Consider the following 72,089-nt stretch of genomic DNA (forward strand, 5'->3'; position numbering starts at 1 on the left):
TAATCTTCTGGTCGATATACTCGTATCAATGCCCCCAGACTTCGATTGCGTAAGACTTTCGCTCATCTACCATTTGACCCGAGGAGAAAAATTTCTGTCCATCTCTCGCGTAGAAAGGAAATGTGATCAATAACCGTCAGCCTTTGAACCTTGCCAGACGTTTCAGAATGCTTGAAACTCTCGATAGAAGTCCGTTGATGAGCGACGTTCAAGAATGTGATTTGATTTCCAGATAAAAAATGCTGTGGATTACCCTGGTCTTATTCTTTGTCGGTGGTTCCTTGGCGCAGGTTCCATTTCTGGGTGTCTGTCCAGCCGTTGAGACTGTACCGGAATTCGATGCTGCGAGGGTAAGATGTTCTGAAAATTTCAAGTACCGACTTGTGATTGCCACTGTAGTTTGATGGTGCGAGTTTGAGGCGAGCAAATCTGTAAATACATGCGTTATTATACACTCCACACGGTGCGGCACTTGGCTTTTAGAAAGTTGTACTGAATTCACAACCAAGCATCGCATTACCGAATGACCGCATATTGTATGTTTACTGTTAAATTCCGTATCGATACAGCGTTCCAACCGCCTGACGTGTAAGTTCCGCTTGCGGAATGTAATGCGAAATTTTCCCAAGAACTTGACGGAGGCTGAGAGGTAAATCCTGGGCATCGTTATAATATTTATGACGCTGTGCGTTTCTTTGATTATGAACGGCGCACTTACAATGTGCAATTTGGCGTGGAAGTGCATGCCTTGAATAATTGTTCACTGCCTCAGGGGGTTCAGGTTTCCAGATGAAATGACGATGTACTGTTGAACTTGACAGGTTTAATCGCTGTACGGGAATCAGGTAATGAAAAACAGGCATAATACGCAACGGTGAAGGCATCAGCGTAATTCTATGAAGTGTTATAATAGTTCTACTCTTCCAATCCACTAACGAATGTGTGGCCATTATAACCCCAGGGGCCACCGTTGGTTCTGCATTCAAAGGAACCCTAGGTTCTTTCTAACATGAACCAAACGAACCTCGAATATATTTCATTGAAAATAATATTTGATGAACTCGCAATGACGATGCGAACAATAAACAGTGCGATGGTAGGATAAATAAACTTCTTTCCTGTTTCAGTACATGGGAAAATGGTACGAAGCCGAAAAGTACTTCGCCCTGTTTCAATTCGGTGGTAAGTGCGTGACAGCGAACTACGCACTCAGTGAAAATGGATCCGTCAAGATCCGGAATAGTCAGATATCATCCATGTGAGTATCGTGCTCGTGTAAATATACCAACCTATGTGGGAGAAAGTGTTTTTAGATTGTTAACGTATGAAATTTTCTACATTATGCATGTTTGAGAAAACACTCATCATTAGCCTTTTGCGTTGTTTCAAGTGATAGGTTTCTAAAAACGCTCGTGCGTTCTTATAGTTTGATTATACTGCTGACAAATTTCAAATTTCTATCAGATTTTCTTTTTCACGTTGCATCTTTGTTTTAGAATGAATAAGAATTCAAAGCATTACTGCACTTTACACGTAAGGGGTAATTCTTACTTTGATAATTACAACTTCTCTATTTAATTCTACGATTTGGAATATTAATTATAAGTTGGTGTTTTAGCAAATCGTGTTAATAAAACATCCAGTAATTCTTGCAGCAAATAAAGGCATGCATCTCAGTATTCAATCCCTCCGTTACGTGGCAGTATTTAAAGTTTATTTTTGCAATAACACTTATTTTGTGGAATGCAACAAAAATTACAGATTTCTACTTCATCATGAAATTTCCATTTATTACCAATGTTGCCCTTGATTTCCAATGATTTCCGATCGTTGTAGGCGATTTTCAGCAATTTCCAGATTGGATAAGATCACAGGAATTCTTACAACCATTCCCTGGAAACCACCTAGAATGCTGGGAAATCATTGGAAATCAAGGAAAATTCCTTGGTACACTAGAAATTAACGAAGACAAATGATGAGATATAAATCAGTGGAATGATAATGAATTGAAACCGATTGGCGTTTACCATCAAAACTTACAACAATTTCCATGATTTCCAACACTTGCTTCACAGTTTCTTCGTCGCTGTCAACTTCATGGCTTCAACTGATCGGCGTTGATTTCCAACAATTTCAGTCATGTCGATTGATTTCACTTTATTTTAAAAAATATTTCAGTTACTCGAATTCCTTTGATTTACAATTTAATTTCCAAGTATTAAATCTATGGCATCTTCGAGTAAATGACCCGAATCGACTTATTCTTATCCAGAACCGGAGTTGCCTCCAGTCTCGACGGTATAGGCCGACTCATCGGCAGGTCAGATGACGCAAAATTGACAATCACATTTCCTTCGCTTCCGGTTGGAATAGACGCGCCATATTGGATCCTCGACACCGACTACGACAATTGGGCTGTCGTATGGAGTTGCACGAATTTCGGTGTCTTCAGGTAATTATCGCTCGATAAATTCCCTTTAATCAACTTAAATTATTTGAACGAATGTCTTCAATTTGCAAAGAAAGTCATTTTTTCAATCCTTGATAGAACATGCTCTGTGCTAATCTCGGTTTTGTTTCCTACAGCGTCCGCTATTCTTGGATTTTAACGAGGGAGCGAAACCCGTCAGTCGCGGTTTTGGAAGAGGCGTATCGAGCGATCGACAGGAACAAGATAAGCAGAGCGTATTTCCTCAGAACGGATCAAAAGAATTGTCCAGCGATGTATTAGTCGCGATAGATCGTAATCATGCATTCCCGCGGACATCATCACTCGTCATTTGCGTAGATTAAAGTGTGATAAGTCTCATTTTCGATATAGAAGGAAGCGACAAATTTATTTATTAACTGCCACCCTGTTTTGGTGTAAGAAATTAATCCATAAAGCTTATAAATAATGTAAATTGATCTCAAGTGACCAAAATATTCGCATTTCGTATCACTTCCGATAGGAATTTCTTCGATCGTAATCATCTGTACAATATATAATACATACGTTCATATAAAACGACAATTTACCGCGGTGTATTTATTATTAGAATGATAATCAAATAAATGTAAACACCTTATGGGTTCTTACTGTAGATTTTCACCTCACTAACGAATCGAACAAACTGCCTCAGAGTTCACTAAAAATTATCAGAAATTAGTACTCGGCTGAGGAAATTTCCTAATAAAAAATAAGAACTTGAAATATTTCGTCCAGATAACCGTGTTCAAACTTTATGCGACGCGGACGGTTCATAAACTTATCGAATTGAATTTTACCGTCTTTTACCGGTTCTGACAACCTGTTTCAACTCACCATCGCAACGTGTGAGATTATCAGATTTTATCAATCGTTGTACATCAGTTTTGTACTGAAAATTTACTTCATAAGAAATAACTCCATATTAGGCTGACTCATTTTATACTTATTGTAAGATGTTTTTTCGTCGTCCGCTTGAAAACTCGGTGCAAAATTTAGCAAAAAAAAGAAAACGTTCTTGCGAGGAAAGAAGTTGATATCAAAATGGTTTTATTACCTTTATCTTAACGGCAATAATCCAAGTTTTGAAGGATTTCTCAACGAACTCACAATAAGAATTTTAAGCATATCAATTAAAGAAGAAACTGAACATCCTGGTTACGTTTTGTACTTTGGAAGATATTTTATTTAATGAATTTGAAAACAAAGTTTTATCGTAGTATGTAATATTATACAAGTGAATATCTTAAAAACTTATATGCTTGAATTGCATTTATCACGCCGTTCTGGCGATAAAGTTAGTATGAAAATTACATCGAACTGCATGCAAATATTGAAATTGATTTGTGCAGCACAGCCACCGAGGATTGGCCGTGGGTCTCGAAAGTGAATCGCCGATGAGGTTGTACATTGTCTAATGTAATTCACGATAATAAACCAAAACAGCAAACAGAAGAACTTGTAAGAACTGCGATGTTGAGATTGACCGGTTGTAATGCAGCCCTCCGCATGACGATGTGCCGTGTGAAGTTGACACTGATGTATTATACGTTGATACGAAACCTAGACCGATGTAAGTAGTAGAAGTGTTCAACTGGGAGTTGTGTTTCGATTCTGCCGCGATGTTTGCTGAAAGAATGGTTTTAGATTAGGTAAAGATTTTTTTTTTATAGTACATTTTACGTAATACATATTGGGTTATTTGAGAATTGGTGTTAATGGAAATAATAACGAATATACACAACGAAATATTTAATGTTACGCTGAAAGTCATTAACTATATTCAATTGCGTGACGAAAAACCGAAGAAATCCGCTTACAGATAGGAAATTCGCACAACGACGCTTGCGTGCATAAATCGCGAAATTTACCTGCGATAGAGAAGTTTCACGTGAGAAAAATGCCTACTTGTCACATGTGTATAAAGTAGAGTATTTGAAGACAATTCTGTTGTATTTTTTCATTTCCGTTAGAAACGGAATTATAATTGCAATGCCGTTTAAAAGTGATTGAATTTCAGTTTTTGATGCGTTGTACAGAATTACTGTGGCATAGGTGACGTCACACAGTACATTTTTCGAACCTTGTGTATCATGGCTTCAACTTGTTGTTTCGAATCAAAGGTTAGATAATTAGTGGCTAAAATATTTTTTCCGAAACTGCAAGAGTATGAAATAGCAAATTCCATGAAAGCTTTTCATAGTCTTGGAATTGCAGGAGTTTTGCAAATCAAAGATTGCCTGAATGCTAGGTCAGAAGAATGTGCTGGCTGTATGAATTTTTTGAATGAAATATTCCTTACCAAACATCGCGAAGATTACGAGGAGCGTAATTAAGTATGAGCTGAATCTGATTGTGAGTTTCATCGTGTTAAGTTATCAGCGAAATCACTCCAGTAGTTCTCCTTAAGTGTCACCCAGCCGAGGTGTTGTTCGACGTGAATTGCGATATGAACTGACAAACGCTTCGTCGATTTAGCAAGTTTCGTTTCATCCGGTGTTTTATCGGCGTGTGGTTTTCCTCCTCTGTTATCAGCATTCGTCATGTTACATAAATGAAAGCTTGGGAACACTACGCATAGCAGACTGTTAAAAATATTCTGATGTGGTCTTACATGGAATACGATTTGCCGACAGTTTAACGCTACTGCAATGGTGCACTTGCAACACTGTCTGGTTCTGACAAATCTCCTAAAGACTCATACTTTGGCTGAAGATTTATAAACACCCACAGTTCTGGGTTATTTTGCTTCACAGTTTGCCAGGTCCGGCCAGGCTTGGGGATATTGACAGTTTCACGTATTATCAACCAAGTGCAAAACGATGACAACATACCGTTTTCATTGTACAAAGTAAGAGAAAAATGAGAAAATCCCGTACAAGAAATATGTACGTCGAAATTATACAGCAGAACGTGTATCATTTATACTTACCCGAATATATCAAGTTTTATAGGTGACAGTAGCACCTCTCAGACACTCAATTTATTTTAAGTTTGTTGTAAAATTAACTTTGAGCTGCGAATATTTCGGACAAATTTCGAACTACTTCACTTTTAGTTCCAACCGTTTCAAGAATGTGCCCGTGACGAGTTTTTTTTTTTTCTCAGCTAAGCACTCTCAACATTGTGTATTGAAAAAGTTCAATGTTTCAAGTTTTGATACCCGAAATATTCTAAAGCGCTTTTCTCTTTGCTAATAGCACGTTGAAGATATGTCGAAGGTTGGAACTATTTCATGAGTTTTTCTCAAAATTTGGAAGCGGTAATTCGGTTTTAATTGGAAAAAATGACGCAAGTTCTTGATCAAATATAAAAATAAATAATGAAAACGAATCTATCATTAGGTTCGTTGCAAATTAACTGGAACAAAGAATAAAAGTCTTGTGGATTTATCTTAATTTTTGATAAGCTCTCAATATTGTGTTGTAGTAATACAACCTTTTGGAAAGGAGACGAAAACTAGATGAAAAAAAATTGTTTTACCTTCTGCGCAATATTGATGTAGGTATGAAACCATATTTTTCTTTTTAATTTTCAAAGTTTTAAATGTTCCGGATTGCATAAATAACATTATTGAAAAATCAACGGTTGTTTTTCAATGATTAATTATCAAGGGGAATAATCCGATGGCTTTCAAATCATTAAATCCCGTTACTAACGCATGGGTTAATTAGACAATGGCATCCTCCGGGCAGTGGGAAATTAGGAAGGATTCGCACCGGGGGCCGACGAATTAAATCCCTCTCACCTTCTCCCGAAATCCCATTTGTATTTACAGCCAATTGTAGGAAAAAGGAAAATCAAATTACAGTGTATTTCAGTCACACGTACTTGCGTGCTTTGAAAACTATTAAATGTCGCAGTAATATGTATATTAATTATATCACAACGACGAAATGAAAATATTATTCCTCTACGAAATTATTAATAAATTGAGTAAGTCGATAACAGAGAATTTATATGCAATAGAGGGTGAGGTCAGAGTATTACGGAATTCGACCATTTATTGACCAAGCACATCGAGTAATTTCATAACATATGATATATAGGTTGGTTAGTGAAAAGAAAATGTGTCACATTCCGGAGATTTATCTCGAACAGAACTCAACGAATAAATATTTGCCCATGGATGTGGGGATACGCCATACGTTTGAAAAAAATAGTTAATCGGGTTCCTAACTGCTTTCGCGATATTTCAACTGCCAGCGACAAATATGACAGTGGCGCCACGTACGCGACTCGGCCAGAAATGTAAAGGAAGGCAGCTTTGCATCGCTTATCGTTAGTGCTCGCTGGTCCGCGGCCAGCGCAGCGGGAGCACGTAGTTGTACGATCGTACTGTTTTAATTAAATAAACTATTGCCTTAATTATATAAAGTATTGCCTACTTAACAACCTTCAATGAGTTCTATTTATTCGATAAATTATTCTTACCCATTGTAAGTTTTTTTTTTTTGTTTCACCAGTTCAATATTACGAGTTTCAAAATTTGGAGAAATTCAAGCAATTGAAAAAAAATAATGATTTCATGAATTTATTTAAGGAATGTAAAATTCAATTTTCAGCCCCCTCAATGACAAGCCTTAGCTTCCTGTCACCCGGGGCGGATTTTTTTCGGTTTCTCTAGCTTACGAATCTTCACTTACGATTCTGAAGAAGATGTGTGACTTTTTAATCGTTTTTCAAGTACGGGGCAAAGAAAGGGGGTTGACGTAACGTAACCCCAGCCCCCCCCCCCCCCCCCCCCCTCTCCCGACACTGGAAACGTGAAAAATCTCGATTTTGATATATTCACCGACGTCAGTTTTTGGTTACGAATCGTCACTAACGATTTATCAACCAAACGAAACCGAATTGAAAGAAAATCTTGTTCTTCAAATTTCGAAACAGTTTTTGAAATCTTATTCAGCTATGGAGATTTTTTTATTTCGTTTTCTCTTTGTTTGCGAATCCTTAACCCACGATTCTAAATAAATTGCATGATTTTTTAATCACTCTCCGAGTACGCGCGGGTCTGGCATAACGAAACGCCAGTAAAAATTGGTAACCAAAAATATAACGTTAGTAAATATTCTAAAACCAAGATTTTTAAGATTTCTGCGGGCGGGGGGGGGGGGGGGGGCTAGCGTAACGTAACGCATATATATATATATATATATATATATATATATATAACATATACCGGGTTATTTCCTTGATGCGCCCCACAGGGATGCCTAATTATAGGCAATTCAGGGTACACGTACACTAAGCAGAGCTTTCAGGTGGCTTTCAGTTTGTTGGTCGGCCGGTCTGATGTCGCCCCGGCGTGGCGAAACTCGAAACTGTTCAGAGTGTACGTTTATCCTGAATCGCCCATAATTAACAAAAGGGTATAATTTTTTTTCAAATCCCTGATTTTGCACAAAAGTTTCATCGATTTTAAAAATGTCCATCTTCGTGTTGAGAATATTTCCTCACTTCATAAGGTCGTTACACTTTTACAAAATGGCGGAAAGATTTAGAAAAATTAGAGATATTATTTTCGACCGAAATAAAGCAAAAAATCAGAATCGCAAGGAGTCAGGCCGATGACCCGTTGGTTTGACGTGGGATGCCCCATATGTACAATAAGTATAAACATTCAATCGAAGCTAATACAAAAAAAAGATCTCTGGAATTTTTGTGCCGATTTAATTACACTCCAAGTTTCATCCCACTTTAAAAGTTGCAGAAAACACTTCGAAATGTCTGCTTTTTCACGCGACAAAAATTGAAACAACTTCGATCAACGTTTTTCTCATAAAAGCTACGGCCTAAGGGCTTTAAGATTTTTAGATATTCTGCCATATCAAAATTTTAACCCTATAAAAGGTTGGACAAAAGTTGTACTGGATCGGTCCATACGCATCCGAATGACGAAACTCCGCGTGAGTTTTAAAAATGGAGATCATTTCGGAAACGGTGATGTTGATCCAAAGACAAAAGTGATAATTGCGTTTGCCTATTACCGAGTGTATTATTCATGCGTCGTAGCGTGCATTCGGCCAGGAGTACTTGGCAGTGATCACGTCTTCTTGTTTGACCTGAGCAAATCATTCCTTCCGTCACGTGAGTTCATACATGCGAAGGCGAGTAGCTTGCAGAGGTAAAATGTAAAATAACGACAAGAACAACAGTTTCTAATCTTCGTTGGTGTAAAAACGCGCATTATTTGTTCCTTGAGGCTTGTCACGTTACCGCAGGAACCAGTCGCGAGCTCTCCGTCGTTTCTTTTTACAACCTGTGTTCAACGCAATACTTCCGATGACCGCAGGAATGTCGTACAAAAATCGGCACAAGAAAAGCCAAGCCTTGCTTGACTGTAAAGGACTCTTCTCTCATTCTGGCACCATCCTTGGTCGAAGAGCAATCTGTACCGCTTCAGCGGTTCGATTGAAAAATCATGGATTGAAAATTATTACGAAATCAAAGAAAAACTAACAATAAGTGCGAGACTGAAGAATGAATGTTGGTTTGCTGATTCTTGTAACGATAAAAGTCGATATTGAAGGATACTATTTTTTTTAAATTCGTGTATAGAATTATCGAGGTAGTTTCGATTAAATTATGGTAATTATACGTGACAGAAAACAAGTTTTTCATGCTTTGTGATATCGTTAGAAAGTTGAAAAACTGGTTGAAATTCTGTTGTATTTAGTAGATATTATTTTCAGCAAATTTGAATAACAGGAGCTACGACAGCAATGTGAGGCAAGGTTTTGTAATTGAAACGTTCAAAGTGATTAAGCTCTGGTGTTTTAAATTTTAATGTCTTGGGCTTATTTTATCGATCATATAAATCCCCAGCAGTGGTCTGAAGAATTTTTTAAGAATAGATGTATCTAAACTGAATAAAAATGAATTCCTGTAAGCAGTGTAAAGAATCGGATCAAAAGCTTCAAGATTCAATTATTCCTAACGCTCCAATTGCAAGATCTTAATTCAATTTAATAATAAGAAGGCATCCTCTTTGCTTGCGTTATTCAAATTTGCTGAGATTCATTCTCAAAACTGAACGATAGTCACCAAATTCGAAAATTGACGCAATTCTGCGTTCTACTCAGAAATAATTTCGTTTGTTCATACAAAATTGGCCCTTCTTTTTGAATTCGAGCAAAATGGACTCGAATTTTGAAAAAAAAAAAAATGTGTGAAGATAAACGTACGCCTTGAAAAATCGCATTGGAATGACGCTTCGAAATTGCTCTATTCGTCCATTTCCAACCGTTCTCCGAAGAACCTAATTAACCAGCTACCCGAATTCCCACGAAGAAAACAAATCTCCGTTAGCAGAGATAACCGTGACTTAATACACACCCTCCAACGAGAGCTCGGCGTGGCTGATTCGAGGACGTGATCAGGATAGGGCGAGGGACCGGGGTCAAGGGTTCACTTCCATCAACCCTAAAGTGATTCGGGGCTGGGTCGGGAAACAGGACCGCGTAAATACGCCCCGTACGGTAGTAGAGATCGTAATCTCAAGTCTCTTACGATTAAGCGAACTGCAGCTCTGCAGCGGGACACTAGTGTGCCTTCGAATATAAGCGCCGGGGACGCACTAAATACTACGTAATTGATACAGGACTCCTAAAAGCCTTCCATCAAAGAGTTGCGGACCCTTTGCGCTTCGCGGTAAGTTCCCGTTACAACAAACGGCGGACGTTTAACTGGACGAATGAATGTTTTCTTCCGTACTCGAAAATTCTGACGTATATAATTCACTAATGAATTACGATGAGAATCCAGAACTCGGCATAGCTTTAACGAGGTATTCTGCACTTCGGCGCATGGAAGTGGAGTGCCAATTTAAATATTGTTTGGTTTTATGGCTACTTAGAAGTTAAACCAGCCTCTTGGTAAATTTCTGATTATAGGGATGCCGGGATAGGAAATTAGCGGTAATAGCGGAGTTTGCAGTTGACCGATTTTGTATACTCTTTATTTTGTAACGAAAATAACAATCACTCGAAATGATCGCAACTCGTAAATCGCTATACTGATCGTGGGAAAACTATCATTTGTTACAATATTCAGAAAATTGTGAAAGGTAAAAGCGGAACAGTCGTTATGATAAGGTTTCAATATTATTATAGTTGAAAGAAAATGTAGAACGAATGATTATTTCGAGTTTTTACAAGTTTCCAATGTCACATTTTCTGATTACTGCAACATTAAGCCTGAGGGGTTTCATATACCTGGGACGGCTAAAACTAGGGTTATGCTTGAGAATTTCTTTCGTATACAAAACTGAATTTTATTGAACAACCATTACATATCTTTTAAAGTATGACATTTTGTCCATGTTGTGTGAAAATTTGGTTGAAAAATTTTCAACGGTAAAAAAGGTACGGTTATTTTCCTGGAATGTGTTTTTGTTGTTAACTTTTGCGGTACCAGGTGTGCTTCCGCCATTTTTTACCTGATAAAATCAAATGTCTCAAAGTAAATAGATAAAACTAGTACTTATCGAACCGGAATTGAAAAATGTATAAAAAGTCTAAAACATACAAAACTTGAAAAATAGAAACTTAGATCATAAAGATCCAAAGTATCAATTTCTCAATATACGAATTTACGCTTTAAAATCCTGCGAAACAGCTTTTCGCATATTTTTGATTATTTGCACGAGAACTCGAAACAACGCTTAAATTTACTCGAACAATCCTGTCGAAATCCAACAATCAAATAAAATTTCAACAATCAATCCATGTCCGCTAAAAATCGTAGCGTGAGAACGGCTTATATGCAGAAAATGGCGCATGCAGAACAACCAATAAAATCTCTGCGAACGGCAAACGAAGTTAAACCGAGCAAACACTGGAATCGACTGTCGCTCTGCAGGCGTCGGCTGGATATAATTCGAAAATCCAAATTAAACATCAGTTTTGCCCCGGGGGAGATGGCGTTAAAAATGCATGAATATATATAACGTAGCAGCGACGCAGGCGCACGCGACCGCAATTGAATCAAGTCGCCCTTCGTCGGCGAAGCGACAATGCGAGGAAATTGAAGAAGTAAAACGGGCTGCGTGTGAACCCTGATCCAACAATGATCACCCGCGATTTCTGCAACTGTCACGTGACACGTGTCGTCTCTGTAAATAGACAGACACCGTCGCATTATATCGTGTCTCGACCTCGTGCCTCATCAGCACCGTATTGTGTCCTTCTGTCGAGGCAAAAAAAAGGGGGAAGAAAGGAGGAAAGGGAAGGACGGAAGGGCGGAAGACACCGGAAAATAGAGAAGGAGGGGAAAAACACCCCGGGATTCAAATTCGCATTCATCCCACCAACTTACGCGCCGCGTGAATCACCGTCCGAATAATCATAATTCAGGACCCGAATTCGATTTTTTCGCGTTCTCGTCAGATTTTTTGGCCCACTTGGGTAATTTTTTTTTTTCGTAACAAGGCGTATCGTCAACTCGAAAATGTTTCGAAACAAAAACACAACTAATTTTGAAGAAAGATTTGTATTTTTGAACTATAAAGTTGATAAAGTTGAATGTGATTTGAAATGGACCCGTGACCTGAAGAGAAAATTATTGAGTGTTGAATTTGAACTGTAAAAACATAATTATTCAGCCAAACATCGACCCTTTGAATTAATTTTAGTATTTTAAATTTTCAAATTGAGTTAGTTCATTACGAGATGTGGATATCTCTCTAAAAGTATAAGCATAGAAAATACTGGACTTTGAAACAAAAGCTCTTGCTACTTATGGTTCATTTCAAATCACTTCAAGATTGTTAAAAGCTTGGTGAATTCGTAGATTTTAGTCTACGATCGATGGCTCATTTTATCCCGAAGGCTATTTTCCGTTAAGTCACGGAGACAGCTTTATTTTTCGGTAATCAATTTAATATTGTAATTTGTTGATCATAATCAATATTTGCGCAATATTGTAAAATTAATTCTTCAACGGTGACAACATGATAAGGAGAAGAGTGTACCAGTAAATGCTCCTGAAAATAGTATTCTGAATAAAATGAGAGTCAATTTATTAGATTTTTAACAATTGCAAAGTAATTTCAAACGAAGTATCGATATTCAAGCTTTTTTGCGTGATTCTAAGTTTACGTTGTTTTGAAATTGAAACTTGCAAATATAATAATTCAATAAGAACTCAATGTAGGATTATCTCCTAATATAATTAATACAAAGTATGGATTTTTGTCCAACTAGCCAGCCTTTTTAAGGAGATTTGATCCCCCCGAAATGTATTTGCTCAGGTAATTCTATCGAATCACACATCACGAGCTAATTCGAATATAACCGGGTTATATTAAGTAATGATTTTATACCACTAATAAAGAATTCTGATAAATGTTCGTTGCATGTTTTTTAGAACATGTTTTATTTTACTGACCGTTGCAGCGTTGGTAACGAATCGTTCTCATACTCTGACGATGAGTTCATGCGGTTAGTTTAACTTCAACTATTATAGGATCTACCAGCTCTCCGAATAGAGAGTGTAAAATCTTAAACTACGAAGTTTATACGTAGATTATTATCGGAAGAAGACAAATGTAACAACAGAGTCGTGTAAGGAACAAGAAAAAGTTTGAGATACGTCCTGCATCGAGTTTCTGATTTCTTTTAGGATGTTTTTTTTTTCTTCATTCGTAACAAATTATAACGTACGGGTTGACATTATAGGTACCCATATCTATACTCTCAACACGGTATGCATTTTTTTTTTAAATTCTTTTCAACTTTTCTTTTACTTTTCATCCATCTTTCGGTGAAGCGAAGAGTGCAGTAAATTGATGTGGTTATAATTTACGAGGGCTTGCCGGGTAGTCATTGAATTTTAAAGCCACGATAAATTAACGCGATAATCACAGACGGCTGATGTTGAAAAGATAACACTACATGTAGAGCTGTCGGATTTTATAAACGGTGGAATAATTAAGTCATGTACTATATTTAGTACTTGCTCCGTTTGCTGTGTCTTTTTTCAAACCTTTACGAATGCAGACTCATGAGCGATGCAGCATGGCGTTCGACACTTTCCATCTATACACTGTATTGATTGTAAGAGTATTTTTTTTTATTTTGTGTTTTTTGTTAATCATTTATAATGTTAAATTGCTCTTTGGAATATTAATTTTCATGGAATATTCTGCAAGTTGTTGAATAAAAAAATTTTAGAAATCAACATTTTGTTACTTGAATCAGAATATTACATTGGAAAAAATTGAAATTGTTGAGTAAAATTGTTTGTCTTCGATTTTCATGTTTTTATGATCGTCCGACTTCTTTTCGCCAGATCGCAAAACACTCGGAGTATCTCATAAAACAAGACATTACGAGTAAGATCTATTAAACCGATGGTTGTTTCTTTTTGTTTGCTTCAATTGCATTTTTGCAACAGACTAGTATCTCGATTCTTAGTATATAAATCTTAACAGTATACATATCAGCCGTATTTTCAACTATAACATTTCTTCACCATTTCCGTAAAATAATGGTATAACAAAAACGGAAGCCAAAAATAAAGGCAATTTCAATCAAAAATTGGTTCTAAATTAAGCCAAATAAATTGCCATGAAGTAAGAAAACTTTCTCTCGTCTATCGAAGTCACACAGAAGGTGAAAGAAAAAAAGATAAAAAAAAAAAAAAAACATTCAAGCAGTTTATCACACGAGAAAAAAACTGTCGCTTCACAAGGGTTCAATTTATAACCTTTCCACAATTTACGATTGCGTTATAAGTGTAAGCGGCTAGACGATCAGTGCTAATAAATTTAAAACAAATGATAACAGGCGTACATATATACATATAGACACACGTGTACAATTGTACATATGTACGTACATCTCAGTTATTAAACTGGCTCGTTTCTCGACGTACGGCGTTTCGTTATTCGGGCCTCTCGGCTGTAGACGGATATTTTGGGGCCGTTTTAAGGGGAGCGGACACTGGGCCTAATAACAGGGTGCCGAGAGCTAAACAAACATACACGCCCACGGCTGCGTCTCTCGTCAAAGGAATAAAACTAAAATGAGGAGAAAAAAGAAACGAAAAAGTTTGAGAGAGAAGCTGAAGAGGGGGGATGAAAAAATAACGGTACATGTTTCGATGATCCGCCAGAGGCGTACAGGTAGCTTTGGTGAACGAAGAGGAAGACGATGAACAAGAAACAATTTAGAAAAAATATTCTACCCAAGATTTATCTAACAAGGGGAGTGTCAAACTTGGGAATCACAGATTTCCATCACTTTTATATATATTGTAGGGCAGGGTCCCCTCAATAAATATATAAAGCGGCAAGACGCCATTCGTTTTTATTATTGAGAAATTTCAACTCAAAGTTCTATATGTAACTTAAGTAGAAGGAACCTTTTTACCGGTTGCAGCAATAGTTCCGTGGCGTAGCGGTAACGCTCTTGCTTACTGAGCGACTTTATTTTTGATAATATTGATTACTTTGTTATTATAATTATTACAAATCCTATTTTTATCATTTTTTGTATTTTTTCCTAACTTAAAAATAAAAAAATAATTTATAGAAATATTAATTATTAATTATTTATTTTTGTATTAAATAATTTATATATAAAAAAAAAAAAAGTAACTCTAACGGAACTTGACCAGCCGTTCGGTCCCTCAGTAAGCAAGAGCGTTACCGCTACGCCACGGAACTATTGCTGCAACCGGTAAAAAGGTTCCTTCTACTTAAGTTACATATAGAACTTTGAGTTGAAATTTCTCAATAATAAAAACGAATGGCGTCTTGCCGCTTTATGTATTTATTGAGGGGACCCTGCCCTACAATATATATAAAAGTGATGGAAATCTGTGATTCCCAAGTTTGACACTCCCCTTGTAAGAGATAGATTTTCAACGTTACACCGCGTCTGGCGCCGTTTCATCCCGAGCTGAAGTCGAGTGTTCCATCACTTAAGTGTCTGCAGCCCGCGGAGCTGCTTGGGCTTGAAGTTTATTCGTTACTCGCCGATAACTGAGAGCCCCGAGAATTATTCGAGTCCTAGAGATTGCTCGAATGGCATTAGCCTCGATGTATTACCACTGAGAAACTTGTAAATACTTAAAATCCGTAAAATAATAACGCGCCGAATGTTTTTTGGTTTCATTGCTCGGTGAAAGGCCAAAATTTACGGCTGGAAATCGACGAGAGGAAAGGATATTGCATTCATTTTTCTCGTTTCGATCGAATTCTTGATGATTAAATTTATTTTAGACCGATTAGGATGAACGCGTTGCACGGAACTACTTCGATTATGATTTAAAGTTACATGCTTACGGTGAAATCGTTTTGTCGGACTAACTCTGTTTAGCGAATTTTTTTCACCACTGAGCATTACCATCTTCCGACTTATTTATTCGCCATAAAAAAGAGTTTAAATTACCGAATACCAAAAGCGATTAATTATTCTTTTTCCCTCATTGATAATATTGCAATAAATCGAGTCGAAATTGAATTGCGAACCGTCAATATATTTCGAATATTTCACAAATTGTGGATGTTATTCTCCGTTTTGGTTGAATCCCAACTAAAATACCTGTAAGTTTTTTCTTCATCGTGCAGGTAGGTACTTGCTAATTTTAAATAGTGAATAAATAACGAAGAGATAAACGAGGTTGATATCGTAATTCTATTGAGCTTTTTTATTCCGCTTTCACTTGAAAAACTTTATGCAAGCGCACAGCAAAAAAGAAATCCTGAAAGAACCTTAAAAGCTGGCTTGGGGAGATCAATTATTTTTAACATTGTTACTACTCAACCATATTGCATAATACAGAGATGATCCTGTAAGCATTTTGTAAAACATCGAGTGCTGCAAAAAAATGAAATGAGAACTTTCAGCCATTTAAAACTATTAAAGATGAATTTTTATATAAACTTGACATTCGAACTTAATGATCTACGAATTTCACTCAATAGGCTCTTTAACGCTGAGTATAATTCTCCGCAATGTGCTTCCAGAATTATGTCCATGTCATCGATTAGTGCGGCTGATTGATATCAATTTTAAAAAATTCCATTCAACTTCCCCCATGTAATTTAAACGGTGAACCTTTGAATTCCGAGATTGTCCCTTAAACACTGAGTTCGGGAAATATATTCGGTGAAAATCAGCGTCAAGTTTATTCGACGATGAGGTAAATGACTCGATGCTGCAGTGAAAAGTCGTCGGCAGTCACCCGATTGAAAGCAATAACATGCCGGGGAACGGCCCCCGTCTTACATCAGTCAAAACATACGTGACTTTAGCTTGGCGAGACCTTTACTACCTTGTAACGTTGAGTCAACGCTCCGTAAGCACTCCGGCTTGGACGTTGCAGACACACAATACCTAAATACCGACGTGATTAGATCCTCTTGTACTCAGCTTGATACCGATACGCTTGCGATTGTGGATTGAGATGGGCATTTTACTCTGACGACAATCGGATGTGCTGCTTCGGTCTTTGATAAGTATGAAATTGTACTCTGAAGTTACTTTTTCATCAACGTGAAAAACGATTCTTCGGTCCAGGATTATCAGCCTTAAGTTATTTTAACCGGAGGTTAACTAGATTCTGGTAATCCGGTGTACCTCATGCGTGAAACTTTTGAGATTACGTACGTCGGTTGGAGGATTTTGAGGAACCGTTAAAATCGCCAATACCGTGTGAAATCTCCAGGGGTTACGGAAATTTTTTTGAAATAATGGAGAATTTTTTGATACCATAGTGAAATCCACCGGAACATCACAAGACCTATTAAAATTTTTTGATGTATTGAAAAAACTCTTGAAAATCGAAATATTTTAGAAGTCTAGCAAAACTTTGTGTAAATTCGTCAAATTCTTTGAAAACAAGCTTTCATTTGTTGTGAATCTCTGAGATCAGGTTAATTTATTTGCAATCGACGGAAGCTTAAAAATTTAAATGACTAAATCCCATACATTTTTTAATAAACTGCCAATACTTGTTGAAGTTCATTTAAATTTTTAACAGTGCTCATCAACACTCTTAACCCTCTGAGAACTAACGAATTTTTCAATAAAACTATTACGCGATCTTTCGAAATTTCGACACTTCAAATACGTCAAAGTTTAGAAAATCCTTTTAAATCTTGGAACCGTCTGTACGTTCTAATTAGAAGTTGATCATTGTGTAGCCTCCAAATTTGGAAACCCTTTTAGTCAAGCATGTACAAAGTAGTTTACTATATGTTTTCTAACGATCTCAAACACGCGTTCGATGTGTGAAAAGCATGCAAACACATCGATGAGTGTGCCTGTGTATATAAGACGTAAAAAATTTCTCACTTCGAATTCTGAAATTTGACTTGAAGGTTCGAGACTGAAAAAAATGTCGTTTATGAATATTGTCAGAATATTTTCGTAAAATGAGTATCGTTATTATACAATAAAGATTTTTATATTGTAATACAGCACATACCAGACTTTCTGGCTTCGGTTACAAAGCTAATTAGAAGAATTTTTCTCTCAAGGTGTATAATTTCACGGCGGTACTCGACGAAAAGTTTCTCATACCTATGAACATGATTTTTTGAAAAACGATCATCCACGACACTTGATATCGACTTGGATCGAAAGATCTTTATACGTACTCTGCGTCACGGCTTCCCTTGAAACATGGCACAATATTCCGATTCGTCCGTACCCTGTTTGTATCACGGCGATAGGTTTTCGGTGCGTGGCCTTTCCAAATCGCGCAGTTAAAATTCCGAGAGTCGTAGGTGAGCGTAGTCGCAGGTGATAAATTCACGCTCTATACGATGTCTATAAAACCATGGACCGCCTGATAGATCGAGCGTGGAGGCACGGATAGAGGGAGATTCCTCCATGCGACTCGTGTCGTGTACGCAGACTCGTAACGCTGGAAAGAGGCAGCGCATCGTAGAAGGTTTTGAGTAAAAAGATGCGAGATAGATGACGAGGCGAGCGAGTCTGGTTTGTGGGCACAGCGCTGCCTGCAGCCCACAATTATGATAATGGGTACCGTCGTCTTGTTAGCCCAACATGCTCTCTTCTCTCCCTCTCTCCCCCCCCACTCCGCTGCTGCGTTCGATAACTATATGTATACACACACTCTCGCTGTTTTTTTCCACTCCCTCTTTTTTTCTATTTATCCCAGTTGTCGGCGGGTATCCTCTCGTCCTTTTTCCTCCGCCTTGAATCGCATCCAGGGTCACGCAGGTTCAACCAAAGCGGGGTGAGCCAACAATACGAGAACCCGCCGAGCGGGCGTATGGTACCATATGAATACATGTATCCCCCGTAGGAATATGTCTATATGCACACGTCTCTCGCGTGTATGTCAACAACAAGTAGCACCGACGGGGTTGCACACTATTTGGGGAAAAATTGTGTGCATAACACACACTGGACGCTCGCCGTATCCCGGCATCTCTTGCGTTTCGTGATCCTCGGGGTTTCTTTGCCGAATTACAGATGAGAGCTTCTCGTTAGTACTTCTTTTAATCTATATTCAAGCTTCCTTCGCGTCTGCCGCGCTGTTCTGTGATTCGCTGGTGCCGAATGCCGTCACGCTGGTGGCACACCTCGCGGTCATTTGCAGCATCAAATTCAACGGTTTATTTGAGATTCGGTCGCTCACCTTGACAACGTGCGGAAGAATTAAGTTGGCTGTGCTGAAATTTGTGATTGGTCTAGGTAAAATAGATCCACTAAAAGAATTTGCATGCGTGGCTAGTCTCACGATTTGTTCTTTCGAATGTCATCGAAAAATAAAAGTTCAAAAAAAACTACTTTTTTATGAATTTTTTTTTTTAGTTGTTTCTTATTTCTACACGTATATTGAGGTGACGTTCGTTTCAACCTGACGGAATATCATTCAGCTGAAGAGAGTGAAAATTCCTTCAACTAGTTCCTGTGGATTAAAAGGGCAAACTGAACCATTGAGGCCCGGGTCAAGCATGAAAGAGCATGAAACTGCAAGCTCATCAGAAAACTGTAAGTCTCGATAGAGAGATAGCGTTCTCATTTGTCGTTTCCGGAAATTTACGGAATGGGTGAGTAATTCCGCAGGGGCGTCGCGTCGGCGTGTCTCAGCGATAATTACAGACGCTGCAATCAAGGCGGATTGTCACCTTGTAAAGAGACGCGATAACGGCGCAGGCTACCTTTACAAAAACTTTGGTGGGCTCTGCGGCTGCTGTAGATCCTCGGTGCGCCAAAGACGGAAGAAGCGCCGCGGCCGCGGCTCGATCTCGCGTTAAATCCGCCGCGGTAGGTGCGGCTCGGTTAAACTCTGCGGCAGTAGCCGTAGATATACCGCTGTTTGCCCAGATTAGGCCCGACAAAGGAGCTCGTTCTTACGCGCGCCGCCATGTTAACTCAGTCTTGATTTAACCGAAGCGGCTCTCTGCATTTGCTCGAGATTAAGAAAAGCCTCCTATCTCTGGGGCCTTGTTTATGTTACCCTCTGAAAAAATTCAAAACGTCACGCGGCGCGGCTCGTAATCTTCGAAGGGGCGCGGGGAAAGCTCGCAAGTTTCGTATCGTCGCCACGGTATGAAAGAAACGAGCCTCTCTCTTTCCGTGCTGTTTTAAATGTCAAGGGGGTATATATACGAGTATGCGGATGAAAAGGTGGGTGAATTTTGGGAATTTATATCTTCACGGCCAATCCTTCGGGCTTCGTTTTATTCGGAAGTATTCTGTAGAGCAAGCTTCGTTTGCCTATTTTTGTAGTACAACAAATTAATCTGAAACATTGTTATTGACAATAGCGTCAACTATTTCTCTTGGTCGGATATTTTGCGATGCCCGTAATACCGCGAAATGACTGAACGGAATAAATTAAACGTAAAGATAGTATTCTCGGATATTTCATCTTCTACGGCATCAGTTTGGAGCTAAGCTTGGATTTTTCGGACAAAGCTTGCAAGTTTCTTTTATATTCGACCTAAAAATGTAACAATTTAAAAAAGGAATCGTGAGAGAGAGGATAGAATGACCAGGAATACTGTCTCCTGATTCAAAGTAAATCAACTAAGCCGTTTTTGAGATACCACGGACATTATACGAGATTAAAAGTCAGAACGGACAAGGCACACAGTTTTTTTTTCACGATTACTGTCATACAGTCTGCAATTATGTTACCTATAACAAATATTCAAGAAGTTGGCGAAAAAAATGGATTAGCGGCAAAAAATTCGCTAATGCATACCTCGTTGAAGCTGCTAAACGCACCTCGTGCATATGGATGTACGAAAGTAAAAACTGCCTTTGCATTCGATAGGCGTAGCTGTTGGGGAACGGAGTAAAGGGATGGTGGCTGTTAGGCGTCCGGGTGGTCTGTGAAATCAGCACGAAGCGAGGGGGGAAGAGGGTGAAAATCTTTTATTTTTCAAATAGGCTGTGCCCATGCCGTCTGATCTGACGGAGAGATATATGGGTAAGGGGAACAAAGACGCGAGATGAAATTATAAGTTATAAGTATGGAGTCGACGAGTCGTCGTCCTCGTCGTTCCGTATTTTCAGCACGACCTTAACAGTTTTCAATTAGCTGCAAATTTGCGAAACAAGTTTCAGACCGGGCGATTACTTCGCAGTCCTTAACTTATCCTCTCCAAGAGAAGAGATCTCGTCGTGCAGTTTCCCCTCCGGCTCACTCACGATGTGCACCAAAGTAGGTATACGGTGCAACGGTGCGCTGATCACGCCGTCAGGTAATTTCTTCCTTGATGAAAAAAGGGATCAAGAAATGATAAAGCAGGCCTCCGTCCGCCCGACGGAACGTGACGTCGAAAATGGACGAGGCGCAAAGGGGGAGGGGGGGTACATCTTGGACGGTCTAAAATCATACCTATTTTTAGGATTTTTTTTTTTTAAAGCAAATGAAACCACTTAGAGCAATTTGAGTAGAAGGGCTTTATTATTTATAGTTTGAAGAATATTTTAGATTTTTTTTCATTGAAATTAATAACAAAATGGCGGCATGCGTAACTTCTCGGGTGCTAACTTCTCACTTGGACGGCAGCCTTCTTGATCGGGCACGAATTACCAGACGTAGGCAATGGTATTACACCATCCACGCGGCTGCAGTGGAGCAATGAAAACGAGAGCCCCGAGGGCTGAAAGTTACGGTATCACGGATTACATTTTTGACTCCTCAGCTGCAGTAGCAGGGGCTCGATAATCTCCTCTATCACGTATCTGTTGCACAAAGCCATAACAGCCCGAGACCCTTCGGTGCACCGCGAGATTATCAATCCACTTGAGAAGACGTCACCTTGCCTCTCCGATTCGCAACGGCTGATACATTTCATTTCATGCCATTCACTGCCTGTCGACCTGCTGTTCGGACAAGTGAGAAGAAGAACTTGAGAGGATACGTATAGGTGTGTGATACCGTGAAATTGGATGACTGTCTTTGACGGACTGGAGTGTTGTACTCGGGAGAATTTTTCTGATAACGTACTTACCGCGCGGCTTTTCACTCATATAATAATAATACTATCGAATGGTAGGTCCTTGTAAAGGAAACGTGCTTTACGTTAGGTATATTATAATTGCGTCTATGTAATCGTCTGCGTTAAAAATATTCCATGAACGTGTCTTTGTCCGAAGAGTTATGCAATTTGAGCGTTTAGTGAAGAAATTTAACTGCGTACAACGTAACTTCATCTGGAACAATCGAATTACGAGTTAAAACTAGAGGATCTTGGAGGATGGAATGGGAAAACACTAATTGTTAGTTACTTTGACTATTCAAGCTTGTTTAACAATTGGAATATAATCCCATTCTAATTCAGCTTTATCGCATCGTATATCAGAGCAATAAATTTTCTACTACCTGTAATTATTCGTGAGAAAATTTTTTTGTAATGTAACGATCATAATTCAAAGGGTATCGATTTTACTGGTGTAACAACCCGCGTTTACAAATGACCAAATTTAAGCCCATTTTGGGGGATTGCTGGAAGATCTTGATGCCCCGCCATGCTGCAAGGTTGTTTTTAGTAATGACCACCAACGTTCCATCGTTCATTACTTATGCGACGGTCTCTCCGCATGCATCGTATACTTAAGTGTAACGCTCGGCGCATCGACGTAATCGCATCCCTGGCCACACAGACTGGCACATAAATATATCAAACGAGGATCTTGGCACGGTAATCGACGATCACAAGAATCGTACGAAGAAAGAATGAATCGAGGACGATCCCCGGATTGATCGGAAACGCCTTTGGAGTAGTCGTCGGCTTGTTGGGATGTGGATGCGATGCTGGAAGTGAATCGAAGTGAAGTGGGATGCACTCTGTCCGAAGTTCGTAGGAGAAGGACTGTGGTTTGTTACCAATCGGACGCGCCAAGCCGGCTCTAAATGGGAATCCAATTTTATGGACTTCATTTTTTTGGCCGTTGATCAGTAACGCCGATTCGCCACAGCTGGCGATACCACTGCGACAAGTGTTGAAACTATCTCCCCTTATCCTATTCTCTGATCCTTCGCAAACGGACTCTCGGGCGAGAGAGGAGTTAGAGCGAGACCGAGAAGTTGTTACTCCACTATTGTCGGCAAGAAAATCTCATTTTATCCTTACAATGAAACTACTGCAGTCTCCTCGCCGGCGAGCCTTCCGTGGATGAATGAATGAATGTTTCCTTCAATAACGCGAATCAAGTTGTACGTATACAGATGCGTGTTCCACACACGTTAATACGACTTGGCACTCAGAAGTTGGATATAATTTGTCCTTTACAGCTCGATGTTATGTCCAGTCTTACAGCATTCGATGAAAATTATATCCACGCTTTGTATTAATTGTTTCAACTCTCTGAAGTGATTTTAAGATACATTGTATTAAAAATACCACACTTTTTATCAATACAATGCACTCATGGATCACTGTACTAACAGTAACGTTGCACATGTGCGTACAGTGGGTCAGAGGCGTTTCCTATCATCGGAGAGTGGATAACCCTTTGAACCCAGTGCATGTTTTCTTCAAGATGTTTTATTCCTATCTTTTTTTTCCTTTTCAATGGACGACGCCGCGGAGGAAAGAAGAGTATAAGGTTCAAGCACACGTATGTCTACGCCAACGCATTGCTTACTTTCGGTTGTCGAGCTCGTATAATGACTCACATACTTGGATATAATATGCATACGAGGATGAAAAATAGAGGAGTTCAGCTAGAAGAAACGCTTGCGTTGTATGGCACAAGGCATTTAAAGATTCCTAGGCTATCCCCAAGTCGGAACCCGAAGGAGAAACATCAAAATTTAACGTGATCCGAATTTTAGATCTCCGTGCTGTTCCAACAGAATAGAAAATATCAGGCATCGTGATTTATGCCCTAAACTTGAATAAGAATCCTTAATATGGAAATGTGAGGTACTAATGTAAAACGAACGAAATTACAGTTGGAGAAAAATTTACTAACTGGGCATACGGTAGCCTACGCTACGTTTTTGAATAGTTTCGTTCGTTCGGTTCGATGTAAATTCAAGTGTTTTTCATGCTATGTTTCTACTGCTGTTTACAAAAATAGTCATATTTAAGTAAACTGTTGGGACAGTGGCTAACTGTAAATTGGGCCTCAACAATTGTGCCTTGTTTTCGGCAAGATACTTGTTACGCTCAAAAAACGTATGAATGAATATCACTAAGTTCTCAACTTTTTTGAAGTCACCGACCATATGACGTGCTATCATTTGAATTGCAAAAGATAGCTTCAAGCAACTGGTAGAAAATAAGTCGTGTATGTCAAGACCTAAATCACAAGCAATAACTTCCAACGTGACACCGCCGTTCGTATACATTTGAAATTTTATTTCGCCTCTACGGTTATTCCAACTACTGGCAACTTGTCAAGCGCTATTGGACGCCAAATAAAACGATGGTAAAATTAGGCCGAGATTATGATTTAGCATCAAATATTTTACAGAACTCGCCATAGAGTATAAAGCGAAATAATGCTATCTACCGTTTCGAGCACACGCTCAACTGTCCGTCTTTATACGATTATAATCGGATAGTGAAACTTTACATGAGACGTTTAAAGGAGTGTTCTAGTCGATTTCTAAGTGTCGTAGGCCTTTTTTGCGTTTAAGATACACGGACGTAGATATTTGGTGATACATACGACAATGTTGCAATCGACCAGGGCACCCCCTTAAAAAGGTACCAAATATGAAACACGTATCTATTTTTAAATCGGTTGAATCCTTGTTCCAATTTATTTCCTCCCCCCAAGGAAACTCAATACCATCAGTTAAAGGCGATTGGCAGGTTAACGTTAAAGCGAACTAAAAGATTTTGAATGAAAAAATTGTCGACTACCATGACTCGTATTTTATTTTGATTATACAACTTTTGCAATGAACATTTCTTAGCGTCTTTTACCCTTGATATGATAATTCATTAATCCCCTTCAATCATGATATTTAACTTTAATAAAACCAAAATTTTCGATATAAGGATATACGCGTTTAATTTTGGGAATCCTTCACCCGCCTACAAAAGCCTTAATCGATTTCAAGATGGACACTCGAGTACTTTGAAAAAAAAAAATTTTTGAGCTACAAAACATAATTTTGTATTTTACAAGCAATCAAATTTGATTGATATTGTAATATCCTGCTGTGCTCGCTCCAATATTTCATTTGTGCTTGATTATTTTCGATTTTTCTGTTACGTGCGCTTTCGAAATTTTTTTATTCAAGGACCGAAGGATGGACCCCCTCGTGAGAATTATTTTTTCAACGATGGCAAGGGCGGCGACGCGACGTTTCTAGGGACGAGAAATTGCTCCGAAGTAAGCACGAACAGACCGTAAGAGCAGAGCTTTGCTGACTTACGGCGAATGCACCATGGCACAGCGGGTGCTGCCGGGTCGTTCGGGTCTCTTCGGCCGCGTTCGGGCGTCGTCGTCATCAGCGGCGAAACGCGAGGCCAGCGTGAGCGGGCGAAGCCGATGGCTGAGCAGACAACTGGTTGTGAGTAGTAGAGTCGGAGCATCGCGATCGTTCGCGTCGTCGAATATAAAGCGTCGAACAGCATTCGATCTTTGAGAGAAAAACGCGGGTTCCAAAAGACACCGAAACCGGGGAAATTCGCGACGACGAATTCACCGAGGGTAGTAAAAAGCCCCGCGAGCATTCTCGTCGGCCAATATTCACTATTATCGACGAATTTCTACATCGCTCCGAGCTGTCAAACGCTCGGTTTATTTTCGGAGCTATTCTCGGCGGCTGCATTCGAGACACTCTTCATTCCTGATCGGAAAACTCGTGCAAATTTCATGTCAACACCCAACGAGCGAAAGGGGGATAGAGAGAGCTTGCGGCTGTTACGAGTGCGGGAATAACGCGCGAAATTTGAATCGCCGAACGGAAACCGTTCTGTTTTTGTTTTCGTTGTTGTTGGTCTTGTGCTTCACTCTGGACTCTGAAATTTCTTCCGCCATCCGAACGTGACAATTGACAAGTGTGTTTTAACCGCTTAATAATATGTAATGATTCCCTCGTCAACCCGGGTCGACTCCAGGGTTTTTTTCGGTTTTTAAAACTGTCCGATTTCGAGATGGTTTCCACGCTCTTCAAACTTGCAATTTGCTTCCTGATCCTTCGCCAAGGTGCGGGCAACTTCAACTTGTTCCTGAGCCAGGCAGAGGTTCGAAAACTAATGGGTAAGCCGATTTACTATTACTCTGGACGATCTGATTCTAATCTAGTTTAAACGCAAGTAAAAAAAGTTGTCATGAAATGGAAGCCATTCAAAATTGTTTCACACGTTCGTTCCATCGCGAATTCGTCTGCTTTACACAGCGAAATCAAATCTGATGATTTGTTTACTGCTTTTGGAGCTAATTTTACGGATAAAATTGAACTCGTAATGCCTAGTATCAAAAAAATCTTGAGGAACTATTCACTGGCTAGTTTGACATAGTCTTGAGTTTTGAAGTCCAACACTCAAGACTTTGTCAGACTCTCGTAAGCCCAAGTAAACCACAGTACCAATCAAACTGGGCATTGAAAATGAAATTTTCTTCCCTCTGATCTGACACAGATCGATCAGTTTCGTTTTTTTTTTTTGTTTTTTTTTCTACCGGGATCTGAATTTCTAACTCACAAAACGAAAGGACGATAAAAGATAAACTTATGGTTTGTTCTGCCACACATAAGCGAGTACATAAATGAATCAAGTCTGCAAGTTCTTTTACACAACCGGTGGAAAGTCAAATAAAAAATGATTACCGAACCACCAAACGTCCGTGAATATCTGGTAAAAAGACGAAATGGAAACGATTCTATCTGAATCGTGATGCGACGAAAAGTATCCGTCAGGTACACGCAGCCACGCCTTTAACAATGCCAATATCAGCAAAAAATAAAAGGATCCGAAAAGGCGTGCGATTCACCTGATGCTTGAGAAAAGAAAGAAGAAAGAGAAGGAGTTGACTTTAGTCAGACACACGGTGTTATTAGCCGGCCACAAGCCGTGCGGCGAGAACTACTGCCTACCTACATAAGTTATTTACCAGTTATCTCATCACTCGTCGTCTGTTTCAACTCACGTACACGCTGCACTCGAACTCTCAAGTGCATAGTTTAAATTCTATCAAATAAATCTCACGGCGCGACGGATTATCTTACTTTTAACGAATCACGCGACGTGAAAGCGAGCCACGCGTTAAATCTCATCGCAGACGGCTCGCTTCAAGCGATACGGAAATCTTTGTCGATTTTTGGAGAATCGGTCTTCTTACCCTGAGCATCGATTCACAGAATCGAACGAACGATAAAAATTAATCGGTTTTCAGAACCAAATTCACGTATTCGCATTACTGCCGATCGCTCGTTTCGGCAGTCATCATTTACCCACCGAGCGGGATAACCAGAGACGTGAAATAAAACAATTGCGGAAATCCCGGCGTTGCTTCGCCTAATCTTTGCAATTCGCATCCGGTATCATCCGGGAAGATTTCCTACCGTAACATCCGCCTGACTCTGCGGTGATCGCACATTTGCGTTTATTGCGGCTCAGTGGGCAGCCTGCGAAATTTTGTTCGCTCTGTTGAACGTTTCACGCAGGAAAGCTTCTCAAAGACGAGGGTATGGACGGAATGAATTTTCAGAGGGAGCGTGGTCAGTCTCGGCGAAAATTATTATACCTGCAGCACTCTTGTTTGCGTAAACAGAGTGGATACGTTATTATAGATGAATCGGCCGTACCGTCTGAACAAAAAGTTGCGAGGAAAAACGGAAAAACGTCCCTGCCGTACGTGTACTAATGGATCTGATTTTAAGGTAGGGGGGATTTAGGAAAAGGTTTGATAATTGAAACGTTCAATATGATTAAACTCTGGTGTCTTTGAGCCAATTCCAATGTTTTTGCAATCGTTCTACTAACTGAGCCCTGAAAATCTTTGAAATTTTTCTGAAAAAACATTTTCAAAAATCCTGCATTAAAGTAAGATTATAAAGTTACAAAGCGCCAATGTAATCGTTATCCGTTGAAAAAACACGAGATTTCAATTATTTAGAACGTTCGAATCGTAAGATCTTTTTTCCAGTGTTACATACGTCAGGAACGTTAATTGTTTCGCTCGCATTCACGTATCGTCAGCGAAAATAGCATCGCTGAAGATTTTCCAAACGATTTTTGTCTCATTCGATATTCGAAATTTGTGTGAAAAGCGCGATCGGGGATGACTTACGCCACATCCAATATTATACATACCTTATACTATAACCGGAATATTTACGATCCATTATTCTCGACTCACCCCGCCAGCTCATTGTCAGCCAGGCGACGTATGTGCCGAGCTCTGCAGTGTAGGTACCCACACACCGGGGCTGTAATAAAATATTATAACGAGGGCCTTGTTAAACCGTGGAGGCGTGGGGCGCAACAGGACCGGTCCTAGTTTGTTTAGACACCGAATAATCGACAGTCACTTTTTCGTCCTTTATTTCCTTTCCCTTCGTTTCTCTCGCCCTCTCTTTCTATTTCTCGTCACCTTTCTTCCCGCTCTCACTCTCTCTCTCTCTCTCTCTCTCTCTCTCTTCATTTTCTGTTTATTTTCCCGCTCCGCGGCTTCTCCTCCTCCTCCTCCTTCTTCTTCTTCTTCTTCTTCTTCTTCTTCTTCTTCTTCTTCTTCTTCTTCTTCTTCTTCTTCTTCCTATTCCCAATCGTCGTTTCTCTTTTTACGGTGGGCCTTACGGAAAGGGGACCAGAGGCCCTTCGGATCCTTACTCCCCGATGTATACATATATATGCTGACGATGGGTTGGTATATACCTACTTCTTTCTGACCGCTGCCCATATGGACTCCCAGACTCTGGTTCAAGGAAAACTGGGTTTCTCATTTCGAACCCGAACTTGCTACTAGGGTTCCCGAATGGGCGTTCTCTGGGGTAACTGATCGTGATGAATTAACACGAGTATTATGCAGCCGTGCTGTTTCGTGAATATGCAACAGAACCGCGATTGAAAAGAAAGAAAAATCTCATTTCGAAAAGTGCTATGAATTTTGGATTATTTTTTCGTTGTTGCTGCTGGTCAGGAAAATATATCCTCACGAGGATATATTTTCTTTTTACTTGTGACATTTCTTTTTATTACTCGACCAGTCTTAAAATCCTAATCAATTATTTTCAAATAAATTATGAAAAATCCTAGAGGGAATGTAAACGAGACGTAAAAGAGACAAAATTTCGATCAAACCTGAATGCAGATTAATGCAGTACAGCCATACTCGCGTCAGCAGTTGCGATACAACGTGGGCGACCTACCGTACCTACTATGTAGTATAAATTAATATTCTATAGCCGTGTAGGACAAGGTACATAGTTGTAATCGGCGCTACTTTATATTAATCAACGCTACGACGTCGACGGCTGTTATATACGCATTGTACGCGTGCGGTTGGTAATTCAGTTGCACCAGCACGCGCTTGACAAAGTTACACAATTACGTACAATACATACCGAGAATAGACATACACGTATAATAGATGTGATATGCCTATGCGCACGAACCACATCACCCTAAGAGCTATTACCGTTGGATGTATCGTTGCATTAATAATCACGTAAACCAGAGTAATTATACAACGCACGCTTTCCGCTTTAATTTTATCCCACTTAGTTAACAATATCGGTTGAGTGTGTTACGCAACGTGTAACGCACATTCATACGCTTAAAGTTTAACTCTGGAAATAGCACCACCGTATTGATTGCTCGTTCCCTTGATTATAACGTTGCAAAATATACCGTCAAGTTGTCGGTTTAAAAAATATGCGCCTAATAATAATAATAATAATAGTAGTAATATTTCAACACCACGTTAGATAGACCAAATTTTTCTCTCGCTTTCATCAAATATCTAGTGTGACCAAGGATAGCGAATTTTTACACGGTTTTGATAAACGTTGATCGTATATTTCTATAATGATTTGCCCAAAAAATGAAAGTTTGAACACTTGGAATTGTTAGGATATTTTTGTTACGAATTGTGTGGCTAGGCGAAGGTTCGTTTTTATAGAGTTCGTTATTATTGTTGGAAAAATAGTGTCGTAAGAGACAGGAGCTAACGAAAGAATAAATGATTGGAATTTCGTTCCGAACTAATGAAAATATTAATATATTAATCCGGTAGTCGATGTGTTTGCAGTAACGTGAAATTTTTTTTCTTCGTGATATCATAAACGAATTTATTCGTTAGAATAAATAAATGACGAAACGATGAAATTTTATTTCACAATATCGACTTGGTTTTTTGACAAGCAAATAAATTACTCGACTCAAGATTCACATGAATAAATATTTTTATGTCCAAACCACTTTTTTACGATCCTTATTATTTAAGGATCGGTTTTTACCTTCATCTGCATAACAGTTTATCTGAATTTCCAAGAAATCGTGCAAATTCATCTCGAGATTCCTTGTATAATAAATGTCAAACCAAAGTATGGCATACGATCCCGCATACCTGACAGCGTGACCCACGGCGGCGAGAAGAATCGATAAAATTAGTGCTGCAGCCTATGAGAATCGAGGTAGCGGGGTATAAACAGGTCCCAAAAATCTGACCGTTATCTAACAACACCGGGATTCTGTGATCAGGGCGGCACCTCAGGGTCGTATATGGCATCCTATTTAGATAAGAGAGTCTGAAATTTGTCTCGAAATAAGGCTTGCTTGCCTGCCTCTGGTGACCCACTCGAACGGAACTAATCTTTGGCATGCGCCCCTTATAACCGCAAGTTTTAAACCCTGCCCGCCGGAATCAGGCGCCTTTTAGTCCAGCCCACGCTGTTAAATACTGTTGAGCTTAAAAGGAAATTGATTTTTCGAATACCTCTGGTCTCTGAAAGAGTCATCCGGTATCCTAAAAGACTTTCGACGTTCCACTTTAACTTGTTTGCGATTTTATAATTCGCTTTTGTGGTGAATTTTTGACTGAACTAAAGCAAAGACTACAATTTTCTCGAATAGAAACGAATAGATTTCATACAAATTAGCGATTTGATCACAAACTTAAGGTATTGATTGAAACGCAGCGGCGTTGCAATCTGCACGTCAACTACGGTACACACGTGCGTACATCGAGCCGACTTGTAACAGGATTATTCACATGCATTGCGTGTATAATATCTATATCATCATTGGCAACTGAAATCTGAGGTTCAATCTCACCTGGCTCGTCATCACGCACGTCTGACGAGGATTGCCTGCAGCAAGAAGTAATATCATAGGTTGCAATTTTTCGTAAATAGCTTAATCCAGGGTAAACTGCCACTCCTTATTGTATGTGAAAGAGCGTCCATTACCTTGAAACTTTCTTCTGAATTGACTCGTGATAGTAGAATTGGCTATTTCAAAAATTAGTGTCTATTACGCCGGTGAAATTATATATTCATTAACCCAAACCACAATCGACGTGAGTTTTTCATAATAAAAACAACAATTTTTCGGTCTACTATGTTCAAATCAGCAACTATACGCATGACGTGTCGTTCGTGTTAGGATATTTCACCGCTGATTACAGGATCGTGAGATTGTGTCCATATTTCAGAACGATGACGTTTTCGTCAAATCCAACTGAACGACCTCTTAGTGATCGAAAATTGAGAGATAGTACGAGGCAATTACAGCTCGGGAGAAGCTTCGAAAATAATTCCGTACAGTCGAGTATAACCGGTGAAATCAATCACCTTGGGGTGACATAAATCATTCGTCAGCCAACATCGATCCTCACCATACGCCGAATATTCTTATAGATATCTGATGGATCGACGTTACGCGTCGAGGGAACCGTAGGCGGGAAAAAAACGCTGGGGTATAAAATAATAACCATCCGAGATTAGAATCCCGTTTAATTTGGCCACGTCAAATCACTGGAAGTTGAACAGGAATCAACTGTCACGGGGCAGTGTCAAAACACTAAAACACACCGAAGCGAGGGGCTGGTTGGCTTGCTGGCTGGACGCTGCGATCCCGCAACGCTGGACCCAAAAGCCTGGCTTAGCGTTGTGCGTCGGGCTTTCGGATCCTACCTAGTTAGGGTCTGACAGGCCCATCTTGATGTTACCAGCGGAGTGGGGGAGACCTCAAAGGGCCCGCTGGGACCCCGTGAAAACGTTTATGTACGCTCATAGGCGCCGAGAGAACAAATTTCGACGAAAAATATCGTCCGGATTCGAGATTCGTATTCGCAGCGTTTCTTTACTTTATCATTAAATCAGCTTTCAGAGACTCGCGATTAAGTTTAAAAGCGTAACGATATCTAATTGTTCAAATCCAGCCAATTGGTTAATGATTGGAATTATTTTCAGATTTATTATGCTTATCGTGGAAAATAGTTTGAAGATTGAGAACTTTGGCACTTCTTCAGATTTAATTAAAAAATTTCTAAACCTGCGTGTAACGAATGAATTCTCGAAAATCGTAGTTTTTCACTGTCGCAGTCAAGACTGATTGTAAGTATACATGTATGACTATGTGACCACTTTTTCTTATGTAAGCAGAAATTTTCAATTTGAATCAATTATTGGCACATTGTGTTCTCAAAATTATTATTTGACTCACTTTTTATCGCAATCGTAAAAAAACTTTTCGACGAATATTTTTCGTATGCCATAAATACGAAGCTGTCAAAAGAAACGTAATCACCTTAGCCTGGTCAGGTAATATATGAGAAATTTCAGAAATTTATTTGGAGGATTAGTCAACTGGAAATAAAATTGAGGCCATAAGAGATTAATTACGCTCTCAGTTCAAAAGGATATCTTGCTGGCTCCTTCAATAATTTACTACTAAGTAAGTTTAGTAATAAAGTTTTATGATCTCAGCGTTTCTGAGTAAAATAATTATACCTACACACTTTCGAGAACAGTCGGCCATAGAGATCCACCACGTCAAAGCACACAATTCACTACAAAACATCATCTAAATAATTCTGTGGTGAATTTCGTGCGTTTAAAATATTTCAGTGACTTTTCCAAATGAAAAAGTCGCCATTCTTGTATTGTCGAGAAAATTTTCTCAGCGATAGTTCCATTCATTTCTAATTAACCCCTTACCGTATAAAAACCCACATTATAAGTGCCAACTGTCCAACTATTTGAGTAAATGTAAAATCTTTGTTTTATCTCCATCATAATTCATGCAATAATGGGTTAAATAGTTCACTGTTCCCGGCAAATGCCTTGAAAACTCGTCGCTATTACGACTGTTCAATCAGTTGTCATAAAAACGTTGAAAAAAAAAAACAAATCACCAAGTCTGAAACGAGATTTCCATAGGGAAGAGAGAGACTCGTACGAAGCATCGGCGTTGGATTAACTCCAATCTATCACCGCGTAAGACTTATTGTCAGTTTGCAATATAATTGAGAATGAGGCCTGACGATGTTCGCCGTTTTGCGTACCCACGTCTCGCAGGCAATAAGAAACGACCGCAGTCGAGGGACGTCGAGATGTCGGACGGCATGAGAGGAACGAGCAGCGACGCCTCTGGTTCCATCAATCTCCGAGCTCCTCGTTAAGACGGTCGCGTTATGCGCGATGCAGGATGAGCTTCAGAAATATGCGTGTGTCAGTCCTACGTGTCCTGATTATATCCTTCTCCCTTTCCCTTCCCGCTCTGCGTTGAAATAAGAAAAAGAACAACGAAGACGACACGCGAAGGACCTTCGCTCAATGATCAGGAATATTGGACATTTATATGCTCGGGGTCGACCCGGCGATGGACCCCCGTCGATTCCTCATCTCGAACGAACCACGGATTATTATTGTACATATTATATACGCCTATGTACCTATAACCTCACCGCGATTTATGTGCCTACTTGTGTATTTCGAATGCCGGTTATGCTTCTTCTCCTTCATCTTCTTCGCGTTGATCATATATACAAGATACTACACCTGTAAAACCGATCGTTATCCGCTGACAAATAATATGTTCGTTTTTAGGACACGAGTTCTTTTTTCCAACGAAATAGTTTTATTACGGCGACAATGGTTATTTGTTTTTCTTCTCCACTGGAGTATATTTTTTTTTTCTAAATTTTTCATATTGCGTAAAAAGTCAGGGTGGCCACAGTTCGTCTGAAAAACCTTAGCGAACGTCAGGGATTTCTTTTGGTTTAGACAAATTCTGTAAATTAGGATTTTTAATGCGACGCGGTATTTCAATTTTTCAACGATTGTAGTGTTAATTTAGATTAACTCTTCACGATTTTAATACTCGCTCACTCGATTGTTATAACATACATCTGTATAGAAGATGTAAAAGATGATAACAATAACAACGCGAATATTTTATAGGTACGTGCTTTAGATTTAAGATTTATTCTTTCGTGTATTAATGAACTCGATATTCAATTCCAACGTTTTTGAATATCGAGAAAATATTGCAAAACGCGATATGTCAAAGCAAGCAGTTGAGAAAACGACTCAATTTTAAATCAATTTAAGGACAAAACTAAAGTGTGTGAGTTTTAATTGAAACAAGGCGGAAAGTTTTGAAAAATCGGTGCCTAAAATTTCGACACAAAATTTGATATTTTAAAAAAGAGAAAAAAACAAAAACGGTGAAACAAAAGTCAATTTATGGAATTTCCCACAGTTAAAAATTGACGGAAATGATGAATGATATCTATTCTAAAAAGTTACTCTGTACAGGAAACATTTTAAAAAGCATCCTGCACTGAGTGTTTTTCCTTTTATTTCTCGGCACATTAATCTGTAAAGATTTGTCAGGGAAAATTATCACCGAAGAAATTACGCAGAGTAGTTGGAAAACAGGTTTCACGATAAACAAATACATCCCTACACAAACATTGGATGCCCTTCCTCTATAAGCTTCTCCGGGAATTGAATTGGTAAAAAGTAAGTGCGGAACGGACGCGGACTCTGTTGCATTGGCTCAAATGCTCAGGGGATATTCGCCAGAGACTGTTTCAGCCCTCTCGGTCGTATATCTAGTTCTTGAGTAGTGGGTACCTGGTCGAGTGTCTTTGAAATCCCTCGGGGCATCGGGGGAGCTCAGAGTCAATTCCATTACACGGCGATTCAAACGAAATAATTTCACACCCCTCTGTCACCCCATTTTCGAAAGTTTAAAAAGAAGGGCGTTTCGCGTTGCGACCCTAACTCAATTCGTTTCGAACCCGTCACGATAAAGCTACTTCGCTGTCAAAGTCAGCCAGTGAAACCGGAAATTACGCGTCTTCGCAGACAATAATTCATGGTTGATGTATAGCCCAAGTCTTCCACTTGCAGTTGGTCATCCGTCTCTTCTTGTACGGCTAGTAAATTTGTTTGATTCAACTTGAGCCACTTGACATTCTGCAATTATTTGTACATCTGCGATGTGATATGTGTATTAGCACGGTAAAAGAGAGACCATTGACTACATTCAGTCACAAATGGAACGGTTATGGACATAGAATTGTTATCAGCGAAGGAACTTGAATGACTGAAGTATTGTTTGACATCACGAGGAGTCAATAGAGATAATGGCAATCACTGAAAATCATTGCGGGTTAGTTGAAATCGGATGATAACGACGAACAAGTCTCGTAGCAAGCTTTGGACGTCAGTGGAAATCACGTGATAAGTTATCGAAATCAATGTCAATTAACTGAAATTATTCCTTCGACTTCGAAGTGAAAAACCTTTCGGTAATAACTATTTTTAAAATAAAAATTTATCTGTAATCCCTTTGAAATTAGAGCAGCAATCAACTTGAAATATATATATATATATATATATAGGTAGCTATATATTTCTTACTATAGATGTTAAATAAAATTATAACAAATAAAACGTGACCATTACGTATAAGACCCGTATATATTTTCTCAATTTGTCAATCTCGGTTCTTTCTCTCTCTTTGTCTCGTTATGTTTCTTACTTCTCTCCAAACATTATTCTTCGTTCTCAGACCTCGCAAGCTTGCGAGGCAATCTCTTGAAAAGCATAATTTTTGATCCGTAGCAAGAACGTTCGAACACGTCCCATTCAACTCTAGTGTGCCATTATGTACACTTTCTTTGTACGTAAAAAGTATTATAAACGGGATAGAAAATATGTGATAGGTACCCCAACGTGACGTGCAGGTTCAAAATCGCCCCGAGACCGTAAGTTAAAGTAAAACGTGTTTGAGTGACAGGATCTTAACGAGCATCTCCGGCTTCTCCCGCAAAGATGAGTCGTAACTTTTTACTGTTATATGCATTACACCGCGGCGGCGCGCCAGTTGAATATATTTATATTTTAATTGATATTTCATTTCATTCCACAACGGACCGAAATCTATTTTACATGTTCAATTTCGAAGAACGATTTTTTTCTTTTTTCCTCTTCCCTTATGAAATTTTCTCTATCACGCTGTTGTTATCATCATTATTGCAAGCCGCGACTGCTTTTAGATGTTGAATTCTGTTGTGTCTACTTGTACATACCTATACGCACACGCCTGTATATGTATAAGTATACATTGCACGTATACCAAAGTCGGAGGATCATAAGGGAGCAGCTAACGAGACTGTGAAGTGGAGTTGGGTTGCGGGGCAGGGGGGGAGGGGGGTGATTTTTCCATTACCGGCAAGGCGGACAAACCCTTATGCTAGGTGACTCGACAAGAAGCTCTGATGGTTTCGAATACACGAACGTATCATGTATAAGTGTGTGCGTGCGTGTACATTGTACACATATATACATATTTTTGTTGAAAGAAACAGCTTTTGACAAATCAGCGTTTAAGTGGTTCGTATGTTGCAGCCGCGGCGGCTAGCTCCGCTTTCCTGTTATACTTCTTCTTTTTTTCGGTCCATTTTTTTTCAGTTTCACACACGTGTGTATATACTCGTATATGTATATTACCTCAGGCATTTTAAATCAAAACCGGTAAATGGGTTATTATTTGTTATTGTTATTATATAGGTACGTTTGGTTCTTGCAGCGTATTAAGATATCGTTGGCATGCTTTTGTTCATTATCTGATTCTATCAAGATGCGTAGTTGATTCTGTAATAAACATTATATAGATTAGCTGCGAGTGGAATAATTAAGATTTTCTTTTATGAATCTTATGAAATTTTTATCTCGATATTGAGAATTATGGGTAAGACGTATAACCTATAAACCATGTTTTATACAAGCGATTTTCATTCTCTTTTCATCAAAATAAATTATTTACACTGCTTTAGTTGCCCAATGAATTACATTTATCGGAATTTCTAATCAGCTCCAAAATATATGTTATAATATTCATGAGAACGTTTGCTGATGATTTAGAAAACTTGAATTATTACAAGGCTAAACTGGCAATTATAACGCGATGAAATATTGGAAAATAAATTACTATCTTGCAATTCAACAATGACTTTGAAGAACCTTAGTATTCAAAATATGAGTTTATGTTAAGATTTATTACAATCTGTTGAATTTCAGAGAATTCCAAAATTGCGAAAGAAAGATTTTTCATAAAAATGCGTCGTTACAATTCAACGTTGTTGATTAACTTGAGCGTCTTGAATCATTCCCTCTGTCGGGCCGTGTTTGTGTCTCGACTATTATCTGATGAAAATTCACAGGCAACGAGCGAATGAGTAAGTTTGATAATGTGTCCGAAGTATTTTCATTAATGTAAAATATGCATTTTTGTATTTATGCTAAATTTGGTGAAAATTGTCGCACGCAGTAAAAAATTTGTGTGAACTCTCGGAACCTGAAGCACACGTTTTAGTCCCCATACAAACTGTTCTCACATTTTTCGTCACACGTACAATAACAACTATAAAAAGAAGGGTGAAAACCTACAAATATTGAAATTAAAAAAATTCAAGCCGAAGGTGATCCTTATCGCGCATGTATGTATATGTATATATGTATGCACGAGACCTCTGGGCGGCTTTGCGTCCTCGACGGAAAAGGAGCAACATTGGAAAGCTGTTTAAAATTTTGCCGTTTGAAAAAAAGAAGGGGAAAAACGTATACGCGGATATCTCGTCCGGGGATCGGGCCAACGGGGGGCCAACAGCCCTGCCTGGTGCAGTTATATGGACCCTGTCTGCCAGTCTGCCTTTTTAGTGTGAGCCTCATCCCCCTGGAGAGGCGGCCGCCTTGTCCTGCAGGCAAAGTGATAAATGGTACGCGACAATCCCTGTACACTCCTCGGGGAGTCGGTCGGTGAGGGAAGATATATCTATCCGAGGATCTCGAAGGCGTTTCAAGTGTGCGTACATTCGTGTACGAATGTATTATACAACGAAACCTCCACCGATCTCCAGCCAGGTCTCCGAATAGTCACCGTCACGTCTGCAGGGTAGGTCAGTGTTTCCGTCCCTTTTCGTGATAATGATTACGGCCAAAGTCGGGAGGGGACTCGGAGTTTATGCCCTACGACGGGGATGAATAAAAATGGATTATTCCGCTGGATCTTGACTCGCCTGTCAGAATTTTCTTGAATAATGGAGAGGCTACGGTTCACTTATTCGTAAATTTTCTCTTGTTGTTCGTTTACCACTCAACCATGCCACATCTTTCTCTAGAACCGACGTCGGGAGAAAAAGGAGCATTCTGTAAGCGTCAACTGTTTTGCGACGTTGGAACCCCGAACCCAGGCACTTGACTGAAATTATACCGAATCATCGTATCTTGGAAGAAATTCTAGAATCACGGAATTGTTTTGCCGTACGGAATTAACTAGCAGGGTCTTAAACTTACTAGGGAATCGTATAATTTCACGAAATCATTTAAACTTCTTGTTAGTTAAATAAAGTATTACGACACAGTGGTAAAAGTTCGATTCAACCATTTGCCAATATTTTTTTCACCTTCGAAAATCAACTTTATTCACAAGACAACATGCTTACCGTGAAACATGAATTGTCAGCTATTGTCTTGAGAATGTTGAATTTTCATTTCATGAATTTGAAAACAGAGAAGATTGGCGGATAAATAGCCAATGATGTGATTGTTTAAAAAGTTTAAAATTTCAACTGGATTTTCGATCTTTGGGTAATCAACGTAAACGTGAGGTGAAATTATGGTATCCCTTGAAAATATGTTGTATTTATTTCAGTGAGTTTTCGAACTAATATGAACATTCTTAAATAAAAAAATGTCACGTCTGCCGCAGGTGATTATCACAATAACTAAATTCCGAGGCATGATCGAGCAACTTTTTTTTCCAGGTATAAGGATAGCAGTCTTGAATACATAATAGGGTGAAAATTGAAATCCCCGTTTGCACAATCGGCACAGAATTGAGCCTCGTTAATGCGGGTATTCCTAACTTTGGGTCAACTTTTGTTGGACTTGTATTTGTTACTATATTGTTGCAAAATGGTAAAATGCACAGTGAAAAATATAGACACGCACTTCCTGCTGCGGTTTTCGTAGCGGCCATATGCTCGGCATTGTTCGCTAATGTCTCAATCACGCTTCCATCTGTCACACGAAGCCGTGGAACAATGCGCGGTATTATTTCTGGGATCAATCGGCTCCCCTGTGCCAAGTGCCAAGTGCCAAGTGCCACCTGCACGTACTTAAATGCTGGTTGAATTCTCTGCTGGAATAATAATGAGGAACAGTTGATTAGCGTTCCTTCTGTTATCATTATTCTTATTACTTTTTCCTCTTTTGGTGGGGCGAAGAATTTGTCCTATTTACTTTGGGAGCTGCAGGCTCCCTGAAACTACTCGTGTGAACAAATAACAGAGATGTGAACGAGGCTGGTACTTGAGTTTGCGTGGACCTACCGCATGCACTGCGTACACTCTTCAGAACTCGGGTGCATGACGTACTCAAAATTTATTTTCTCACAGTCTTCATCCGAAATACCAGTGTCATGTGGATAAATAACGGATGGCGTGTGGTTGCTGCATTAGGAACAGAAGTGTTCGTCCGAACTTTCTGATCTTTCGAAGTAAACGACGTCTTTCAACTCACGGACTGATTTTTCTAATTGGAATACTTTGTATCATACTTCGTTAAGAATTCGTTACATTTTCCTACCACACGAACGTCGCGTATCTGATACGTTCGCAAAAATACCGCAACTACTCTCGAGTGGTCAAGAATTTGAACATGTAACGTGATCGTGGATTGGATTGATTTTTTTGGAACTTAGCTGATATACCGATACCCTTGCTGATAGATCGCCGGGTCCTACAGGACGAGTTTATGTGCACAGAGAGTAAGAGGGAAAAAGTAGTCGAGGGACTCTTGACGATGTCGTGGAAATTAGAATTGGGACCCTCGTTGGCGTTGAAGGAATCACGAGGGTCGGGGTGAGGAAAGAACGGGTGAGAACGTAATTTTTTTCTCGCCTTTTTTTTCACTATCGCCGAGTTTTACGGCTATGAAATTTCTGAAAACTTAGGGTAACCGGATATATCGGAGGGTTTTGGAGTGCGGCTGCCGCAGGCCGTGTCTCCCGTTTCTTATAATCCTTAAAGACAATTCTCGTAAAGCAAGAAGCCCAGCTAGTGCTTGATTATTCTCGTAACTTTATACAGCAAGGTCTCAAGGTGAGTTACGACCGGTGTCACTTAACTTACGCCTTCCTGGACTGCAGGCTGTTTCCTCGTCCTCAAGCTCTCCTATACTCGTTCAGGACCTTTGGGTGTATACAGACTTATGCGTTATTCAAAAGACCGACCTGCTTCCACCCTATTCCCTGAATTACACCCTTATCCTTCGAACCGCCCTAGGATCTACCGGAAAATATGCTAAGCACCGGCCTGACGGCTACGTTATCTTGTAAATACGACACGCCACGGATTCGGAGATCTTGCAGAGTCCAAATCGTCTTGTAATACCATGCTTTTCCGATTAGTGCTGTATGGGCGGGAACAAAAGTTGGGATGAAGTAATTCCGTCCTCTAAATTAAAGTCCTATTTCCTTGTTGCGGACAAGTCGTTCGATTCATTTACTTTCCAAGTGGTCTGTTATTGTTGAAGAGTAGGTACCGATGTGAGAAACAACTATTTTATTCTACCTACATACGTTACTGACGTACGAAAGTTACGTGCAGTAATGAAAAAAATTTGAAATTTTACATTTTACGCATATCTACTACTTGAGTTCAGCGTTCACCGCTTTAGAAATTTCATGACAGGTTTTGAAACCATTTTGGAATTTCGGAAATAATTCGTTACACGTCTTTTGAAGTGATTTGAAAGCCTGTATTGAAATTGAGAAATCTGTAGTTCGTCGAGTTTGCATTCCTGCGGATTTCGATTCAAATAATAATCTTAATTAAGAAAAAACGTGATACTTGTGAATGAATATTTTCAAAAGGTATAGTCTTATAAACCCTTGCATCCAAAGGTGAAGGCTGAACCGAGCTGCTTGTTGTAACGACACCGAAGCGAGCAAAGCCGCGGTCAGAATCTTGCTGGCAAGTTTCGATTTTGTAACCGTGCCATGGGTGGGCATCGGTCGTGATCTCTGATCTTCTCGATTACATCTCGAAGATCGGTTCGAGTCAGATTTCGTCCCACGTCGATTCTGCGCGAATTTGAAAAGGGACCTTCCGAGAGACGAGAATTCAAAAAGAGGCAAAAGCGACACCGAAAAATGAAATTACAGTCATCCTTTGTGCGCGGGCGTTGGTTCGTGGGGATCCGATATACCGTACTCTGCAACCGGTGCGTTTCTCTCTCTTTCTCATTCTTCCTTTTTTTCTCTCTCACACTCGGTCCCTTGAACGGCAGTTCCTTATTCGTCCTCCTGCACACCGAAGGACCGAACAGGGCTGAAAGGGAGGTAGGAGGCGCAGGGTTCGTGTTCGAAGGTGCCGGGTTTCTGGGCCTATTCACACCGATCCCCGAGAGACTGGGCCCCGGGTCTTTATTGTAGACGAAATTTCTCTCTTTGCCCGGCTTCGCCTCGGCTCGTCAAACGAGTGAAAAGAGTATTTTGACAGCGGGGGACACGGCTGCCTGCAAAATTCTCCCGGCCGTTTCACGCCTCGCAAAAACCAAAAAAAAAAAAGAAAAAAAAAGAAAGGACAGAAATTCTCCCTCTTTGGTCGATTGTGCCAAGTACTTGCAGCAAGAGCCTCGGTGGCGCTTCGAGACGACAGGTGTTTATTGATTATAAACTTAATTGCTCCCCGCCACTCGTTATCCTCGTTTTAATTGCACGCCGTCGACTCGTTCCTCTTAAGTTGCGACGCTTGAACACTGTGTGCAACGCTTTCGGTAAATACCGGGCACCGTTGTTCCTTCTGCTATGAAATGCTTGTTGAAATATATCTCAACACTGTATTTATTTATTGTCTTTTGGTTATTTTCATAGGCCGTAAGATCGTTCGGCCGAAAGTGCGCTTCGGGCCTCCATTCGAAAAAATTGTCCCCTTTGTACTCGAAACTGCAGCAGCTGCTTTTGTCGGCCGAGAATAACTCGTTTCACGGCGTATTTTTGTATTTCATATTAGGATGTTTCGTTCCTCGATATTCGCGAGAAATGAATTTTTACCGATTTCGGGGTGAAGTTGTTCCATGTATTCAAACCTTTCTTAATTCTGATTATGAAACGGAGATATAAAATTTATATTCATTCGTATACTTCGACATTATTGAAAACATTTTAACTACGCTCTTCCCATGCGACAATATCATATTTCAATATTATTATCACCTGGAATCGATTATTTCCTGTCATTCATTTCATGCATTAATGAAAATCACTCGTCAATGTGTCAGGGATTATTGGCAATCATCTTGGAAATTGGAAAAAGTTCGAGAACGTCGAATGCAAAAATTTTTCAAAATCCCGAATCAAGCTCTGTGCAACGAGTGTCGTTCTATATATTTTCAATTTGCAGAATGAAAGCTGACGAAACAATGAATCAGCCATGCAATTAAATAAAAGTTATCAATTAGACCAAACCACGTATTAAGTGATAATGTACGAAATCATTTGAAACTCGCTGAATCGCTTTTAGTTCTAAAATGCGAGCCTTTAAATCATGCAGCAAGCTATTGAAAATTCCACGACATCTGAAGCTGTGATTTATGTTGACACGCGCTCGTGCCTGAAATTGCAATAAATTGAAAAGCCTGCTCATTTATCCAAAGGGTTTGAAGTTCATCTACCCGTGCATGCGAGTATACCAGCTACGCATGTACCCCAGGTACAACGTATATTTAATATATGTATACACGCGAGTGTACGTAACGTGTATTTACCTGCACGGACAGTGTTCGAACCTGGTAACCGCAGTAATTCAATTTAACGGCATCGTTAATAATTTTGCGTTTACCTTCACTTTGTACATCGTTTGCGTCGAGGTTTACCGTAGATTCACTATAGCCTGCGGATAGCAGTTTCTGCTGTTCCCGCAAAAAGCTGGGCAACCTCCGGCAGACGGACTAAAAGAGAAATTATTTCATGTGCAAACCGGGATTCGAGAAGAGTGGGACTGTCGTTTTTTCACTGTTTTGTGTTTTATGTTATGCTGATAACTGATAACTCTTCGGTATGTCGTGTTTTTACGCCTGCAGATACACGGCGCTGCAGGTCTTGGGTGAACGTTGTTGCGGAGAATTTTAAGATCGGACAGTGCTCGATTCTGTTGAAGGAACTATGAAATATCTGGATGTATCAAAGAATAGTTCAGCCTTCGAAATGTCAGAATATTCTAGCTACGGGCAGGGAAAGTTTTCTAAAGAAGTATACCTGCGACAATGATGAATATGGCTAATCTCGTTGTCGTGAATGGAAGTAAATAGAAATATTCCAAGTAACAAAATTCCTCGCTACGTTTTGCAACTTATGGTCAATTCTTGCTTTGAAATAGCCATGGGAGAATTTATACTTTGATTGCGGGAATACAGCGAATTTAAAATAACGTTTTTCTCTCTCTGTAGTTACCCTGCATATTCATCGAAAATCCGTATGTTGGACATTTCCTGAAAGGTCACACAATTTTGTGCAATAATGTCGATGATTTTTGCGACGCTACCGACCTTACAAGAGTTCAGATTCCAAAGTAATTTCAGAAAATAAGTCTTCAGGCACTTTATAGATATATGTAGTAGGTATATACCATTTACTTCAATACTATTTACAAAAAAAGTATGCCAATTCAAAATTGCGACGGACGTTGAAAGATGAAAAACGTCAAAGAATTTAGATCCATTCAATATTTAGAGTTTATAATCCATTCAAATACGAATCTGTTGAAAAAATATATTTTTCAACAGATTTGAAAGCAAAAATTTATCCAGCCGAATGACATTTCACTGCACAGTGAATGAATCGGATGAAATTTCTTTCTTCTCAACAAAATTGAAAGAATAATTTTCCCGAGTTTAACTGCGTGTTCTGCGATTTGTTTGAAAATGACTTACTTATAACGCGCCGCTCGAAAAAAATCGGCAATTGCGCGGAAAATAATTGCCTCTATGTGCAGGGTGGTCAGCATCTCGGTAACTACCATGGCCTGCAATCATCGCCAGACTCGTTGGCACTGATCCCACGCAGCCGGCCGGTTTAACTCACTGCAAGAAGGAGTCGATACGCATGCAGCTCGGTACACAGTCCTGCTTTTTATGCTCTGTGGTAATTTCTCCCCAGAAGGACCTCGGCATTATTATACCGTCGTCGGTACTTGTATTTGAGGCAAAGTTACATTGTGCCGTTTGTAGAAAAGCAGGGTGCGAGAGGTGGATAGGCGCGACTATCGAGTCGTCACGACATGAAAATAGCCATGCACTTGCTCCATCACGGAGAGCGGTGGTGAGCTACATGCCTGTGCAGAACTCGCTGCCGCAGGCTTTGGAAAATGGCAGCTTTCACCCCCACCTTCCTAAATGCTACCCTTGTCGAGGTCTAGCACTTCTGAAGGGTCGTACTTTTCATTTGCAGTCAGGGGAGCTCTGGAAATTCAGACATCAAAGGCCTGTGGCGGAACTCGCTTTTCAACTCCGTACCACATTCTATATATATATATATACACACTCTGCTATCTTACCTCGGGGGCTCGCGAAACTCAGGAAATATATTTCTGGGCTATTTTCTCGCTCAAGTAAAATCTATGATATACCGTATAGCGAATTGGTTGCGAAGTCGTTACTTGTTGATGGGTCATTGAAACCTGGTTAGCATAAATGGGCGGACTTCAGGGTAATAATCTGTTATTTCGTTAATGGAATACAGTGTTGGTGACTGTTGTGCCGAGGCTTCAACTCAGTTTAATTCTTGACATCGAGTCGTTGACTTTAGTGTATAACAAGATATTTTTTCTCTGCACAACTAAATCAATGAAATCTGGACATTTCAAAAATCCCTAAACTTCAGGCATCAAGCTCTATAGTCTTGTGTGGCGTCAAAGAATGTTTCAACTCCTCAACCGAAAATACTGTCATAACTCAGCCGCACAGAATAAGTACTTTTTGTCAAAATTGTTCCTTCGACGAAGGTGAATGGAGCAACATTAAAACCGTTGCAAAACCCGCGAATCAAAAGTGAAAAATCCACATCACAGATCGTGGACGCTACGAATGTCGATTCTGGAATTATACTTTGAAAAGTAATCGTAGGATTAAGATTCAATTTTTCGTGGCCACCCCGTATAGAGAAAGATTTAAGGAAGTTCGGGCCGGAGTCGGGATCCGGTAACGAATGGCGATGATAACCGAGTCGAACCGCTGCACGAGTAGTCGAGGGTAACCTGCGAGCCGGTAACGAGACACGAAGAGGAAATTTTCAAGTGACTTGAATGCACGCGGTTGTGTACGTTGTTTGCTGCTGCATACCTGGTACAAGGCATAAGCCATGCGGGGGCGCCGATGTGTGGAATAAGTGTGCATACCGACTTATGCAGACATTCGCCTCGAGGTCGACCCACCGTGTCGCACGAATTCCTTTTGTTTCACCGCAGCAGATCGGCCTTTACCGGTTTTCTGCATCAGATATCGCACCCACGACCCAACCTGTGCCCTCAGCCCTCCTTCCTTTTATTCCATCTCTTTCTCCTCCGGTGCTGCCGACTCCTGGGTTTCACTCGCGCACTTCGTTTTCTCTCCGGGCCCAACTCGCGTCCGGGTCCATGCAGGAATTGGTTTACCCGTGCTGGCATCGGCTAGTCGGAAGTTAAGATTCGTTAGTTTTTGCACCGTCAAGCAAAAGCTACACTACTATGTAATAGAAATAAACATGAACGAATTCGCGTAACAAGAGTTAAGACATCAACCATTTGAAAAAAGATTTCATAATCATCACGTTCCAAACGATTAAACTAGTGCTTTTAATCTGATTTTTATGTTTTGGATTTATTTCGTTCATCGTGAAGACCTCGTGAGATTGTCTGAAAAAAAAAATTCACCCATAGTCCTCTCCAGAGTGGATAAAAATAGATTTGTGTAAGTACGGCACAACAGTTTTCAGCTAAGTTTTGACGATCTCGTGATGGACCAAAATAAGCCCAGAAACATTAGACCCGGATCAAAAACACCAGAGTTTAATCATTTTGAATGATCTAATTATGAAACGTCCGCTTCAATCCTTGCTATCTGACGATTAGCCTGTGCTTCGAATTTGCTGAGATTCATTTTTATCTCATACTTGCTAAGGTTTTCATTTCATTCGTGTATACCATCGTTCGTGGGAATATCGTTGTTGGAGATTTCTTGACGCGCCTTTTCCTCTACCCAACGATAAGTCTTTTTTTTTTATTCACAGTGAATCCCATTCACCCGTCAACCTTTTGAAACTAAAAATTGCTAGCTTTGGAACGTTTCTTCTATCCTAAGCTGGTAACTACGAAATTTTCCACGTTTACTATAGAATATATTTACATATTCCTTTATAATTATTACATAATCTTCACTAGAACTATAGATACGTAAACATACGTATCCCGTGGTTGGCACACACCCAGTCAGCACAGTCCAATCACTCGTGACCAAAGGTTTCTTGGAAATCCCCCTTAATCTTGTGAATCAGATTCGCGTGACACCGCATAAGAGGGGGATTGATCAATATCTCCTAGTCATGGGATGCATGCTGTTGAATGGCGGACGAGAGCATTCGTCAAATTGGAAACCTCGGTCCGTCAGTCGTGTGCACTCTCGTAAGAAACGTCGAGGAATGCACGCGACATGCAGGCGTTCCGGTGCGAGCGGAGCAACACCTGCCCAGCATGTGTGCCGGTGGTAGAACTCGGAGGTTTCACGGTTAGGGGAGTCTGAGGCCGGCGGCGCGAGAACCGGGGTGGAGTTGTTATTTATTTTCCCTGTCAGGACCTATTGACAGCCTCCCTAAATCAGGAAGAGGATATCCTTGTTACTCGAAGCAGAAAAACCCCGGCTCCTCTGATTCTTTCCATTCGGTGTCGACTCAAGTTCAGTTCCCAACAATGCCACTGCGTCTTACAATCGGGGTATAACAATAATTACTCGACATCGCGAGGGAGGCAGCTGAACAAAATTAGCTCTAATGGGACCGTATTGAGTTCGATCCTCCGGCACATTGAAGTATTGGACGTATAATTTATTGCGAATTGGTTTGACCTCGATAGTCCCTGATTTTGTGTGCCCAAAGTCCAATAACTCACGGTCCCTTTGTTTCTTTCATCTCTGGAATGGCATAGCGGTCGAGGTAATCAGAACCGGGGTCTATAAAATATCGAATGTCGAATATACTCGTATATCGGATATCAAATATCGCTTGTACATTGCGTCAGGCTGAACCCGCAAACAAGCGAGCAAATCAATAGACTGTAATTCTGTAAATTGTTGAACAGACTTTGAAGTGCCTTTCACTATAATGATCGATTGCACGAAATTCACTCTATGCAGTCTCACATGAAAGACCGAGATGCCGCCTTCATTTCCACGAGTGCACAAAAATAACGTACCAAGAATTTTGATTCGCACCAGGATATCGTGCTTGCAACTTGTACGCCGGTTTTTAATCGACTGTTCTAAAATAAACTTACCGCAAACTCGTCGTCAACTGAGATTGTGTGATTCCAAGACATGAACTGCAACACTTCAAGTGAATTCATAGTCACACTTGTTACTACTTGAATATGAATAATTTCTACGGATTCTATCTAACTTCTAGTATGATCAAAACCTCGAGTCGCATCACTTTCAGCCGTTCGTAGTGCCCGCCAACAAAAAAAAAAAAAACTAACCAACGTGGTTAATTTCGGTATCCTGAAGACTTCTCGTTTTCTACTTTGTTACATGATGTAAGGAAATAAGGAGAAACAATGCGCATACACTTTAGTTGAACCATTCAGAAAACATATCCAAGGTGACGTCATGTAGGCTCGATATTTTGTCCTTTAGTGTTTACATTATCATTTTTACAACTTTTGACTGCACAAACTGGCAATCTTCAGCAAACATAATGTATGGAAATAAATAAGTAACCTCAAGTAACCTATTTACGTGATTTCTGTGACGTCACCTTGGATATGCGCAGACTGAGCGAAAATCGGTCTTCAGTTCCGGCACACCTTATTTCCTTACATCATGCTTTGTTAATTGAAAAAACGTCGCTGTAAGATCACCGCCAGATTTAAACGTGATCCTGAACTCCGTACCTGGAAGAAATGGCCAAGGGGTGAGGACTGGTCCCTAACGACGTCCGGCTCCGTTGCTGCGAGCCCTCGGGTCACCATGGGATATGCCAATTTCGTGTATCTCAGATTTACCCTGGAGAGGACTTCGCTTCTCCTCGAGGTCCCTGGCGTGTAATCGAGGGGCAAGATCTCCGGGGACCTTTCGGGCGACGGACCAACCTTCGGGTATAGTGCGCTTTTATTTTCTGACTCATCCTGCTGGCCATTCGTTCGTTATCGGATACACGATGCCCGTAGTGCAGTGCATCGCAGTCCAGCAGCCTACTTGTCGGATCCCTTCTCTCCGGAGATGGGTTCTCGATAAACGCCCGACGACTCCCTCGCGACATATCAAACAAACCAACTATGCTGCCCCTGGCAGTAATGTACTCACTGGCCCACCGACGCCCCCCTACGCTGCTTTCAAACAGTCACCACACCAACCTCTGACGTCTCATCTCGTGTTACGTGACGTCATCTAATATGTTTAGACGCATGAACGAATGGTGCATTTTAGAAATACGACGGACCTAGTTTCGTTTGATTTTCTGAGATGCATTAGATTTTAATCTGCTCTGATTAAAGCCAAAAGAATATAGAAAATTGAAAGATCCGTTGGTGATTGGTAATCGTGGTTTTTTTTTGCCCTTCGGTCGTCGTACTTTTATCTCTTCAGTTAATTACTGCGGCAAATTGAAATGGTCCCATGGTCGCATTCGGCGCCAATAACACTTGTCGTAAAATATGATTACGTATCTTTATAGACCTATAATACGAATTTGTTCTCCATAAAATAATAGTGCCTACTTTGACGAAAACACAGATTTGTCTTAGGAAATTCCTGAGGGAATCACTTTATGAGTGAACGTCTACAAATGGGGAAAACAGCAGCAATAATCCGAGGAACTAGAGTTGATCAAACTATTCAAAACAATCACTGACACAATATAATCGTTCAAAGTGTCTGAAACTCATTTTAGCTAATTAATCATAAGCAGGCGCTAGATTTATACAAGTAAAGAATTGACTAGTTGTTAAGGAAATTGTTATATTGCTGTTATTCGTTTCGTGGCCATCTACGCCCGTGAACAAAAAGTCGCGTGTGAGGATCATTTGTGTACCTATTCTACGGAATTAGTCTCGAAAAATGTTATTCGTACGGTAAATGCTTCTTCTTTTCTCAAGTGTTCGAGGCCGTAAAAATTTTAACGAAATCGTACAGATCTATTGCTACAATGATAAATACGCTTGGATCACGAGTTCCAGGAAGCTGATTTACTGTTTGAAAAATAGTGCAGTTCTTTAGAAAATTATTACCCCCTGACATACTTGTGAACATTGGACTTGACCATAACCATTCATAAAAAATTCCATCTTGTTCCAGGGCTTCAGGCCGAGCTTTACTACGTTCGCAGCGGTGTAATCAACGAGTATGCAATGACGTTCGTGGTCCCGGTACCGGCGCAGGTTCACAAGCTGCACTTTACATGGGAAAGTCTAGCAGGTAGACCGGTAAGTCGTTTGAAAACAATTGCACCGTACCTTCTAGCAAAATATGAACTGATATTCTTTGTGGGCAGGTAAATGCACGTGTATATACGGCTTGTCCCGGCCGTAACCATTCCGGGTAAAATGTATATATTTCAGCTCGTAAAGTGCAGCCGCGGTTGTGTACCCTTCGGTAATCATCCAAGCTGGCAAAACACTTCCAAGATTCGCCGTATGGTTACACGAGCGTATATAATTCCGACTCTCCGCTCCTTGCATCATTCGCGAGCCAGCAGACCGCGTGTATCCACTCTTATCGTTAACCCAGCCATCGAAGCGTGCGCGCAACTCTGCAACCCATTTCGTCCGCCCGTTCCGCAACCTGGTGAAGATGCTTACTGATGCGCGCTGCTGCCCAATGACGCAAAACGAATCGTATAAGAGTATCACGGAAAACCCGCTACTGTAGCAATCCGGAATCTGTTGATTGCGATGAGCTTGTGGAAAAGACGAAAGTGTGTTTTTCCCCCATAGAATCACAGTATTGCTTCCGATGATCTCGGGAAATGATCGATGCACCTAGGTTCTTGGGATAGGAGAAGGAAGATCGAACGTAAGGAGATTAGCTGCAAGGTCTGTCCCCCTAATGCCCCTGATAACTCGTATTTACTTTGAACCGGGAAACTTGAAGTTCATTAGGAACTCAGCTGTTGGACAACCTGAAAACGACCATAAGTAACTTTCTTGGAAAACTATGCACTGCGCTTATCCTCCGGAATAGTGAGGGGCGGGAGTCTTCGCTGAAGAATTACAGCTCTCAAGGAATGGCAGACTGTACGGGCCCCGAAATTCACGGCATGTGGCGTACCTCGCGGTGTCGGATTGACTCGTTCAGGAGGAGTTTAAAAGAAATCCACAACCACCCGGGAGGGGACAAAGTATAGCCACGGCTTGAGCCTCCTTCGGGTTGACACGGAAGAGTGACGAGCTGCTCGAAGACATCTGTCAGACGTCTTGACTTAACGCACGCGGTCGGTGTCCCAAATAGCTTTAAAAGGCCCGAACACGCGATCCTCGGCTGGTTGACCAGTGGTATTGGTACCTGCGATACGCGCACACGGCGCACGATGCGAACACAGTCACTTTGACCGGAACTTGAATTCTTTCGAACTGCAGAGCACGATGAGCGGTCGATTCGTCGCCAATTTTGCCAACTGCATTTAACGCTTGAGTTCCTCGCAGCTGAGCACCGATCTGTGCAACCGGATGTCCTTCTCTTTTTGTTTTCTTCACAAATCGTTCTAGACTATTGTGATCAGCGCGTACTCGCCGAGTTTATATATACGTATATACCTATAGAAGCGGAAATTGACCCGCTGGGACGGAGAAAAATAGAGGGCTGCAAGGATATTGCATTCGTATTGTATCAACATGAAAAATGAAGATGATTAAATTGGAGATTATCTCATCTCAAATTTCGATTGGTTTCCGAAGTCACATCATGCGTGTTCTCCTCATGAATTACTCACTCGATACTAAACTTAAAACTGTAATGTCTTTCGTTGTGGTGCGATTTTTAGTTTCAACAAAACGCAGACGGATGATTTTCGGATTCCTTTGCACGAACAGCGGTTCAGAATAGACAAATTCTGGTTCGCGGTATTGTCTTATTTAACACTAGAACTACCAGACCAGTCAAAATGACTCGTTTTACATGTTCACTTTAAAATCCCTACTTTGTGTCAAATTTTTTCAAATAAAAATTCAAATAAAGAAGAAATTCTGACGGCTGATCTGTATAAATTATATACGTTTTCAATTACTGTCAACCATTTTGATTCCAGCTACCTTATGCAATGTCGGTGAACATCAGCAACCCGTCGGCGTTAACCAGTTCCTTGAACGTCTCTCAAGTTGGTGAAATTCCAATAGGCGGAGTGCAAACTTGGGCCTTGTCTCTAAACTGTGGGCCATACGACGCAGAGGTTGATCTTGCGCTTCGCATCGACGTTTCGCGGTCTCGTTATAACACAACGAGCGTAGTTCTTCGCCGGAAGAAAATATGCCTGAAGGATAACGGGTATCCCGGGCCGGAAGAAGTCCTCGTTGCTGCCCCCGGGTCCAGTTCCAGTGGCCAGATATTTTACGCCTCCATAGGCTGCGCTTGCGCCTTCGTTGCGGCCATATGTGTTCTCGTCATCGCGTACTATGTGAGGGACAAGAAGACCCGAAGACATAGAGATCCTCTGCAGTAAGTAATCCTGAGAAACCTAAGGATGTCGGAGAATTTTTTATCAGGAGAAATTTATTAAATTTCCGTTTCTGACATGGGAAAATCAAATTTTGCATTCTTTATGGGGAACGATTGTAATTTTAATGCTAGAAATTTTACGTTCTCGAAACACTTTTCCTTAACTCGTTCATCCATTCGTTCTGGTAAACGAAGTTCGAAAAATTTTTCGGTGGAATATTATGGGCCACTTTGGCAGTGTTTGGATAGGAGTGAAAATGGTTGGAACTTTTCGACCGATGATAAAGTAAACCGGCTTTTCATCTATCGCCTCCAGAGAGTCACGGGGCCTCAGCTCTGCCTGCAGCGTAGAAAGGGGCGCGGGTGTTGGTCCAGCTCAGACCTTCTTACCTCCGGAAACACCCCCGCCTTTGTCGGCTGCTTCAACCTCCAGTTACAGGAGATTGGACGACAGACCCAGCCGAGAACTGCACGAAAGGATCCAGGAGATAACCGTTCAAAGGTTTGTTAATGGTTTATGCGTAAGCTGTTGTGACGGGGTTCTCAAAGGTTCAGAAAATCTGGAAAATGTAGGGACATTTGTCTCAATATCCGGAATTCACAATAGTTTTTTTTCTCTGCCGAATCTTATTCCGGCCTGTCACGATTCGCAAGTTACTGGATATTTTGATGTATTATCATTTTCTGAGCTGGCAATGTGATTGTAAAATTCACTCATTGTTAGGGTTCTAATTTCATGAATACTACTTTTATCTCCGAAGTCCGAGTGCTTGACCACTTGCCACTTTGTATATATACGTCAGATTTCAAGCTTGTACGATTTCGTAAGATATCACATGGTTTCAAATACTTTATGGAATTTCGAAATATTTTATAGAACTACAAAGATATTAGAGATTTCAAATGATTTCAGAAGATTTTATGGAATTTCAAATGATTTCAAGAGGTTTCCAATAACTTCGCGTGATCTCATGAGTAATGTACACCGAGTTCCAAACGCGGTCAACCCCTCGCCAAAGTCCAAAGTATTTGTATTCTATCTCCAGAGCTCAATGTTACGTATCTTTCTTTAGAATATTTACGACAATGTCATGCACACATAGTTCCAACTCAGGGCGAAAAGTGCTTTCTCAACATGCGGACGTGAGTTAAGGACGATTTTTCACGTCACTGTAGGACCGCGTCGACGTAAAAGGTACAACGATCAACAGCTCGATGCCTGAAATAAACTCTGTGCAGAGCTTCGGAACGCAATAGGTTGATCTATAGTCTTTACACGGAGTGAGGACGACGTGCACGTTGGTCTAATTTAGTCCGTTTCGAAAATAAAGGGCTGCTTGATCGATGTCGATGATCCTCGCTACGTGGAACAACTATTCGACCATCGACGCGTCCCCTGGTATGATTTATTCAATCAGTATTCCTTCCCATCTCAAGGTGCAGAGTTCGCCTACTGAGCATCGAACTTGAGGGCACTTTTGGTCGAGTATACAGGGGCAGCTATCACGAGGAAGGCGCTCAGGCGCCGAGGGACGTTCTCGTCAAAACTGCCGCCGAACACGCCTCTCAATCACAGGTGAATATCGAGTTCCAAAAATAAATAAAACGTAAGAAAAAATAGTAATGTGCCAAAGTTTGGGAGATCAAAATGAATCACCGTTCAAAATGAAGATAAAAAAATTTGCCTCAAATATAGAAGCGATCAAAACTATCTTGATTTACTAGCAGTGGCGAAGAAAATACAGACCTAAAGAAAGATCGTCAACAGGGTCTCGAAATATTTGCAAATGTTTGTTCTCCTTTAATTTTTCAGAATCACCAGAAAAATGAAGGTAACATTAGGTACTTCTTTCAGGGTTATCCGTGAACTTGACTTCCTTCTCTCCTCAAAACTTTTCAAATCAAATCCGATTTAGCCGGACTGACTTAAATCCGCTTTAAACGACAAAATACCGTTGCTCTTTGACAGGTCGCTTTGTTGCTTCGCGAGGGTTTGGCTTTATACGGACTCAGTCATTCGGCACTGCTCCCAGTCTTGGGTGTCTCCATTGAAGACAGAGGCGCGCCGTTCCTCTTGTATCCGCACACCGGCTACAGGAACATGAAGAGGTTTTTGGTCAGATGCAAATTGAGCAGCGAAGGCCCCCCCAGAGCTCTTACTACTCAGGGTGTTGTAGAGATGGCTCTACAGGCTGCCAAAGGTGCTCAGTACCTCCACAAGAAACGCCTCGTGCACAGAGACTTGGCCGCGAGAAACTGCGTGTGAGTTTTTTTGCAGTTTCTAACTATTTATGCGACGCATTTGTTTTACGTCTAATCTTTATCGTCTCACAAACCGATCAGCTTGTTCAATTAAGGATGCAAGTCGAAAACCCATATTTACTATTAATTTTGTTACGAAATAGTCGTAACTTAAGTATTTATCTTATTATTATACGCGTAAGTTACGAAGATATCTTTTAAAAGTGGATAAATGTAGAATACTGGAATCACACAAAGATTTTCTTTTTTCTTCGGGTGTCAATTCAATATTGCTATTTGTTGTTCATTATCAGTTTCGGTGCAATGTAGTAAAATTATATATTTCATGATGCCAACGTGATGGAGAAAAAGTGTCTGACTGTTAATGACTTTGTAGAAAAAGTCTTCTGAATAGAATGAGTCATCGTGGAGTGAAATCAAACTAATCATACCACATATTTATTCATTTTTAAGTAAAATTATTTGTTTAAATTTAAAACGAAACGTTGGTATCTCCAATTGTATCATCAAGCGCGAGGTTCGGCAAAAGTTTTTAAAAAATTTTTTATTTTTATTTCGCTCATCGGAAGTATAAACGCCTTAAAATTTATCATGATCCATTTTTCGAAATTTCAGAGTGGACGACGACTTGAGAGTCCAGATAACGGACAACGCTTTGGCCAGAGATTTGTTTCCTCAGGATTACCATTGCCTGGGTGACAATGAAAACCGTCCGATCAAATGGCTAGCCATAGAAAGTCTGACAAACAAAACATTTACAACTGCTTCAGACGTGGTAAGATTTAAAAAGTCATAGTTCTAGTTAATGGAAATCACACCAAATCTGGTTACCAACTTATGACAAAAGATTATATTTTTTCCCAAACCCTTTAAAAATTCGTCATTTCATGTCGGCCCGCTTCCGAATTGGCCTGAAACGCGCTACTTTCAGCCTACTTTGCATGCACGAAATGACGCGTTTCAAAAGGGGCGGACAGAAAGTATTTTGTACACCACGGGCGGAATGTGAAAAATCGCCTCCTAGCCGCCCTTGATACACGATATACCATTTCTTTTCCCTGAAAGTTCCACTCCATGTGGGATAACGCGTATATTTATTTCAGTGGGCCTTTGGCGTTCTTCTATGGGAGTTGACCACCCTGGCACAACAGCCGTACGTCGAAGTCGATCCCTTCGAAATGGCCGCGTACCTGAGGGACGGATACAGATTGGCGCAGCCGATAAATTGTCCGGATGAGCTTTTCGCCGTGATGGCATACTGCTGGGCGATGTCCGCTGACGAGAGGCCGACTTTCAGCCAGCTAATTGTGTGCCTGCAGGATTTTCACACGCAACTGACGAGATACGTCTGAGTTGACAACGAAGGGGGAAATAGGAGAGTTGAAAAACGCAGAAGAATAAAACGAAAACAATAATCAATAACAAATGTACAAATTTAGTTTGATTCCGAGAAATCTCAACACGTATTGCTGTATGATCTATATATCTGTAAATATTTTTTTTCGACTAGTGTCTGTTGTAATTTTATAACGAATAACTAATTGCCGGGTCTACTTTAAGGGGTGAAGAAGTCCAGATCTGATTATCAGCTTGCCGGGCGTCAATTGACCCTGAAACTCAGGGTTAAATCGAAGAATGTCTAAGTTATCGAGAAAACGTCCAAGAATGTGTCGGTAAAATCGAAAGTCGTGAATAAACGATAGACGATAGATGTCACGATTAAACTCAGGTGTGTAGAGTTCCAGTTTTGTGTTGTCTTTCTGTACATACGAACCACAGTGAAGTTCAGTTTTAAATCGAAAGTGACAATGATTCGCGGTTGTTATACTTAATTTAGAATTGTAACATAACTAAACGAGATTAAAGAGACTAAACAAGTATACAGTATGCTCATATTCTTCCAAAATTTTCCGCGAACTATTATACTTGGAGGGAAATACTAACAATAAAAGACGGTATTCCTAAACAAAGGAATTTGAGACGGATTGGAAAATTGACTTTCAAGTTTCAGTTGACGCTCTGGTCTCGATGCGATCAGAGAGAAAACAATTCTTCGTTGATTGTAACTATCGCTACGCTTACGTGCGCAGAATTGTATGCAACTGACTATTAAATTCCGTATCGATCATTATTTGACAACACGTTGAAACTCCAAGGCCACGATTTTCACGCGATGAGAAAAGATAAGTTATGTTACAGGGGGAAAAAAATTAGCAAAAGATTGACTGCGATCAAGTTACTAAAGCAAATTCGGTGCCCGTGAATTATAAGCATACCTATGATATACGTATACGTAATTAAATTAAGGAAAAGAAAGAAAAGATTTTTGCTGTTGGCAATTCATCACTGCCAATATTTTGCAAATTTATTTTATTATTCCTGAAATTTGAAGAGAGTAGATAATAAAAGAAAATATACAGTTAAGACTAGATTACAGATGTGTATATGAGAATTTTGTATACCGCTTTGCTCGTGAAAAAAAAAAATGAAAAAAAAACTATGAACGTTCGATGTGCCAATTTTTGTATTTTTGTATATATTTATTATAACCTAAATACCTTTGTAAATAGATAAATACATACTATAACTTTACATGTGCTAAACAACATAACTACACGATGATTACAATAAACGTGTCATTGTTTCTGTAACCCGCGTCATTCTTCTGTTTGGTTTTATTTAGTTAACCTGAATAATTATTCGCATAAGTTAATAAGATTTTCTTACAATTTTCTAGTAATAACTACTGAAAAATAACTCACGCACTTGAAGATAAAATAGCTCGAAAAAGGACGTTCACGAAGGAATCATTCGTCAAGCTATGAAATATGTCTTGTCTGAGCTCCCAACCCTGTAATTCATATCTAGTGGGCGGGTTGGGTAACGAAATTAATGGTGTTTCGGTGACGTCTTGTTTAAAATGACAAATGACAAACGTTCTTTGAAATCGGATATCAAACGAAATTTATTCTCAAAAGGATCGTGACATCTGCAACCGAGTTAAAAATGAGACGGGACCTGGCACATGCTTCATTTTCTCGTTTTCTTTTTTTCGGTACCTTTTCTATTTCCTTAGACGTGATGCCGCATGGTGCTTCAATGTGGTGATCATTTGAAAATTAATTCCTGGTTTGATATGTATTACAATTGCGAACTTGAAATTAATTGTTATGAATTTTCAGATGAAAACCAAAAGGAGGAAATTCATACACCACAAACTGCGGGTGAAAAATGAGAAAAGGTTAGTAAAAAATGAGTCGTAGTCTTGCTGCACACTTTGTTGTTCTCAATAAATCAAATCACCTTGAAGCACCTATGTAGGAATTCTTAAAATTTAATATTGAATTAGAAGCAACGTGTATTATTGTATACTCGATCAAACTTTTGTTAGCAAATGTCAGTTTTGCACAATTTTCGTAAATAAGAGAATCCATTCAATAATAATATTCCGAAGAACCTAAGTTTTGGTTTTGAGAAAGTCCTGGGAAAGTTCAAAATCACTGTATGTCGATTGATTGAACACGTTTTTATGACGTTGCGGTAAAACCCTTGAACAGTTTCAGGCAATTTTCGCAGCTCAGAAATATGATAATTTATTAAATCATAAATTTGCGGATATCCCATGATGAAATTCATAAAAACTTTTCATTTTTAGGCAACTGATCTCCGAAAGGCCACTACTCATAGAAATAAGAGGGAGCTTTCGAAGCATGAATTAAATCACCTAACGCACAACACGTTGATTTTCAAAGAATGCGATAAACGCGTCGGTGGTTCCCATGTTTAGAAATCGTACAGTGAGCAATTACGGCTTGTGATGTGTTTACTTCTGCATGAAACGGCCATCGATCTATGGACATATTCGAGCCGTCATTACCAGCTGTCATTTTGCCAATGCTTATGGCATCGATTAGTCACGGAACATTAGCCACAGTTCTTTATCAACTAGGCCCCTCTGCAATTCATAGGCCTTGGGAACGACCCGGCCAACAGGAAGTTCGAACGTGTGAAAAACCTACACCGCTGTTCCACTGTCAGATATATGTATAACAGTTAGTTAGGATATTTTTTAGGGAATTTCACGTATCTCTTTGAAAACACCATTGAGGATATATGTATGCCGCGTCGATAAAGTCAAATAATTTAATTGAAAAGGCTAGTTCTTGATTGTCTTTTATATCAGTTTGCTAAAACAGAAACATCGGTGGTCTAATTTTTATTAATTGATATACATTAATATTAATCTTTATACATAAAGAACTGCCAGACAATATATTTTTGTTTACATTTTTCGTCTTGTAAATATGCGAAGGAATGAAAAATAAATCGTGATCAATTCTCTGTGTAAAGAAGTAGACATTTTGTTTATATCCCTGGAATATTTATTCCGAGGAAGGACAAAGGTTTAATTAGAAAATGCGATAAGATTTTTAAATGTTTTCCTCGTAAACGGTATAAAACATGAAGGTTTAAACATTGGAGGATATTCCGATATCAATGTACACTGCACATATCCAAGTTGTAGCCGGATCGAAATTTCGAACTATTTCAAAAAGCTGATCGAAGGTTGCTGGATCAGCCCAAATTTCGTAAACACGAGAAACCTTTTTAGACCTATCAACACCTGCAGTGAACGGCTGAACTGACATTCAAGTGACTGTCAAATTGAGAATATCAATCCATTGACATTGAAACGAAACAACGCATGATGTAAGAAGCAGATAGACACACGCGTGTCGCTTCTTGGAACAAATCACGGGGACTCAGCCCCAAGCGGGTCAATTATATGGGACCCAGAACGTGGCCGTTGGCATGAGGTACGAAGTACAATGTACAAAGCTGCGTATAACGATGAGATGGAAGAGGAGCGGTCATCGAACGCGGCTATCGGAACGTGACTCCAATTTGTGGCCGAGGTTCTGCGGTCATTTTATCTCCAAAAAATAAACATAATCCATATCCGCAGGCGGCGACCGATGCGGTACACTTCAATGTGTATTATAATATGAGTAAGTACAGGTGATGCCCAAGGTGAATGTTGATTTTCACTTCTACCATTGACTTAAGTATCTCGTTGATATTTTTTGCCCGAAAATAGCCGTCGTATACTTCAGACTGTACGTAAAGTCTAACGCGAGTCTCACGAATGTTTAAAAATGTTCCCACGAACTCATACCCGTTTACTCTAAGAAATTGATTTTACGTATCGTAGCCTTTGGACTCTGGCAGTAAAAAGTTCAGGTACTCCGAGCAAATTTGTCCATTAACTGACATCGAGATCTCGGATGCGGATCACTTCAGTCGATTTTATACATTATGTTGCGATATGAAGTTGTAAACTTGATTAAACGCGAGAGGAGAGGTTCTATAAAGAAACGTTGCACACGTTGTATAGATGCGTGAACCACGAACAGAAAATAAACTTTACTTAAGTGTGGGGTGGGGTAGGGTGGGGTAGGGTCCTGGGGATGGTAAGAGGTGTAGGAGGTGGTTGGAGGTAGTAGGAGATGGTAGGAGGTGTTTGGAAGTGGTTGGACAGGGTAGGAGGTATTTAGAGGTGAATGAAGGGGGTAGGAGGTGTTTGGTGGTGGTCGAGGAGGATGAAGGTGGTCGGAGGTGGAAGGAGGTAGTTGGGGTGGTTCGAAAACTCTGGTTTCGAACTTCAATACTGTGTATGATATAACATTATGTATAATGATTTTAGTTTTCACATTTCAGACAAGAAATACGCACTTTATCTTTCCTGCCGATTCCAGACTCAAGCTACACTAGGTGGGGAATCAAAATCACAAACGCATAGGTAGAATGTTTCAGCTTCAGTTTATTTAATATGTCTTAACACGAGGACAATCGTTTGTACGTTAATGTACAGCACTCTCCGAAGATGTGAAATAATATTCAAGTCAAGGTTACAAGAAAATGGTAAAAAATGATTGAATATCAAATAAGAAATCTGACTATCATGCAAGGAAAAAGGAGTACATTGAACATTACGTCCATCTGGAAATGAAGAATGTTGTATGAGTAGTTGGCATAGTAGTCTGTAAGTATTGCTGAAGTGCGGTGTTGATTTCAACTTCTCAACGTCAAAAGCAATGAAGCTGAACAGCAGAATTTTATCTAGGTAGAAATGAATTACGATGTCAGTTAACTACTCCATTTCCACGAAATAAAGGATACCGTGATTTTATTTGGGACCATAATATTGTTGGAAAAAATTATCACGATTATGTATAAGATTGGTCATTTTTCAACAATTCTGAGTGAAATAGAGTAAGTTCATCTATTGTAAGTCGGATCGAAACTACACAGAGGGAAATCGAGTTTGAATAGTTACAAACATCTTCAAGAACGAGCTGCCACAAAAGTTGCGCAACATGCACGCGCTATGTACATAAATTGTGTATGTATATGTAATACATATAGGTAGCTAGGCAATTTACTTCGCGTATTGCTGTAATTGCAGGTCTTGACTTCGGAAGGTGACTGTCTAACCATACGTTCCACCAGTAAAAGGAGAAAAAGAAGAAGACAGAGAGGTGAAAAAAATGTTGGCATGTGTACGTCGCGACGTATCTCAGGCGTGATAAATCCGAACGATTTCGCGTGTCGTGTTTGTCGGGAATTGTTGTACTCAACAGATTCTCACGAAAAATAATACGTTAACCGTTTACAGCCTGTATAATCTCGGCTCCCTGACTCACGCATGCACGGCATAAATAATCTTCTTTTTCCTCGTACTTTTGTATATAGGAATATAATACATGCCACGATATACGGAGAAGATCAGAAGGTTCATGCAATTTGAAATCCCGTTTTTCTTTTATCGGGCTTCAGACGTCAATATTCTCCGGAACCTAATCTCGCGAGCGAGTTGCGTAAATATTTGAACTTACGAAATTTTTAATGAATTCCAATGAGCTTTAAGCTGTCCTATACGCAACGCGTGACGTTGTATGGAACCGACAATTCGACCCCCGTTGTTTGTTGGAAACTTTAGTTGGATCCTCGGAGGGTTACCGCTCACCGAAAACGACAGTGTTTTGTACTCAGCGTAGGAAAAGTTTTTATGGAGCTGCCAATTTCATTTCAATACAACCACAAGCTACTGCAGGGTGTAGAATTCTGCTTCGCACCCTCCTCGTGTCAATAGAGAGGCTCAAAAGCCTGTTCGTTTCAATCTTCGAAAGTAGGGGACGACTTTATTGCCGCCAAAGAATTCTAAAGCCGCCGAAACGATTAATCCAGAGGGTGCATAACTCCATATCATTTTCAGTTTTAATCTTATTTTACATTATTTTCTAAATTCTCTTCTGCCAAGGGATAGGCGAAAATGCATCTTATCTTCCGACTCACGTTTACTTCGAAACATAAATGAAGTTAAAATATTACTAACCGTTTAATCGTGAGGGGAGCAAATTTCTTGTAATTTATGGCACAAAAATCGTTTGCAATCATTATAATGGAATATAATATGCAATAGGTATTTCTCTGTTCCTTGGCAGTGCTCATTTTTACAAAACAAGTGTGGATATGTAGCGTAGGAAAAAAGAATTTCTTGAAACAAGTGTGGTATTGCATTCAATCTTTGTAATAAAATCGTGGTATATGACTCACAGTATATGGTGAGAAATTTCATGTCTAGAAAAAGCCTGCAATTTTATATCCAAACCCGTTAATCGTATCAGTGAAAATAGCATTGAGAATACTCGATGAAGATATCTTCAACAGTTCTGCAAAATGCTGTTTGCCTTTTTAGTTATTTTATTTCATTAAAATATTTTTTGTCCTTTAGTTTATTATTTTTAGTAAATTTTAGGGTCTTTGAAAGAAAGTGAGAAGATCTAATTCAATACTTATCGTACCTTATTCGATTGGAATTCTCTCCCATGAGAGTACAAGCAGTAATTTAAAAGTTTTATAATTTGAACACCAGTTCCCTACAATTTGTAGAAATTTTCTTGGCGTTTTATGATACTCACATTACTTGCTGAAGTATCGTCTAGAATTCCATTACCACTTTCATGGTAATCGGTTTTTTTTCTGCATCATCCGCTAGTTGAATTAGTTTCCTTGACTGAGAAATGTTGACTGCTTAGTTAGAGACATCTTCTGACGTGTTTCAATCGAGTTTTTCTGGCGAAGCGGCTGATTATAAGAACAACGGTACTCCATAGTTCATAAAACTCATGGATTCGCGAAGCTGTAACGATACGTAAAAAAAAATTGATCCATTGCTCGCAGCGTATTCGGGCTGCGCCCAATCGATTTCTCTCGCATACTTACGTCGGAATGGTGCCAAAAAGAATTTATTCCAGCACTTTTCAAAATCGCCAAATTTTTTGCCAAAAACACAAAGCGGTTAGCCTTAGTTTTTCACCATTTTTGGGGTCGAAAATTTTTGGTCTCAGATTCGATCTGAATGACCCTTTTCTGATTAATCAAACCCCCAGGAACTCAGAAAACGCAGCAAAAAGAGCGTAGGACCAACAGGAAAAAAACGACGACGAAGAAATCACCAGCTGAAAAATGTGAAAAACACGGGTTCTGATTTTTTGCATGTAACTCTTGATCCATTGCTCGCAGCGTATTAGGACTGCGCCCAATCGATTTCTCTCACAAAATTACGTCGGCTTAGTATATGTAAGAATTTATTCCGGCACTTTTCAAAATTGCGAAAACTTTCGCCAAAAATGCAAAGGGGTTAGCCTTACTTTTTCTTCATTTTTGGAGCCGAAAATTTTTGGTCTCAGATTCGATCCAAATGACCCTGTCCTGACTAATTGGTCCCCCAGGAACTCAGAGAACGCAGCGAAAAGAGCGTGGGATCAACAGGAGGGAAATGACGAAGGAAAAAGCACCTGCTGAAAAATGACGAAAACTCAGGTTCTGGTTTTTTGGCTGTAACTTTTTATCTGCTGCTCGCAGTGTATCGGGACTGCGCTTAATCGATTTGTCTCACAAAATTGCGTCCGAATAGTGCCAGAAAAAATTTATTCCAGCACTTTTAAAATATTAATCTTCACGTAATATTTTTGATGTGTTCTGATACTGAAAATATTTATTGCTATTCCAGGTACAACCCGAGGTGGTTATCGGTGGTTGTTCGAGGTGGTTGGCGATTGTTGGAGGTGGTCGGAGGTGGACGAGGAGGAGGACGAACTGAACTGAGTCTCAAAGCCCTGTTGACATAAAAGCAGCTATTCGATAGAAATTATAGTTTGTAGTTTACACAGCCCATTGCATGATATTTCATTATAAGTACATATGTTTCAATGTATTTAGGAATAATTTATCAAATATACAGAGGTCATGTGCAAATAATAAATGAATTCGACCGCAGTTTGATGTATTTATTAGAGCTTTAACAATAAATTTAGGCTTTGTTACTTCTTTTATTTTATTATGGATAATCAAAAACATTTCCGACTAATCGTGCTGTGGAAGCATGGGGATTGAACCAAAGGTAGCAAAAGATTAGAGACAGTGTATGTAGAGTACGGGTATTTTTCTAATAATGCAAATAGAATAGAATACCACGCCTTGCGAATTAGCTTTCCAGTCAGAGATGAATGATGAATTTTAAGGACTGCATTATCGTTGTTGAATACACTACGCCTCATGGGAAACGAAAATCTGTAACGATAAAATTGATGCACCGGATCATCGTCGACTTTAACTTTTGAAATGTCCTACCATTTTCGAACACCTCCTACCTCCCCCTGCCACCTCCGACCATCAATGGCCACTTTCGACCACCCCCTATCACCTTCTGCCAGCGCCGACCACCTCCTAACATTTCCGAACACCTCCAACCATCCTATTTAGCTATATTACCAGATTAGCTATGATATGAAAAGAGAAGAATTATTCATTTCGAAATGGGATTCTATTCGACGCGCGCTCGATGTATTCCATAACATTAGTATTCATAATTATTCCAACAACTTTTCATTTGCTCTCTCGATCTTGAATTTTCATAGGCATAGAATCGAAACGTTGTTTTAGCTGGTCGCAAGTGAAGTATCTGCGTTGGGTAGAGGAGCAGAATTGTTTTTCGAAAAGTATTCGGATGGAAAAAAATTCAGAGTAACTGTAATACATCACGGATGCGCTGATTTTGAACGAGATGAAATGGATGCTTCGTATATGAGACGGTATTTAACGCTGCGTAGTGGTTTAAAGACCTAGAAAGGTGACAGGGAGAGAAAGAACGACGCTTCTTAACACTTCGAGTGTATTTTAACACACATTTGGAAGATACGTGCGAAATTTTTCATCATCCAACTGTCGCAGAACGGCAGCGTTATTAGCCGACCCGTTCACTGAAGAATATATCTTGGGTCAACGGCTGACCATCGAAGGGCCTGGCCGCTTGAGTCTGGAATCGGCAGGAGAGATAAAGTGCGTATTTCTTGTATGAAATGTGAAAGCTAAAATCATTATACATCATATCATATCATCATACCTCATACATCATACCTCATACATCATACATCATACATCGTACATCATACATCATCATACATAGTATCAAAGTTCGAAACCATAGTTTGGATGTCGGACGTTCAGAAAGTGACGTCACCAATTCAAAATCAGCTAGCCGAATTCCTCAGTCTGGAAACAACCGCGCAGTAGAGCGGACGGATGAGAGGCGCGCTCCGCAAATTTCGAGTACCGGGTTCTCAACCTCCCGGATCTCGCGCTTCGGGTCCGCTACGCGGTGAAACTCGACTTCCAGGATAAGCGCTCCGTGGTTCCTGGTTCATGTTTACAATAAATTATTTCAATTCGTTTTTCGCGCAACCCCAAATTCGGTAGCTGTCAGTCCGCTAATAAAATTTCTCGACTTCCAGGATAAGCGCTCCGTGGTTCCTGGTTCGTGTTTACAATAAATTATTTCAATTCGTTTTTCGCGCAACCCCAAATTCGGTAGCTGTCAGTCCGCTAATAAAATTTCTCGACTGCCAGGATAAGCGCTCCGTGGTTCCTGGTTCATGTTTACAATAAATTATTTCAATTCGTTTTTCGCGCAACCCCAAATTCGGTAGCTGTCAGTCCGCTAATAAAATTTCTCGACTTCCAGGATAAGCGCTCCGTGGTTCCTGGTTCATGTTTACAATAAATTATTTCAATTCGTTTTTCGCGCAACCCCAAATTCGGTAGCTGTCAGTCCGCTAATAAAATTTCTCGACTTCCAGGATAAGCGCTCCGTGGTTCCTGGTTCATGTTTACAATAAATTATTTCAATTCGTTTTTCGCGCAACCCCAAATTCGGTAGCTGTCAGTCCGCTAATAAAATTTCTCGACTTCCAGGATAAGCGCTCCGTGGTTCCTGGTTCATGTTTACAATAAATTATTTAAATTCGTTTTTCGCGCAACGCCAAATTCGGTAGCTGTCAGTCCGCTAATAAAATTTCTCGACTTCCAGGATAAGCGCTCCGTGGTTCCTGGTTCGTGTTTACAATAAATTATTTCAATTCGTTTTTCGCGCAACCCCAAATTCGGTAGCTGTCAGTCCGCTAATAAAATTTCTCGACTGCCAGGATAAGCGCTCCGTGGTTCCTGGTTCGTGTTTACAATAAATTATTTCAATTCGTTTTTCGCGCAACCCCAAATTCGGTAGCTGTCAGTACGCTAATAAAATTTTTATAACTTTATCATCTTCTCATAATCTTTCTGGTAGATTATATCGATAAAAAAATTATATTCAACCTTACACATTATTTTTGAATTGTTCTCATGCTGAAAATATTTATTACTATTCAAGGTATAACCTGAGGTGGTTGAAGGTGGTCGGAGGTGGACGAGGATTTGTGCTGGGTGAGTAAAACACTTTTATAATATTTGATGGCAATTGTGATTATATTCCATCTGAAATATTACAAACTTGTCACATTTACAATAAATTATTTCAATTCATTTTTCGTGCAAGCACATATTCAGTAGCTATGAATAATCTTATACAATTTATTATATTATTAATTATTTAATTAATATTCTTATAATATTTAATGGCAATTGTAATTACATATCATCTGAAATATTACAAACTTGTCACGTTTACAATAAATTATTTCAATTCATTTTTCGTGCAGGCACATATTCAGTAGCTATGAATAATCTTATACAATTTATTATATTATTAATTAATTGATTAATTACATTAATCCTTACACAATATTTTTGATGTGTCCCTATACTTAAAGTATTCATTACTATTTCAGGTATTACCCGAGGTGGTCGGAGGTGGACGAGGAGGAGGACCAGGTGGACGAGGAGGAGGACGAGGTGGACGAGGAGGAGGCGGGGTGGGTCGTGGGAGAGGACCTCTCCTCTCCTCATAGGAGGGGAGGGGGAGGGGCAGGGAAGTGGGCGTGGCGGGCGGGGAGGGGAAAGGGACGGGAAGGGAAGGGAAGGGAAGGGGCGGGTGGCGGGGAGGGGGCGGGAGGGGAGGGTGGCGGGGTGGGGGCGGGAGGGGGGAGGGCGGTGGGGGAGGGAGGGAGGGTGGGAGGGAGGGAGGGCGGGAGGGAGGGAAGGTGGGCGGGGGGGCGGGGGGGGCGGGGGGGGGGGTGTACTGCTCTATTAACTATAACGTGCTCGCATTGACATCCGTCCCCCACTCTCTCCCTCCCTCCCTCCCTCCCTCCCTCCCTCCCACCCTCCCTCCCTCCCCCACCGCCCTCCCCCCTCCCGCCCCCACCCCGCCACCCTCCCCTCCCGCCCCCCTCCCCGCCACCCGCCCCTTCCCTTCCCTTCCCTTCCCTTCCCTTCCCGTCCCTTTCCCCTCCCCGCCCGCCACGCCCACTTCCCTGCCCCTCCCCCTCCCCTCCTATGAGGAGAGGAGAGGTCCTCTCCCACGACCCACCCCGCCTCCTCCTCGTCCACCTCGTCCTCCTCCTCGTCCACCTGGTCCTCCTCCTCGTCCACCTCCGACCACCTCGGGTAATACCTGAAATAGTAATGAATACTTTAAGTATAGGGACACATCAAAAATATTGTGTAAGGATTAATGTAATTAATCAATTAATTAATAATATAATAAATTGTATAAGATTATTCATAGCTACTGAATATGTGCCTGCACGAAAAATGAATTGAAATAATTTATTGTAAACGTGACAAGTTTGTAATATTTCAGATGATATGTAATTACAATTGCCATTAAATATTATAAGAATATTAATTAAATAATTAATAATATAATAAATTGTATAAGATTATTCATAGCTACTGAATATGTGCTTGCACGAAAAATGAATTGAAATAATTTATTGTAAATGTGACAAGTTTGTAATATTTCAGATGGAATATAATCACAATTGCCATCAAATATTATAAAAGTGTTTTACTCACCCAGCACAAATCCTCGTCCACCTCCGACCACCTTCAACCACCTCAGGTTATACCTTGAATAGTAATAAATATTTTCAGCATGAGAACAATTCAAAAATAATGTGTAAGGTTGAATATAATTTTTTTATCGATATAATCTACCAGAAAGATTATGAGAAGATGATAAAGTTATAAAAATTTTATTAGCGTACTGACAGCTACCGAATTTGGGGTTGCGCGAAAAACGAATTGAAATAATTTATTGTAAACACGAACCAGGAACCACGGAGCGCTTATCCTGGAAGTCGAGAAATTTTATTAGCGGACTGACAGCTACCGAATTTGGCGTTGCGCGAAAAACGAATTTAAATAATTTATTGTAAACATGAACCAGGAACCACGGAGCGCTTATCCTGGAAGTCGAGAAATTTTATTAGCGGACTGACAGCTACCGAATTTGGGGTTGCGCGAAAAACGAATTGAAATAATTTATTGTAAACATGAACCAGGAACCACGGAGCGCTTATCCTGGCAGTCGAGAAATTTTATTAGCGGACTGACAGCTACCGAATTTGGGGTTGCGCGAAAAACGAATTGAAATAATTTATTGTAAACATGAACCAGGAACCACGGAGCGCTTATCCTGGCAGTCGAGAAATTTTATTAGCGGACTGACAGCTACCGAATTTGGGGTTGCGCGAAAAACGAATTGAAATAATTTATTGTAAACATGAACCAGGAACCACGGAGCGCTTATCCTGGCAGTCGAGAAATTTTATTAGCGGACTGACAGCTACCGAATTTGGGGTTGCGCGAAAAACGAATTGAAATAATTTATTGTAAACATGAACCAGGAACCACGGAGCGCTTATCCTGGCAGTCGAGAAATTTTATTAGCGGACTGACAGCTACCGAATTTGGGGTTGCGCGAAAAACGAATTGAAATAATTTATTGTAAACATGAACCAGGAACCACGGAGCGCTTATCCTGGAAGTCGAGAAATTTTATTAGCGGACTGACAGCTACCGAATTTGGGGTTGCGCGAAAAACGAATTGAAATAATTTATTGTAAACACGAACCAGGAACCACGGAGCGCTTATCCTGGAAGTCGAGAAATTTTATTAGCGGACTGACAGCTACCGAATTTGGCGTTGCGCGAAAAACGAATTTAAATAATTTATTGTAAACATGAACCAGGAACCACGGAGCGCTCATCCTGGAAGTCGAGAAATTTTATTAGCGGACTGACAGCTACCGAATTTGGGGTTGCGCGAAAAACGAATTGAAATAATTTATTGTAAACATGAACCAGGAACCACGGAGCGCTTATCCTGGAAGTCGAGAAATTTTATTAGCGGACTGACAGCTACCGAATTTGGGGTTGCGCGAAAAACGAATTGAAATAATTTATTGTAAACATGAACCAGGAACCACGGAGCGCTTATCCTGGCAGTCGAGAAATTTTATTAGCGGACTGACAGCTACCGAATTTGGGGTTGCGCGAAAAACGAATTGAAATAATTTATTGTAAACACGAACCAGGAACCACGGAGCGCTTATCCTGGAAGTCGAGAAATTTTATTAGCGGACTGACAGCTACCGAATTTGGCGTTGCGCGAAAAACGAATTTAAATAATTTATTGTAAACATGAACCAGGAACCACGGAGCGCTTATCCTGGAAGTCGAGAAATTTTATTAGCGGACTGACAGCTACCGAATTTGGGGTTGCGCGAAAAACGAATTGAAATAATTTATTGTAAACATGAACCAGGAACCACGGAGCGCTTATCCTGGAAGTCGAGTTTCACCGCGTAGCGGACCCGAAGCGCGAGATCCGGGAGGTTGAGAACCCGGTACTCGAAATTTGCGGAGCGCGCCTCTCATCCGTCCGCTCTACTGCGCGGTTGTTTCCAGACTGAGGAATTCGGCTAGCTGATTTTGAATTGGTGACGTCACTTTCTGAACGTCCGACATCCAAACTATGGTTTCGAACTTTGATACTATGTATGATGATGTATGATGTACGATGTATGATGTATGATGTATGAGGTATGATGTATGAGGTATGATGATATGATATGATGTATAATGATTTTAGCTTTCACATTTCATACAAGAAATACGCACTTTATCTCTCCTGCCGATTCCAGACTCAAGCGGCCAGGCCCTTCGATGGTCAGCCGTTGACCCAAGATATATTCTTCAGTGAACGGGTCGGCTAATAACGCTGCCGTTCTGCGACAGTTGGATGATGAAAAATTTCGCACGTATCTTCCAAATGTGTGTTAAAATACACTCGAAGTGTTAAGAAGCGTCGTTCTTTCTCTCCCTGTCACCTTTCTAGGTCTTTAAACCACTACGCAGCGTTAAATACCGTCTCATATACGAAGCATCCATTTCATCTCGTTCAAAATCAGCGCATCCGTGATGTATTACAGTTACTCTGAATTTTATTCCATCCGAATACTTTTCGAAAAACAATTCTGCTCCTCTACCCAACGCAGATACTTCACTTGCGACCAGCTAAAACAACGTTTCGATTCTATGCCTATGAAAATTCAAGATCGAGAGAGCAAATGAAAAGTTGTTGGAATAATTATGAATACTAATGTTATGGAATACATCGAGCGCGCGTCGAATAGAATCCCATTTCGAAATGAATAATTCTTCTCTTTTCATATCATAGCTAATCTGGTAATATAGCTAAATAGGATGGTTGGAGGTGTTCGGAAATGTTAGGAGGTGGTCGGCGCTGGCAGAAGGTGATAGGGGGTGGTCGAAAGTGGCCATTGATGGTCGGAGGTGGCAGGGGGAGGTAGGAGGTGTTCGAAAATGGTAGGACATTTCAAAAGTTAAAGTCGACGATGATCCGGTGCATCAATTTTATCGTTACAGATTTTCGTTTCCCATGAGGCGTAGTGTATTCAACAACGATAATGCAGTCCTTAAAATTCATCATTCATCTCTGACTGGAAAGCTAATTCGCAAGGCGTGGTATTCTATTCTATTTGCATTATTAGAAAAATACCCGTACTCTACATACACTGTCTCTAATCTTTTGCTACCTTTGGTTCAATCCCCATGCTTCCACAGCACGATTAGTCGGAAATGTTTTTGATTATCCATAATAAAATAAAAGAAGTAACAAAGCCTAAATTTATTGTTAAAGCTCTAATAAATACATCAAACTGCGGTCGAATTCATTTATTATTTGCACATGACCTCTGTATATTTGATAAATTATTCCTAAATACATTGAAACATATGTACTTATAATGAAATATCATGCAATGGGCTGTGTAAACTACAAACTATAATTTCTATCGAATAGCTGCTTTTATGTCAACAGGGCTTTGAGACTCAGTTCAGTTCGTCCTCCTCCTCGTCCACCTCCGACCACCTCCAACAATCGCCAACCACCTCGAACAACCACCGATAACCACCTCGGGTTGTACCTGGAATAGCAATAAATATTTTCAGTATCAGAACACATCAAAAATATTACGTGAAGATTAATATTTTAAAAGTGCTGGAATAAATTTTTTCTGGCACTATTCGGACGCAATTTTGTGAGACAAATCGATTAAGCGCAGTCCCGATACACTGCGAGCAGCAGATAAAAAGTTACAGCCAAAAAACCAGAACCTGAGTTTTCGACATTTTTCAGCAGGTGCTTTTTCCTTCGTCATTTCCCTCCTGTTGATCCCACGCTCTTTTCGCTGCGTTCTCTGAGTTCCTGGGGGACCAATTAGTCAGGACAGGGTCATTTGGATCGAATCTGAGACCAAAAATTTTCGGCTCCAAAAATGAAGAAAAAGTAAGGCTAACCCCTTTGCATTTTTGGCGAAAGTTTTCGCAATTTTGAAAAGTGCCGGAATAAATTCTTACATATACTAAGCCGACGTAATTTTGTGAGAGAAATCGATTGGGCGCAGTCCTAATACGCTGCGAGCAATGGATCAAGAGTTACGTGCAAAAAATCAGAACCCGTGTTTTTCACATTTTTCAGCTGGTGATTTCTTCGTCGTCGTTTTTTTCCTGTTGGTCCTACGCTCTTTTTGCTGCGTTTTCTGAGTTCCTGGGGGTTTGATTAATCAGAAAAGGGTCATTCAGATCGAATCTGAGACCAAAAATTTTCGACCCCAAAAATGGTGAAAAACTAAGGCTAACCGCTTTGTGTTTTTGGCAAAAAATTTGGCGA

General features: G+C 40.1%; 2 protein-coding genes across 6 annotated transcripts in view; both read left to right on the plus strand.

The window, feature by feature from the left end:
* LOC107227348 (apolipoprotein D) overlaps positions 1–3,078 on the plus strand; it is a 7,101-nt gene extending 4,023 nt beyond the window's left edge. For 3 of the 4 annotated variants that reach the window (XM_046738627.1, XM_015668465.2, XM_015668463.2), the window contains exons 2-5: positions 233–350; positions 1,128–1,258; positions 2,273–2,452; positions 2,587–3,078. In XM_046738627.1, coding sequence (XP_046594583.1) covers positions 240–350; positions 1,128–1,258; positions 2,273–2,452; positions 2,587–2,731 — 567 coding nt within the window. In that variant the 5' untranslated portion in view covers positions 233–239 and the 3' untranslated portion in view covers positions 2,732–3,078. Of the gene's footprint in view, positions 1–213; positions 351–1,127; positions 1,259–2,272; positions 2,453–2,586 lie in introns of those variants that run through there. The other variant, XM_046738626.1, reaches the window with a different exon arrangement.
* Positions 3,079–25,420: 22,342 nt separating this feature from the next.
* On the plus strand, positions 25,421–57,173 carry LOC107227344 (tyrosine-protein kinase Dnt). Of its 2 annotated transcripts, none has more exons than XM_046738625.1 (8): positions 25,421–26,133; positions 49,934–50,061; positions 51,882–52,288; positions 52,605–52,790; positions 53,732–53,864; positions 54,258–54,550; positions 55,166–55,325; positions 55,654–57,173. In XM_046738625.1, the coding sequence occupies exons 1-8, from the start codon at positions 26,028–26,030 to the stop codon at positions 55,900–55,902; spliced, it is 1,662 nt and encodes a 553-aa protein (XP_046594581.1). In that variant the 5' UTR covers positions 25,421–26,027; the 3' UTR covers positions 55,903–57,173. The 2 variants fall into 2 exon arrangements, with proteins under 2 accessions (XP_046594581.1, XP_015523945.1); XM_015668459.2 differs by having other exon boundaries at positions 25,423–26,133; positions 53,726–53,864.
* Positions 57,174–72,089: the final 14,916 nt, after the last annotated feature.

The sequence above is a fragment of the Neodiprion lecontei genome, chromosome 4, assembly GCF_021901455.1.
Source record: "Neodiprion lecontei isolate iyNeoLeco1 chromosome 4, iyNeoLeco1.1, whole genome shotgun sequence".
Taxonomy (NCBI): Eukaryota; Metazoa; Arthropoda; class Insecta; order Hymenoptera; family Diprionidae; genus Neodiprion; species Neodiprion lecontei.

Bases quoted from the DNA above. Each gene is read 5' to 3' on its own strand.
- LOC107227344 (XM_015668459.2), top strand. From the start codon at position 26,028: ATGGTTTCCACGCTCTTCAAACTTGCAATTTGCTTCCTGATCCTTCGC. The intron at 26,134-49,933 runs GTAAGCCGATTT...ATCTTGTTCCAG, and splicing joins AGAGGTTCGAAAACTAATGG to GGCTTCAGGCCGAGCTTTAC. The intron at 50,062-51,881 runs GTAAGTCGTTTG...TTTTGATTCCAG, and splicing joins AAAGTCTAGCAGGTAGACCG to CTACCTTATGCAATGTCGGT.